Genomic DNA, 71,820 nt, shown 5'->3' with positions numbered 1-71,820 from the left:
CCCATGCCTGGGCGCTGCCATTAAGCTCAGGTGAAGCCTTCTGGATGTCCCAGACTCCACTGGACGTGGCCTTGGCCGGAATGACCCGGCCTCCCTGGGGAGTCCGGCTTCTCCCTAAGCCACCTGTTTGCTAACCTTACCAGTGCCTCTTTTGCTCCTGTGAGTGACAAGTTCTCTTGACTCCAAGACCTTGGTCTCAGCCAGTTCTCCGACTAGAGGAAAGAATATCCCTCCAGCATGGGTCAGAATGTGATCGTGGCTCTGCTTCCCTTGGAGCCATGTGGGGACTCTACACGGCCACACTGACAGAAGCTGCAGGGCCCTGGGGTTATGGGGGGCCCTTCACCTCTACATGTCCTCTCCTGAGGGAAGCAGGTTAAGGGAAACTCCTCAGCGATAGGGCAAGTATCACTGTCAAGTACATAGTAGGTGCTTAATAAATGTTGATTTTTTTTGATTGACTCAATGCAACTATTTGCATTTTTCCTTAAATATTTCCTCACTCATTCTTGCCCTCTGCCATATGGATCTGCCAGTAACAAAACTCTGGTCAGACTTTAGCATCTCTGCCAGCCACAAACTTTGCTAGTAAAAAGACACTTGCTCTAGGGTTAGGGATTTTAGAGGCATCTAGTCCAACCCTAGGAGTTCAGAGAGCTCAGGGCCACTGAGGCAGGAGACATCAAAGGGGAGACTTGAACCCGGGTCTTCTGACTCTAAAGGCTCTTCTCTTTCCCGGGTCCCCTAATCATCCTTCCTAGAATGGCTGCAAGGGGGAATCATGGTGATGTCCCACCAGGTACAAATCCCCCAGAGCTTTTCTCGCCCCCTCTGTCCCCACTTGTTGCCCCCTCCCGCAGGGACCAGTTTGTTCTGTTAATAAGAGGATGGAGAAGGGCCCAGCTCTCCACCCAGGGCAGGAGGGATCTGAGGACAGTTTAGGAAGCTGTTGAGGAGCTGAGCTGGGTTCAGCAGACAGCCCGATTCAATGGGAGCACAGACGTTGCAGCTTCCTTACGCTCTCGGTGGCTGAGACTAAACAGACTGTGTCACATCGGTGCCATCCAGACAGCATCCCGGGGCAAAATGGCAGAACATCCAAAAGAGGGAAATCAATCAAAGGGAGGAAACTGATTACAACTGTTAAAACCCAGATCTCTGGTTGCCATAATTAATAATAAATAAATAAGTATTATTTTTAGGCAAAACAGACCAACAACACCATCATACCAAACCCCTGGAGGAATCACTAGGGTAATGCTGTGGGAGCAGTCACAGTAATCATTAATAACAATAAGTGGCATTTAAAAGCTCTTTAAAGTTTGCAAAATACTTTCTAAGTGTTATCTTGTTTGAGTCTCAGGACAGCCCTGGGAAGAGAGATGGAAACTGAGAGAGAGATAAGTAACTGGATCCATCCCAGAATGTCTGAAAGTGGATTTGAACTCAGGTCCTCCTGATACAGCTCGTCCCCCTATCTACTATTAAATGGAGGACTTTCCTCTCTAGATCTATGATAATCTTCTGACTTGGACCTAGGAGGAACCTTGGGGATCCTAGTCCAACCTCCTTCTTTTTACATGGGAGAGAACTGAGCCCCAAGCAGGGGAACCCCAACCACGTGCTGGAGGCAGCTTGAATTGAGTCATGAGAACCAATTGTTAAAGATTCAGTTTGAGCCCCTAATAATTAAGAAAGCGAATGCTACTTCTGGGGCTTGGAATGTGGTTTTGCTTACTGTCTAGACGATCATTTTTTTTCTCACGACCCTTTTTTGCCAGAGAAATTTTTGTGACCCTGCGTATATAGAAAAGGTAAACAAATCAAACATTTACCAATAATAAATCATAATATCGTGATTCCCACATTCAGTTATGTGACCCCCCCTGTGAGGTCACAATCCACAGTCTAAGAAGCTTTGGTTTAGACTTAAGACTGAAAAATATTTATCCCTGTGATTTTCCAATTAGGATATAGTCTGGCACATTTTAGAGAAACGGGAAGTTGAGGTGGGAGACCAAGTTCTGCTTCTTTCTATAATTTTAAATTCTTGATTCTGCCTCCAGATCTTTGTGTCATGGACCCCGCTGGCAGTCTGGGGAAGCTCCTTCAACCCAGGGTGATATTTTTATTTTCATTTATTTATTTTATCTATCTATTTATTTATTTTAATTTATTTATTATAGTAGCTTTCTATTATTTAAAATTATTATATTATAATATTATCATTATATTAAAATTATTTAAAATATGCAAAATACATGCAAAGATAGTTTTCAACATTCACCCTTGAAAAACCTTGTGTTCCAATTTTTCCTTTTTGTTCTGATTCTTCTTTCACAACATGATTAATGTGGAAATGTCTTTATTATGGTGTATATGTATAATCTCTGTTGGACTGATTACCATCTTAGAAAGGGGTAAGATGAAGGAGGAAAAAAATGGAAATCAAAACCTTATAAAAGTAAATATCAAAAACTAATAAATAAATTTAATTAAAAATATATTACATATATTTATTGAAATTATTATATATTGTAATTATAAAAATAACATGAAATATAACAATAAAGTTATAATATAGAATATAATTATAAAATATTATAATATAGAATATGATTATAAAATATATTATCATATATAATTATAAAAAGTATAATGTAATATAAGTATAAAATTATATGTATAAATAATTGCATAAAATTATAATATATAAGTAATTATATAAGATTATAATTTTAAAAAATTAAAAATAAGAGTCCAGTTGAGTATGGGAATGTTCTTAGTGGACAAGCTTGTGACTGGAAGATAAGTTATCCTTTCTCACCTTGGCCAGGGATTTCTGAGTCAGCTGAGGAGAAAGTGTTAATACATTGTGTTTACTGCCCAAAGGCTGGCCCAGGACTCCTGGAGTTTGGACTGAGATGACTTGAGCTCTGGTCCCTGAATGTTATCTCGGCATATTTGTAATGTGACCCGCTCCTGAGCTGTCCAGGGAACAAAGCCAGGGAGAACTGGTGTGATGATTTGGAGCGGTCAAAGCCGGGCCTTCAGCAGTGACGTACCTGCCACATTCCACCGGCCGGTCTCCTCCCTCCATGGGACCATTGGGGCCAGAACTTGTCCCGGTCACTCATGTATCCCTCTGCACGGTCACGAAGCTGAGAAAGCCATCCCAGGCCAAGGGAGGAAACCCAAACTGCCGCTCCGAGGGTTACATCACCATCACCTGTGGCCTGGAATATTGAGTTTCTGGTGGCCTGAATCCTAATTCAGAGGCTGTCCCGTGTCCGGGCCCGGTCAGGTGGCTGGTTCTGGGGAAATCAGTGGAGCAGGGCCTGGATTTGGCCTTCTGAGAGAGAAAGGAAAAACAGGGTAAGAGGAAGGGCCGAACGTGGGCTGTGGGAGCTCCCATGGGGGCCCACGATGGTGGGTCAGACCACCAGGGCTTTATAAAAAGAACGATTAAAACCGCCGCTCAGTGTGTCAGGAAGATCAGCCAGACCAGAGCCTCTGGGAGGCTAAGCTAACCTTTGCTTTCCTCCAGTCCCAACACAAGCCTCTGCACATTTGAACCATTTGATTTTTTAAAAATTCAATTACATTTGACAGTCATAGAATTAGAGTTATAAGAAATTTCAGAAGTCATCTAATGCAATCCTCTCATTTTTATATGGAAGGGAACTGAGGTCTGCATCTGCCCTGTCTCTGCCCAGAGGTAGAGCTAGTTGGTATAGAGCACCAGCCGTGAAGTCAGGAGGACCTGAGTTCAAATTTGGCCTGACACTTAACACATCCTAGCTGTGTGACTCTGGGCAAGTCACTTAACCCCCCCCCCCAAAAAAAAAAAATCATCATGATAAAAAATAAATAAATAAACAAACGAAAATAAATGAATGAATAAATAGACAAACAAACAAATAAATAGAAGGAACCTAAGGTCAAGAGAAGGTAAACAACAATCCCAAAGTTAATCAGTTGGCAAGGGGCAGGGTGAGGATTTGAATCCAAGTTCTCAGACATCACGTCCAGCCCATTTTCCATAATTCAACAAACAAATTTTGTTTTCTTTAAAAACAATTTAAATAATAATTTAATTTATGGATATATAATTTATTTATTATATATAATTACATCTAATATAATAAATAAAAATATATTAGTAATAAATAATAAATTTAATAACTTTTATTATTAATAACAATTTATTATTATTTTATTTTTATTAATTAATGTTTTATAATATATAATATATATATATATAATTTTATTATATTACTTTTATTATTAATAATAACAGTACAGGAACGGGGGAGACAGATACAAGACATTATGGAGTAGAATCACTCCAACTTGGCCATTATTGGATGGGGAAAGAGACAAAAGAGGGAGAAGAAATAAACATTTGTTTTATAGAATTTTTGTCGAATTTGATCCCGGCCTATTCTATTACTGTTTTGTTCAGTTGTGAACGACTGTTTGTGACCCCATTTGGGGTTTTTGGGCAGAAATAGTATTGCCATTTCCTTTTCCAGCTCATTTGACAGATGACTGAGGCAAACAGGGTTAAATGACTTGCCCAGGGTCACACAGCTAGTAAGTACCTGACACTGAATTGGAACTCAGGCCTTCTTGGCTCTAGGTTACATACTCTATCCACTGGGCCATCCGGCTGTCTAATTATATTATTACAGCCTCCTAACTGGAGGTTTAGTGTCCAGCCTCTTCCCTCTCCTGTCCATTCTCCTACACCTGTTAAATAATCCTCCTAATGCACCAGGAGGTAAAACAGGGCATCTTGGAAGGAGGAGGTGAGCTAGCCGATACCCAAAGAGTGATTGTAGATTTTACTTGGTAAGGTGAAGAAAACTTCACGGCTTATCTGGAGATGGGAGGCAGAGAGAAGAAGGAAAGGGTCAGGTCCATCTAAGAGCCCTCACACCGGGACCAGAACTGAGGCTACAGAGCAGGATTGGGAAGGATTTGTAATTCTAGCAATTAGGATTCTAGGACCAGAGATTTAGAGCTATAAAGGGCCTCGAAGGCCATTTAACTCAACTCCTTTATTCCCCAGATAAATCAGTGACAGAATTCGAATTCAGTTCATTTGATCCCAGAGTTGAGGTTTCTCTGAGCAGGGGAATTACCAGGGGGACCTAAAGTATTATGGTCTTCAGGGAAAAGGAAGTCCAAGGTGATTTGAAGACCCAAAGCAGAATGAGGAGAGTCCTGAGTTCAAATCTGATCTCAGATACTTAATTGAGATGTACAGCTGTACACATGGCAATTTTTTTCCCTTTTCCTATTTTCTATTTAAGTTTTAAATATATAAACAACTTTTAAATATCTTGCTCTCTTTTCTCAGGATTATACACAGTGATCATACTTTTCTAAACCCAAAGGCAGGATACATGGCTTGATAAAGATATTCCTTTGGCAAGCTCCATTTAAAGTCCTCCCTCCCACCCCCTGAAATTGCAATGTTCAGAGGGAGAATTAGACCCAGCTCCTATTATTCTGGATCAGGTTCCTTGTGTTATGGGCCCAGGGAAGTCTAAGGAAGTCTATGGACTCTTTCTTAGAAGAATGTTTATTTAATAAACATTTAATAATTCATTTTATATAAATACATTGTATTTATTATTAAATTTATTATAAATCCACATTTATATTATATATACAATATGTAAGTAAATATACATAAATGCATTTAATAATGCATAAAATACATTATACAGGATTATAAAGAACTCTACTGAAATAGAGTTATCAAGATACTTTAAAAGTCCAATTTGGTGACCTAATCCCCAGGCTTCCTGAAATCTCTCCACAGATGCCTTCAGGTGGTTATGGTACCCAGGTTCAAACCCTGACTATAGAGGTATTCTTTTTCTATTGTGTCACCCTGATAATCAAGACTAATTCTCTAATCTTTCAACTCAAAATTAGCATCCTGAAGTAGTGGTTACGCAAGAGTCTCATTGCCTTTGCCCTCTTTTTAAAAAGATTGCTGTGGTGGTCCGCCCCTGCCATCCCTGCTTCTTGGAAGGCAGAGGCCAGAGCACCTGAGCTCAGGAGATCTGAGCAAGCTGTGGGGCTAAAGGTTTTGCACAATAAGTTTGCCTCAATACAGTGAGCCCCCAGGAGGGGGAGGCAGTAGACTGCTTAAGGAAGGAGGGGTGAATCTGCTCACATGGGGGAAATTGCAGGTCAAAGCTTTCAAGCTGATAAGATCAGTTTGTGAGTAGTCACTGAATTCCAGGCGGGGTTAGAAAGGGAGACTCAGCCTTAACAAGGAAGAAAGAAGGAAAGAAAGAAATGAAGGAAGGAAGAAAGAAGAGAGAAACAACAAAAGGAAAGAAGGGAAAGAAGAATGAAAGGAGGAAAGAAAGAAGGAAAGGAATGAAGGAAGAAAGGGAAAAAGGAGAAAAGGAAAGAAAGAAGAAAATGAAGAAGAGAGGAAAGAAAAAAGAAAGGAAGAAAGAAAGAAGGAAAGGAAGAAGGAAAGAAAGGAAAGATGGAAAGGAAGAGAGAAAGAAGGAAAGGAAGAAAGACAGATGGAAAAAAGGAAAGAAGGAGAGGAAGAAAGAAGGAAAGAAGGAAAGGAAAAAAGAAAGAAATGAAGAACAGAAAAAGAAAAAAGAAAAGGAAGAAAAAAGGAAAGAAAGAAAGGAAAGTTGGAAAGGAAGAGAGAAAAAAGAAGGAAAAGAGGGAAAGAAGGAAGAAAGAAGGAAAAAAGGAAAGGAGAGGAAGAAAGAAGGAAAGGAAGAAAGAAAGAAGGAAGGAAGAAAAGAAAGGAAAAGAGGAAAGAAGGAGTGGAAGAAGGAAAGGAAGAAGGAAAGAAGAAAGGACGAAAGAAAGGAGGAAAGAAAGAAATGAAGAAGAGAAGAAAGAAAAAGGAAAGGAAGAAAAAAGGAAAGAAAGAAAAGAAAGAAAGAAAGAAAGAACAAAAGAAGGAAGGAAAAAAGGAAAGAAGGAAAGGAAGGAAGATAGAAGGAAAAGAAAAAAGAAAGAAGCGAGGACAGAAGGAAAGGAAGTAGGAAAGAAGAAATCAGTAGACAATAAGGGATAGATTTACTGGCCAAGTTGTTCTAAGTGTTTTCTTTGTTCCAAGTGAGAGAAGTAGAAAGAAGAGGATTCTGGGCTCGCAGATCGGTTTTAATTTTGGATTCGGACCCACTTTTGCTACTCCAGACTCGATGCTCTTCCTGCTTCCCTAGGTTGGGAGCAGGACTCTCCCTCAGTTTCCTCATTTGGAGAATTGAGCGTTGGACGAGTCGGCCTCTGGGATCCGTCCTTGCCATGGCCCTACAAGCCTGTGAGTTCTGGATTCAGAGCCAGAGGCTGCTGGTGTGAACCCGGACTCTGCTTCCTGCCTTCCTCGGTAACCAGTCTGCATCAGTAACGATGGGGACTGGAGTAGATGCCTCTAATTGTGTGACTCTGTGAACAGGGAGCTCCGGGGACCGAGGAGGGTCCCTCCCATGTGCTGTCACATGAGGGCCTTGGGCTGGTGACTTGGGAGGCCCCTTTTAACCTTGCATTCTAACAGGGAAGGGGAAGCACCCCCCATTACTTCTCTTGTCTGACCCTGGAAGGCTCAGGGAGCTCCTGCCTGTGTATAGGGTTTCTGTCGGTTGGGGTAGAAATGCAGACTTCACTAGAGGGGCTCCAAGCCCCTGGTGTCTGTGGGCAGAGCATCAGACTTTGTTGGTGTGACCCTTTGGTCAGAGGGGCGTCTCCCTCCAGAAAATGAGATCTCTGGAAGAAAATAAAACGTAGTCCCTGAGAAAAGCGGATCCTTTAGTGGATCTTATCTTTTCCTTGTGTCTCTCCCCCCTTTTCTTCTCCATTCCTAAGGGAATCCCCTTTGTTCAAGTTCCCTTCTCTCCCCTCACCTAGAAATCTACCAGCCGTGGACCCCTCTCCCCACTCTCTTTTCTGTTCCAGGACATCAAAGTGGACTGAGTCTTCTCTCCTGCTACAAAGAACATGAGCCAGGGGACCATGTGGCCCCTTGGGGAGAGGGGGACATGACCCAGCTTCTGACTTTGGGGTGCTCTAGGGAAAGGAGACAGAACCGACTGACTTGCTTGAAAGAAGGATCTCAAGGGCCGCTGGTAGTCAGGGGCTCTGCTGCAGTGCAGAGACAAGCCGCCTAAAAAAACTTTGTTGATATAAATGAAAGATTAAAAAAAACCCCTGGATGCTGGGTAATTATAATGCCCAAGCCTGGCCCTGAAGAAGAGATGAGAAAATGCACTTTCTCTGAAGAGGAGAGGGGCAGAGAGTGAGAAGGGCTACATACACTGTCACCCTAGGCTGATGGGCTGGTTAGTTTTGTGCAGTTTGTTTATTCTTTTGTTAGTTCTTTGTTATAATGAATGTTAATAGGTGGGGAAGGGGGAAAGATCCATTTGGAAATGAAGGTCATCAATAAAAAGTAAGCATCTAAAAGTGCAGTTGATTGCTTATACTTAGAGGACTAGGTTCAAATCTCAGCGAGCCACTTGCTGACCTTAGGAAGATCATTTCATCAATCTGAGCCTGAGTTTTGTTCTCTGTGAAGTGAGAAATTTTGAATACATGCCCTCTAAAGTCTCCTATGAATCTAAATCTGGGATTTGGAGAAGGAAGTAAAGATGGAAAGAAGAAAGGAAGGAAGAATAGAAGAAAGGAAGAAAAGCAAAAAAAAAATACAAGGAAGGAAGGAAAGGAAGGAAGGCAAGAAGAAAAAAATCAGTAGGGAAGGAAGGAAAGAAGGAAAAAACCAGGAAGGAAGGAAAGAAAGAAGGGAGGAAAGTAAGAAGAAAAAGAAGGAAAGAAGGGAAAGAATGTTTCTTATATGACATGGACTGAAAGCCCTTCTCAATCCTGATAGACATTGTCTAACTGGTCAATATGCTTCCTGAATGTGGAACCTAGAACCATACTCTAGGAGTGATCTGATCATGGCAGAGAATAGGTTATCTTTCACCTCTGTAGGCTTAAACACTCTTAACACTCAAAGGCATTGGTAATCTCATTGATTCGGGAATTCCCTTCTATATTGCAGATATTGATCCATTCATATCTACTTATCCTGTATGGCTTTTGCCCATAAACTGTAAAGAATTCACCATAGGTGGTTACCCCAAAGATTAGAAAATCTCATTTTCTCCTAAGATTATGAGGGTCTCAATCATTTAACTTCTTTCTGCCTCAGTTTCCTCAATTGTAAAATGAGGATACCATATGCAGAGTGTTTTGCAGATCATTAAGCACCAAATAAGTGTTAACTATTATTTATTATCTCTTGCTTTTGCTGTATGATCCACCTCGCTTCTTTTTCTATCACACAATTCATTAATGACATCTTATATTCCTGTTCAGGTTTCCTCATTGATCATATATTGGCATTGGCTCAACCCCACCATGTGCCTTTCTATCATTATCCTTCTCTGGGAGGAAGAGCTTTAGGTCAGAGGCAGTGATATTTCAAAAGACGCTGCCAAACAGCAACATCAGTCAAATAGTTGCATTGAAAAGCTATATATTTGCTATTGTGGGAAGCTTGGGGGCCATGATCAATAGAAGTACTTTCTTTTTCTTTTCAATGTTTCCTATCTTTTACATCATGTTCCTTTGTCTTATATTTCTTCCTTCTCTCCAACCCAGTGAATCTTTCTTTGTAACAAAGATAAAAAATGTTCAGCCAAATTAACCAATTCACCAATCATGATGAACCCCCATCCAAAATCTCCCCTTTTGAAATGAAGGAAGGAGGAAAATTTTCTCAATTATTTTCTGGGTTCAGTCTTGGTTATTATCATGACATGATGTGTAGGGCTTTTTTTTATCCTGTTTACAATGTTGCAGTCATTGAGAGTATTGTTTTTTATTTTTACTTACTTCATGGTATCAATTTATATATGTTTCTTTGAATTCTTCATATTCATCATTTCTTATGATATAGTGATATTCCATTATATTTATGTACCACAATTACTTTAGTCATTCCTTAACTTATTTCTAGGTCTTTGCTCCCATAAAAAGTACTGCTGTAAATATTCTGGAATAAGTGAGATTTTGCTCACATTGGTTGGTTTCCCTGCTGAGTCTCTGAGTCCCATAGACATTTTACTCACTTTACAAAAGCATAATTCCAAATTGCTTTGCAGAAGAGTTAGAATGATTCAAAGCTTTATTATCTGGTAAGGTGGAGCTTCTTAAACTTCTTCCACTTGTGAACCTTTTTTATCCAAGAAATTTTTACATGACCCTGGGTATATGGATATATAAAATAGGTATACAAAACAGACATTTACTGATAATAAATCATAATTTCACGACCTCTACATTTAGTTACATGATCCCATGGGAATCACAACCTGTGGTTTAAGAAGCTTTGATCTAGCATATTGCTGCTGAGCACGATGGCATAATACCTGTGATTGGGAAAGATGAGTTTTAAGCTGCAGTGGACCAAGTTAATAAGGTAAATGCTAATTTTGTCACCAGCATGGTGAGCCCCGGGGAGCAGGGAGCCATTGGGATGCTCACAGAAGGGCAAAAATGGCCTAGGTTAGAAATAGAGCAGGTCAAAGTTCCTGTATCAAACAGTAGTAGGATTAGGCCCACAAATAGCTGATATACTTCCAGCCTCAGTGAGATAAAGAGATTTTTTATAAAACAAACAAGCAGCAGAAATAATCACTTCAGGGTCTTATACTTGTCTTCCCATAATACTCCCAACATTGACTATTTCCACATTGCCTGTTTAATATGGCCGTAATGGGGGAGTATCCAGAGATGGAGATAATCCTGTGAGCTTTGGAAGAGTCATTAGGGTCTCTACTAGCCAGAAATGGCTGACTATTCCAATGGCCAATGGCGGAGGAATTGTTTGTAGACAGATAGGGAATGGCAGTCACTTGAGAATGGTGGAGGCTTTAAGTATTCTTGACTTGTGGTGACAGAGAAACTGGTGGTGGACTCTAGAAAGGCAATCTTGGAAATCCAGTAGAGAAATTATATTTTAGGAAGATTTCATGGAGAGAAAAAGAAGTCCCTAGCAGGAATTTTGAGGTACTTCTCTATCCCCCCGTTCACATGTATCTCATTCCATTTGTGCTTTAAGCCGATGCTCATTCTTCTCCCTTTACTCTCCAACTCTCTCTTTATTGGTGGGATAATGTGCCTGGTTTTGGAAAAAATATTCTGTAACCATTGTTCACACTATGCCATTCCGATCAACACCTTTGATGAAGAATTGGGGCTACTCACTGATGGTCAAGGGGGCCTGTATTATAAGGATCGTCTTCCACAGGGTTACCCTTAGACCCCCTGAAAATAATTGCAGCTGCTCCTCTGGGGACTCAACCTGCTGGTGTCAGTCTGCGATCAGAGGGTGAGCCTGGAAGGCTCATCATATTAATTTTCTTGGTTCCCCCATCACACTGCTTATGATGCACTTTGGTCCATTAAAATGCCCTATTTTTCAGGTAAATTTCTGCCAACAGTGCAACCTCTAGCTTGTATTATGGATGTTAATTTTTAGAATCCAAGTGTAAAGGAGGTTTAGCGACCAGTCTGGTATCATATCAGAGTTAGAATTCAGACTAGGTCTTCTGACTCAAAATTCAGCCCTGTCTTTCATCTGAGTGCTATCAACTCATACCCAGAACCTTAATTACTCCTCTGCTGCTTTCTGAGATTCATTAATAGACTGATTTCCTTACTTATTCTGTTCTATCCGGAACTTTTCCCATCTTTTCCAGGTGTAACCATTTCCTTCTTTTTTGTAACTCCTGAAACAAGCAAATTTAAAACTGAGGTCCTGCACATCACAACTTCCCTTCCCACCCTCCCAACCCTTGCAGTCTTGGCAACGTAAAAGAAACTTGCATTTATAGACCATCAGAGACCGCTTAAGAAAAGCATTCCAAATGTTTTCCATGGCATGGAAACTTTGCATTAAAGAAAAATCCACGGAATGTTGGCCGAGAGGTCAAATTTTATGGTTCTATATGTGAATGGCTGTATACATATGTGAGCTATATACATACGCAGACATGCATTGCTTGTTAATAAAGCAGATTGTAGAGGAGTTTGTAGCCAAGAGCCGTGTTAATAAAATCATGAAATAATAAATACAACTTAAGGTAATAATAAAACAAAATAAAATAAAAAAATAAAAATAAATAAAACTAAGGTAATGATGTTAGGGATGGAAGTTGGCAGGGAGAGGTTGTAATAAAAATTCCCTCCTTCACTTTTATGTTTCCCCTTCTCCAGTTATATTAAAAAATGGAATATATTTTGATGAGGAATGGGAGAACAACTCAGGTTTGGCACTCTTTAGCCAGACAACAGGCTACTTTCCAACCGAAGTTCCCACTACCAAAACACAGCTGAAATCAAGGTTGAGTCTGGGGTGAGGGATGCTAATTACTGCTGGCTTAACTCAAATTTATGTGATTGTATGGTGGATTTATGGGAAGGAGTGGATAAGAGTTGAGGAATTTGTTTGGATGAGGTTGCAGGTTCATGGGTGTCGAGCTGCAAGAGACCTTAGAGGTTTTCTAAGATAATGAGGGGACTGAGATCCAGGCAGGTGAAGTAGGGACTGAGGTAGTGTCCAACACACCTTGAAGCCGGGTCCTTGGCGTAAGAGTCTCTTTCTCCAGCATCAGAGCGGGGAGACCATAGTCAGGAACAGTTGGCTCCCTCTCCCCATAAGGTTACCTCTAGAATTCTGAGAGGTCAAGTGCTCCATCTCGGGGTGTTTGGCGTGCCAAAGTGGGTGCAGGTGGGATTAAGGAACCAGGCCCCAATTAGCTGCGCTGGGTTTTCCCCAAACTTAAGCCCCACCCCAGTTCTGTAGAGGACGCAACTCTGGAGCCTTCATTGACTATTTACTGTCCCTTGTAGGGGATGGCTTGTTCAAAGACACAGCAAAAGAACCTGGAATTTCACATACAGAGACGCAAGTGGGATCATTTGACAGAAATGTGGATTGTATGAAGGGAAGAAACGTACAATAAACCCAGAAAGATCAGTTAGAATCAAAGATAAAAAGCAAAAGGACTGGAATTTCCCACACAGAGACACAAATAGGACAGCTTGACAGAAATGTGGATTGTATGAAGGGGAGAACCATACAATAAACCCAGAAAGATCAGTAGAGTCAAAGACAAAAAACAAAAAATCCTTGTCCTCAAGGAGCTTATTATCTTCAATTGGGGGAAATGGTGCACACAGAGAGAAGTGAATACTAGATATATTGAGATGGGGAGAGCACCAAGATCTGGAAAATAAGGAAAGACATCATCGAGCTTTAGGGGAATCTTGAGAAAAAACAGGGATGGTGAGAGGCAAAAGTGTGAGGGAATCCATGCAAGCACGAGGAGAATGGAGATGAAACAGAATTTACAGAGAGCAGAAAATAGGTTGGGCTGGCTGGAGCATGTGGAGTAGAGGAATGTTGAAGAAGGCTGGAAAAATCAGAAGGTTCCAGTGTTGTGAAAGAAATGTTATTGTATAGTTATTTTTCAGTCATATCTTCGTTGGAGTTTTCTTGGCTGGAGTGGTTTACCATTTTGTTCTCTCATTTTTATGGATGAGTAAACTGAGGCAAACAGGGTTAAAGGAGTTATCTGAGATCACAAAGTTAAACCTGAACTCAAGAATTCATGACTCCAGGCTGGGCACTCTATACTCTGTGCTATCTGGCTGCCCTGCAAAAGAGATAGGAGTTATAAATGCCTAATGAGGGGCTTTGTTTTTGGTCAGAAAAGTAGCAGGGAGTCATTGAAGCTTCTCAGGCAGGGAAGCAGCTTGGTTAGAACTGCACTTTTGGGAATTCCCTGAGTATAGGAGGTGATTGAAGGAAGGGAGACCAGCTGAGATGAGATAAGAACTGAGATAGTGGCTGTGTGAATGGCGAGGAGGCAACTTCCACAAGGGCTGTTGTGGAGCTAGAAATGACAAGAGTTAGCAAATACTTGTTTAATATGGGTGGAATGAGGATGAAGAACCGGCCATGAGATTGAGGTTCTGAATCTGGGAGACTTGGAGAAAGGTAGAACCACCTTAACAATAATAAGAAAGTTTGGAAGAGGGATGTATTTTGGGAGAAGAGAAAATGAGCTTTTTTTGTTCACATTATATTTGAGATGCTTATGGGACATCCCATTCCAGGTGTCCAAGAGATAGTCAGAAATATGAGATGAAATATAAAGATCTAGACACCATCAGCCTAGAGCTTCTGGAACCTGATAAGCTTAGAAGGGAAGAATATGGGGAGAAAAGAGAGAAGAGGACCCAAGACAGAGCCTTGTGAGGTGGGTCTGATGAGTCCATAAAGGAAATTAGAATGATGCAATCAGGCAGAACTGGACAGAGCAATGTCATGAAAACCCAGACAGGAGATAGGATACAGGAGAAAATGGTGGCCAGCAGCGGTAGATGCTACACAAAGCTCAAGAAGGCTGAGGGCTGATAGGAGCCTGTTAGATCCAGCAATGAAAAGATCATGGGTAACTTTGGAAAGACTGATTTTTTTAATCTTTCATTTTCCTGTTTTTATTTGAACCATCAGAAGAAAAACTAGAATATTTGGTCATTTCAACTTCATTTGCTTGGGAAGATACTGTCTGCTAGAAAGTAGTTTGCAAGGTTTTGCCTGTTTCGATTTCACTTTTTTTTTTGGAGAGGCAATTGGGGTTAATAGTTTCTCACAGTCTGACATGAAGTGGGTGCAGATGAGTCGAATGAGCCAGCCCCAAATGGTAATAATTTTACAAATATGACCTCATTTGATCTTCACAACAACTCTGCTGGGTGGGTGCTGTTTTATTCCCATTTAACAATTAAAGATACTGAGGCAAACTGACTAAGTGACCTGTCCAGGGTCGTACAGCTAGTATGTGCCTGAGGTTGTATTTGACCTTAGTTTTCCTGATTCTAGGCCCAGAATTTTGTGCACTTTTATAATGAGGAAAGAAAAGAAGATTTTGAACAGCTATGGAGAGGAATGAGATAGAGAACTAATGGCAAGTGAGGGCTCTGTTGAAATAAGATCACATTAACAGAGGATTTGGTCACTATGATTTTGTGATTTTTTTCCTCCTCTTTTTGAATAGTGAGTGAGTAGCAGAGGTGGTGGAAGATGGACAAGGAATTGATGAGCAGAAGGAAGCACTGAATGTAAATGACTCACTAAGGGGTCCAGACTAAGGAGAAAAGTGTAGTCAGAACAGAGGCCTTATGAGAGTTGGAGGGATTAATTGCTGCTGGAAGGGAGAATTAGTAAGGGGGAATCAGCCCAAGTTCTTGATTGTGGAAATATGGCAGGATCCAGGGTGCTGATGTATCATCCCTATGTGGCTTTATATGCAGAATTAGGAAGTTTTATCCGGTGATCTGTAGGAACCCTCCTAAACCTAAAGAGTCTAAAAATGTCTTCCTATAAATAGAAATATCTTCATCAAAGTCTCTAAAATCTAGTTTTATTTGGGGAGTACCTAGGAAGTCTAGGAACTCTCCAGAGAAAGTAAGAAAATTCCTGTTCTGAAGAGGATTTCATAACAGCCTACATTGACAGATTTTCTGCTTCTTCCTTCCTCCCTCCCTTCCTCCTCCCTTCCTTCCTTCCTTCCTCCCTCCCTTCCTCCTTCCTCCCTTCCTTCCTCCCTCCCTCCTTCCTTCCTTCCTCCCTCCCTCCTTCCTTCCTTCTTTCTTCCTTCCCTCTCTCCTTTCCTTCCCTCCCTCCCTCCTTCCTTCCTTTCTTCCTTCCTCCCTCCCTTCCTTCCCTCCCTCCCTCCCTCCCTCCCTTCTTTCTTTCCTTCCTTCCTTCCTTCCTTCCTTCCTTCCTTCCTTCCTTCCCTCCGTTCCTTCCTTCCTTCCTTCCTTCCTTCCTTCCTTCCTTCCCTCCGTTCCTTCCTTCCTTTTCGGTTACTCCGATAAACTATAAACTTCTCAAGGGCAGGCTTTATTTTAATTTGGATCTAGCTTTGGAGACCAGCACAACGACTCTCACACAGTAGACTTAACAGTAAACAATAAATGCCTCTTGACCGAGGAATCTGTGACTCCCTTGGCGATGAACAACCCTTTAGGTACAGGGTACCAAGGAACGGCTGAGACCCCTGGGGGTCCGTCCCCTGGTGGCTCACTCTCTCGTGAGCTCCAGCTTAGCTGGATTGGCCCTCAGAGGTCAGACCCCCCCTTTCTGTTGCTTTCCTCGGGGCTTGTGACTGCTGCCGGAGCATCCCTCAGCGGGGACGGAAGTAGTCAAAGCTAAGAGAAGGCGATGTAGACTGATGGGGAAAAGTACAGGCTTGAGGGTCACTCTGGCTTGTCTCTTTAAACGATCCCTAAGGATCTTTTCCCAACTAGAACCCCTGGAGTCCGCTTTGGCTTCAGCAAAGCCGCTGCGGCTAGAAGGAAATCTGGGCAGTCCCAGCGTGAGGAGCCAAGCTGGGCGCGGAGCAGGCCGAGGTGAAGGGCTTGGGAGTCCATCCCATTAACAAACTGCCCGCTCTAAACGCAAGGGGGCGCGCTCCAGCGCGGAGTGCTGATTTACGCAGGGCCCCCAGCGAGCATCCATCAGTCGGGATCTGAGGGCTGGCGGCGTCAAGCGTCTCTCAGATTGCCGGACAAGGACACAAAGGGCGGCAGCACGTGCACAAGCCCCTTCCCCGGGTGTGAGTCACGGGCGCTCTCGAGCCTCAGTTGCCTCAGGTGCAGAAACCAGGGACCCAGAACGTCTTGTCCTATTTTCTCTCTGCGGGTCCTATTTTCTCTCTGCGGGTCCTGACCTCGGAGAGCGGGTGGGCGACGCTCCCGGCGCACTGCGTCTGCAGCGAGATTCTGCGCGGGCTCCCGGGAGCGCTCCCTGATGTTACAGGATGTCCCTTCCGAACCCTGGCTCTGTGGCTGGGGCCTCCTTGCGGATCTGGCTGTTAAATGGCCGCCGCGTCCTGCCCCTCCTGGCCCCTGTCTGCGGTTCTGCTGGCAGAACGCGGGGCGATTCGCCATTTCTTTCTCCCGCTGATGCCACATAGGAACAACTGAGACAAACAGACGGGGCTGAGGGACTCGCCCACGTTCACCCAGGCTGCCCGTGCCTGAGACGAACTTCGAACCCAGGAAGAGGGACTTTGCCCCCGCGAATCGGCCTTTATTTTCTCACCTCCCCCACCCCACCCTTTCGGGGTGCGTCCCGTGCCTCGGTGTTTAATTACGTAATTCTCCCGTTAAAGAAAAAAGAGGCCGAGAAAGTTCCTGCTTGTCCGTGTCTCTGGGGAAGGATCGCCGCTCGCACGTGACGGGTCCCACGCCCCAGCGGGAGCCCCGCGAGCGGGGGATGCGCGCAGGCGGCGGGGTCTGGGCCGCCCGGCGCGCCTTTGGCTCGCAAGTTTCTAAGAGACGGGACGCTGCCGGATCGACGGCTCTTTTTCCTACGTTCCGTTGTGACGGGGTGGGATTCAGAGAGAGGCGCACTTGGGGGCGGGGGCGGGGAGGAGTCCGAAAGGGAGGCTCGGCACCGATGGAGGAGGGCCCCCAAACGGCTGGGCGGGCGGGGGAGGGGAGGAAGTTTGGGGGAAAGGGCCTCACGCGGCCAATCGCCGGAGTTTGACTTTGTACCTCCATCCAGAGGCTGCAGTCGGAATTACAAAAAAAGAGAGGGAGCGAGGGAGCGAGGCGGCCGGCGGGCAGCGAGCCGGGAGGAGGCGGCCGGCGGGCAGCGAGCCGGGAGGAGGCGGCCGCCGCTGCTGCGCCCCGGGCTGCTGCGCCCCTCTCCTCCGCGCCATGGCGGGCTGGGCGCCCCTGCGCGGCTCCGCCGCCCCGCCCGCAGCGGCTCCGGCCCGGGGGGAGGACGAGGACGGGGACTGATTGCCCGCAGCGCCCGCCGCAGCCCCCCCCCCCCCGCCCCCGCCAGTGCCGCTACCTGGGCGCCGTGGGGACGCGCGGCTCCCGGGAGCCCGGCCCGCGCCCCGGCCCGCCCGCGGCCGCGGCGCCGCTATGGGCGGGATGAGCCCCTGGAACTTGGTCCTGCAGACTTTCTTCCTCCTGCCGGCGGCCGGAGCCCAGCGCGGGGGCCCCGCTCCCGGAGACTACGCGCGGGCGGCCCCCGCTCCGGCCCCGGCGGCGGGAGCCTGCAAGCCCGGGAGGGCGGGGGAGAGCATGGGAGCGGAGAAAAAGAAGAGACCGGTGAAGGGAGGGAGGAGGGAAGGGAAAGTTGGGGAGGAGGGAAGGGAGAGGAGGACGGGAGGGGAGGAGGGAAGAGGGGTGAGAGAAGGGGGAAGGGGGTGAGAACAGAGAGGGAAAGTGAGGGGGAAGGGGAGGGCAGGGACAGGGAGAGGGGAAGGGGAGCGGGGAAGCACGCCGGACCTGGGGCGCGCCGGGCGGGGCTCCCTGGCGGCCCGGAGCCGCGGGGCTCGCTGCGATCATTGTGGGGCCAGTTTCTCCGGGTCCCGCGGGCCCTCCTCCCCCTCCCCGCCCCGCGGGGCCCCTGCCCCTTTCCCCACCCTCGCCGCGGGCCCCAGAGCCGTGGCCCTCCATCTGCAGCCCCCTGCTGTGGGGGTTTCCCGGCCGGGCCAGGTCCCGCCTCCCCGGCTCCCTCCCCGCCCCGGGCCGGGCGCGCTCCGAGCCGTGACTTCCCCGGGGCGATGCGCGCCTTTGATCTCGGCTGCCTGCCGAGCCCCCTTTTCAGCCGAGGGGGAGGGGCCGGAGAGCCGCAGGAAGGGCTGGGCGGTGCCGGGGGCGGGGGTGCGCGGGGAGGGCGAAGAGGGGCTCGCCTCTGCCCCCCGCCCCGCCCCTTCTTTTCTCTCTCCGGCCGCTTCCCTCTCCGGCCATTCATTTTGGAGACAGTCCTCTCCCCGCGACGGATCCGACTTCTCCCAGTCCCTAAAAATCCCCGCCGGTGCAGCTTCCCTCCTGCTCGGGTTCCTCCAGCGGGAAAAGGGCCTTAGGAATCCTGGGTCCCAGGTCCCCCCCACTTCGCCCCAGAGGCTGTGAGGGGCCCCAGAGGGCATATGGTCCAGCCTCTCTTCCCCAAGTGAGAACTGAGTTCTGGAGAGGAGGCACACAAATACTGGGTCTGGGGTCTTCGCAGGCAGCCAGCGGGCGGGGGCAAACTCGGGGTCCCCAGCTCCGGACGCAGACTCACCCGGCCTCCCGGAGACCCCAGGGCTGGGGAGCCAGCGAGTGGCCGGGTTTTAGAAGAAGCCCAAAGGTAGCCGGGACCAAGAACATAGAAAACCACAGAGAAACCCTCTAGTTCAAGTCTTATTTTGGGAGTGGGTTAGTTGACTCCCCCAGAGTCACACAGCTACTAAGTGTTTGACTCAAGTCCTCCTGACTCAGGGCTGGTGCCCCGTCCACCTCACTGATGGTCCACTTCACCATCAGTGCCCCGTCCACCTCTCCGTCAGTGCCCCCATCCACCTTGCCGTCAGTGCCCCGTCCACCTTGCCATCAGTGCCCCGACCACCTCTCCATCAGTGCCCCGTCCACCTCTCCATCAGTGCCCCGCCCACCTCTCCGTCAGTGCCCCGTCCACCTCTCCATCAGTGCCCCGCCCACCTCTCCGTCAGTGCCCCGTCCACCTCGCCATCAGTGCCCCGTCCACCTCGCCGTCAGTGCCCCGTCCACCTCTCCGTCAGTGCCCCGTCCACCTCTCCGTCAGTGCCCCGTCCACCTCTCCGTCAGTGCCCCGTCCACCTCGCCATCAGTGCCCCGACCACCTCTCCATCAGTGCCCCGTCCACCTCTCCATCAGTGCCCCGTCCACCTCTCCGTCAGTGCCCCATCCACCTCTCCATCAGTGCCCTGACCACTTCACCACCGATCTACCTCCGATTCTATCATTAAGAAACCGAGTTGTCAGAAGATCAGCCATTTGCTCAGGAGATTGCAAGCCTCCCCTGATGGGTTTGAGCCCCCAACCCCCCCAACTCCTGAGACACTGCTCTTTTCCCAGGACCGATTGTCTTTTTTTGGGGGGGTTACTTTTAATTTTTTTACTTTTTATTTTTTTGATCCGACTGTATTTTAAGAGTCTTTGGACTGATGAGTGGGAAGGATGTCCAGAATCAGAGGCCACATGACCTTGGGCTCCAGTCACGTAACTCCCCTGGGTTTGAAATTTCTCATCCATGAAAGGGGGGGGGGGCATCCAGAAGAACTCTGACGCTCCTTCTAGTCCCAAATTCCTTGACTTTTGTCATTTACCTCCAGTCCCCTTGGACAACGGGCTATTTTATTGGGGTCCCACCTTCTGCCGAGACAGATATTTCCTCTTGTTTCAAATCACTGCCACCAACACCCCCTTTCCTTTAGTCCCTCAACACACTAGGGATCTGCCGGGATGTGTTTGGGCCCGCTAGCCCCACACCAGGATGGAGGCAGAGAGCTTCAGCCCCAGATTTAAGCAATGACCCTGAGGAGTTATTTGAGGAAGGGGCTGGACAGCAGGCCTGGGTGGGCAGGGTAATGGTTAGCCTGCCCTTCAGGTGACCTCTGCCTCTTGCAACAGCCTGTTGACCAGATCCCAGCTTGGAACCCCCTTTGCTGACACTTTCCTCCGTTCTGTCTGGCAGGCTTCCATATTCAGCCTCGCTCTTAATTTTATTCACAAGTTTTATTAGTGCAATGGAAAACAGAGGGAGGGGACTGGGTTTTTCCTGCACTTCTGGGGATTGGAAAGGAGAGGCCCCAGCGGAAATATTGGTCCATTTTGTGGCCAAGCAAAATTCTTATTTTTTTTTGCTCTGGGAGGAAAGGGGAGGGGGGGAAAGAAGGGGGTGTTTCTGGCTAGGGAAGCCTAGAGAGTGAGATCCTGAGAATGAAGCCAATCTGGGGATAATTGAAACCGTGACTGACTTGGTTCAAAGATGGTGGTGATTTTTCCAGAATGTGCCCAGCCTTACCGATTCCATGTAATTCAGATGAACATGAGAAGCAGCAGAGGAGGCTGGAAAAAGGGATGGCAGCTGGATGGAGTGTGGGGAGAGTGGTGGACTTGTCAGGAAGGTCAGAGTTTGAATCCTGCCCCCCCCAATTAGCCCTTAGTAGTTACCTCACTTCTCAGCTTTAGGTTGCCCATTTGCAAAATGGGAAAATAACACTACCCCCTGAATATAGTTATGACCAAAAGTTCATGAATGTAATGTGCTTTGCAATCCTTGAAGAGTTCTGGAAATGGGAGCTACTGTTATGATTATCTTTTTTGGTAAGAATCAGTTAAAAAGAGTCCTGAGATGTCCTAAACTTCCTTTCCATTGAGTGTTCTACAGATTGATGCACAGGGTAAAATATGGATTTTTTTTGGTACTTGAATAAAGGTATTAGGATGCCAAGTTATTTTGTGTAAGCTCCTAAAATGTTCTATAGATTAATGCACATAGGGTTAAAATAATTAATTTTTTATTAGGATGTCAAATTATTCTGTGTAAGCTCCTAAAGTGTTCTATAGATTGATGCACATGGGATTAAAATAATTGACCTTTTTGTAGTTGAGTTAACACATTAGGATGTCAAATTATTCTCTGTAGGCTCTAAAATAATCTATAGATTGATGCACACAGGGTTAAAATAACTTTTCTTATTAGAACGTCAGGTTATTCTGGGTAAGTTCCTAAAACGTTCTATAGATTTCACATAGAATTAAAATAACCAGGGTTTTTTGGAGTTGAATAAAGGCATTAGGATGTCAAGTTATTCTCTGTAGGCTCTTAAAATGTTCTATAGATTGATGCACACAGGATTAAAATAACTGGTTTCTTTTGATTGGGATGTCAGGTTATTCTCTGCAAGCTCCTAAAATATTCTATAGCTCGATGCATACAGGGTTAAAATAACTGTTTTTAAGTGTTCTGTAAATTGATGCACACAGGGTTAAAATAACTTTTTTTAGTAGTTGAATAAAGGCATTAGGATGTGGCATGTTAGTTTCTGTAAGCTCCTAAAATGTTCTACAAATTGATGATTAAAATAACTGGGTTTTTAAAATTAAGATGTCAGGTTATTCTCTATAAACTCCTAGAAACCATTCTTGGGATGATAATAAAAAGAACAGCAACAATAATAATAATAATATCTAGCATTCATATATCTCCAGATACTGCACTAAATGTTCCCCAAATGTCTCATTTGATTCTCACAACAACCCTGGAAGATAGGTGCTGTTATTATGCCCATTTTATCTCACAGCCAGTGAGTGTGTGAATCCAGATTTGGGGTTTTTTCCTCCTTGCCATCCTTATTATTGCTAAGAAAATCATTCAGGCTCACATGTAGGGTATCAGCCGTGGCTTCCCCTTTCTCATCCAATCTGTTAACATGTCCTGTCCATCCCACCTTCCTAATATTTCTTGTACACTTCTATCCCATTTCTCCTCAAATTGCAGGCTATCCTCGCCTCTGGCCTGACCATTGCAATGGCCTTCTGGTTTTTCTCTCTCGATTATTTACGCCCTCCTGTCCATCCCCTATTCATCTGTCTACATCCCCTTCCAAAAGCAAAGTCACACATCTCTTAAATAAATCCCAAACATAAAATCCTCTGGCTTTTAAAGCTCTTCATCTCTCTCCAGACCTCTTCATCCTTCTTATACCATATTGACCTCCACTTATTCAGCAATACTGGCCCACTTGCCATTTCTTGTACAAGACCCTCCATCTCCGACTCTGTGAATTTTTGTCATCTTTTCCCCATGTCTAGAATTCCCTCCTTATCTTTGGTTTTCCTGATTTCCTTCAATTCCTAGAGAAAATTCTGCTTTCTGCAATAATCCTCTCTTGGTTCTCATTCCCTCTGTCCATCATCTCTGAATTACCTTGACTGTATACAGCTACCTACATCTTGTCTCTTTTGTTTAGCCTGTGAATGCCTTTGGAGTGGGGGCTTTTTTTTACTTTTCTATATTATTTCTGAAGCTTAATACAATGCCAGCCATGTACTAGTCACCTAGTGTTGCTTTTGATTATTGACTCGATGTGAATCTCATTCTTTGATCTTCTCAGCCAGTTTTCTATGCTTGGAAAGCTCCTTGTAGCATGTGGCTGGGAGATGTTGACATTTTTATTAAAAAAAGGTATTCCTAAGTTTCTCTGTATCAATGTTATGTCCAAATAATTCTAGAAAATATTAGATCTGTGGTAATAGCCTGTTTTTAGTACAGTTTGTTGTAATTGCCCAAGGTATTTTGAAAATGTACTTTAAATATAGGAATTTGTCAGGCTATGAAAGATGGAGATGTTTCTAGCTTTCAGATTATATCTTGAAAGGTATTCAGTAGGTGCTAAATTCTTATACTTGCAACAATGTATTATTCTGCTTTGTAGAGAAAGTTACATTTTGTGTTTTCCTAATTGGAGGTGGAAAAATGCAAGATTCATTTTTTGTCTGGATTTCTTTAGAATGACCTGATGGCAATAACCTGCTCCTAGATGACAGTCATTAAATCCCTCTGGTTTTGGAACTTACCCCAGCAAGGTCTCTATTTGTAGTTAGGGGCAGGGGAAGAAAAACAAGCTGTTATTGCCCACCAGGACAGGTGCAGGAGGCTTGGTTGTGGTGAACAGGACATGGTTAACCACACACGCAGGTGCAAGGAGCCTGGTTCTAGCACACAGGATGCCAGGAAGCCTGGGTCCTATTTTTTTTAAAATTTGGTCAGTGGCTAAGAAATAAACATCTAGAGGCTCTAGCTAATGAGCAAAGAGTAAATCTCTTCCCCCCCAGTCCCTATAAAATACCCATCCTGGAGTACCCCCTTAGACCAGTTAATCTCGTGATGCAGTTTGATCCTATCCTGCTTTATACAATAATAAAACCTTTATATTTTTAGAGAAATCAGTTCAGTGTTCAGGCAATTCTTACCTATCGATCCTGCTCTCCCTCTGCAATTCCACAGACAAATCAACATTTTTCAGCCATTTCTTTGTTAACATATTGTTGGCTGAGTCCATGATGATGTTGCCCATGAAGGGCCTTTTGATTCCACTCTTGGATCATAATTCTTTCATAGAATATATCTGAAGGTAAACTACTTTGATCCAATGGCACGTCCTTGTTATCTGCTTTTATTGTTATCTGCTTTTTGTGTTTTGTGTTCTTTTTTTACCTGTTTGTCATGTACTCTAAGAATGTTTCTCAATCATCTTTCTTTTATGATTTGGGTGAATCAATCTTTTTGTAGCTGTCATAAAGTGATGGGCCCTATGTTTTGCTGATATTGTAATGGCTTTTACTTGGTACTCTTTGAATCTGTTATGATGCATTTTGCTGTCTCTCAAGTGTACAGTAAGATTGATATTGCATAGTTGTTGATTACTTGAAATGAGTTCTTCCCTAGAAAATTTGGAAAAAAGTTTATATCCAGCGTTACTGATAAAATACATAGAGAATTAATTCAAATGTATAATAATACACGCTATTCTTCAATTGGTAAATGGTCAAAGGATATGAACAATCTTCAGACAAAAAAACTAAAATCATTTCTAGTCATATAAAAAACTCTAAATCACTATTAGAGAAATCCAAATTTAGACAACTCTTATTATTGGTACCCTTTCACATCTCTTGGATCAGCTAAGATGACAGAAAAAGTATTGGAGGGAATGTGGGAAGACTGGGATACTAATACATTGTTGGTGTTGTGAAGTGATTCAGCCATTCTAGAGAACAGTTTGGAACTATACCTAAAGAGCTATCCAACTGTGCATAGCCTTTGATCCAGCAGTGCTTTTACTGGGTCTGTATCCCAAAGAGATAATAAAAAACAGAAAATGACCCACATGTGCAAAAATGTTTGTCATGGCAAGAAACTGGAAACCGAGCGGATGCCCATCAGTTAGAGAATGATTGAACAAGTTATGGTGCATGAATTGTTCTATAAAAAATGATCAGCAGGATGATTTCAGAGAGACTTGGAGGACTTCCAGGAATCAATGCTGAATGAAATGAGCAGAACCAGGAGATCATTGTACACCACAATAAGATTATGTGATGATCAACTCTGATGGACGTGGCTCTTCAACAAGGAAGTGATTCAAAGCAATTCCAATAGACTTATGATGGAGAGAGCCATCTGCATCCAGAGAGAGGGCTATGGGAACTGAAACTGGATCACAACATAATATTTTCATCTTTTGTTATTGTTGTTGTTGGCTTGTTTTTTTCTCTTTCATGTTTTTTTTTCTCTTTTGATCTGATTTTTCTTGCACAGCATGACGAATATGGAAATATATTTAGAAGAATTGCACATGTTTAACCTATGTTGGATTACTTGCTGTTTAGGGGAGGGAGGGAGAAAAATGTGGAACACAAGATTTTGCACAGTTGAATGTTGAAAACTATCTTTGCATGTTTTTGGAAAAATAAAAAAAGCTATTAATTTTTAGAAAAACATGTTCTTCCCACTTAGCTTTAATTTTAGAATACCAGCAAGTCTCTTAATGTGTTCAATTACAACCTTTTTCTTAACATCTTTATATTATATGTACCTGGCCTGGAGGAGATGAAGATTTTGTAGTTATTACCCTCATGCATTGGAACAGAATCGGGAAGATTCAAGTTAAAATCTAGTCTTAGACACTTACTAGCAGTGTGACAGTGGGAGGGTTAGTTAATCTCCATTTGCTGCAATTTCCTCATCTGGAAAATGGGGGTAATGATAGCACTTCCCTCCTAGAATTTCTCTCAGGATCAAATGAGATAATAATTGTAAAGTACATGGTACACAGCAGGCACTATATAAATGTTAACTATCATTACTATTCATTGCTTCAATATGATTTCCAAATTCAAGCTCAAAACTTTGAGTCACTACCTTTCTTTGGAGTATGTTAAGAATTTTATTGAACACAAAATTCTTGAATCCAATGACTATTTTATGTCTTTGGGAAAAGATCCCACGGGATGAAGGTTCTGTTTAATTTGCTTTTTGGTGGAAAATGATTGTCATCAAGTTGTTAATGTTTTGGTCTGGTTCCTTTAATTTGAAAGCCATATTTGGTTCTATTTAAGAGAGAAAAAATGTTTTTGAGTCTGGTCAGAGTTATAATGGGATTAAATGGTTTTTCTGAAAGATGTCATGTTTTATAGAAGCTGGCAGAGAATGTCGATGTTATTATTAGTCTGGGTCTATTTTCTATCTTTATACATGAATGAGCCATGAGTGCAGAGTTTTGGATTACTCAAAGGCAATAGATAATTTATTATACTTTCAGACAACTTGTTTAATGAGTTTTAATCACCAATAAGTTGTTTATACTGTGAGACTTTTTTGACGCACATTTTTTGCTCTTCAGCCAATTGATTGTTTTCTTGCAAGTACTTATATGTATGTGTATATGGGTGAATGCTTTGCATATATTAGGGGGATTTGCTACTATTTTCATTCTTGATTAATAGATGTTATTCTTTTGGGGAAGGAAGATGGTGTCAGGTTTGTGTTTGAGAGGAAGTTATTCAAGTGTCTTATTAGTAGTTTAGGTAGCTCAGCATGTGAACTACTAAGTGTGGACAAGAAGAATTGAAACTGACCCTTTTGCCATCTTTTTCTTCCCACTGCCACCTCTGTGGCCCTGAAGAATTCTGAAATGCTCTTGGAACATAGTAGGCAACACACGTTGATTGGTTAATAAAATGGCAAAAACTCCAATATCTTTGCCCCCTGGTTAATAAAATGGCAAAAAAACTCTAGTATTTTTGCCCCCTGGTTAATAAAATGGCAAAAACTCTAGTATCTTTGCCCCCTGGTTAATAAAATGGCAAAAACTCCAGTATCTTTGCCCCCTGGTTAATAAAATGGCAAAAACTCCAGTATCTTTGCCCCCCAAATGGGGTCACAAGGAATCAGAGATAATTGAAATGACTGAACACTTAATTTTCTCTCAGTTTGCTCATCAGGAAAGTGGGGACCATAAGAGCCCTTTCTTCCTGGGCTGTTGGATTGATGAGAGAAAACAGGTATGATTATCATACCCATCACAGTAGTTTCCGCTTCCCCTCCCTCAGTTATTTTTGTTTAAATGCACTTTTCTTTGAAGGGTTCTCTCTGCCCATCCGTGGCCCTCCACATTGACTTTGCTGTTCCCTTGCCTTTTAGCAGAGTGAGTTGAACTCTTTCTTATGGACTATCAAGAGAGACCCGCCCTCGTACTTCTTTGGGACGATCCACGTGCCCTACACGCGGGTCTGGGACTACATTCCCGAGAACTCCAAGGCGGCCTTCCAGCAGAGCAGCATCGTGTACTTTGAGCTGGACCTCACGGACCCTTACACCATCTCGGCCCTCACCAGCTGCCAGATGCTGCCTCAGGGCGAGAACCTCCAGGATGTGCTGCCCCAGGACATCTACTGCCGGCTCAAGCGCCACCTGGACTATGTGAAGCTGATGATGCCCTCGTGGATGACCCCGGATCAGCGTGGGAAGGGCCTCTACGCCGACTACCTGTTCAACGCCATCGCGGGGAACTGGGAGAGGAAGAGACCTGTGTGGGTGATGCTGATGGTGAATTCCCTGACCGAGGTGGACATTAAATCCCGGGGGGTGCCGGTGCTGGATCTCTACCTTGCCCAGGAGGCCGAGCGCCTCAGGAAACGGACCGGGGCGGTCGAGAAAGTCGAGGAGCAGTGTCATCCTCTGAATGGGCTGAACTTTTCTCAGGTAAGAGTTATGTCACTGTGAAATAGTGATTGGCGCTGATTCCGAGTTCAAATACAGCCAGGTCCAAATGAGGGCAAATGATGAACCTCTGAATATTTTAATTCTTAGGATTTGTCTGAATTTTTCTCAGGTAAGAATTATTTTGGTGTGAAGTAATAACTGTCATGGATTCCAAGATTTAAGATTGAGTTCAGATACGGCCAGGTCCAAATGATGAATCTCTGAAGTGGTCATGTGTATTTTAGTTTTCTTGATTTGCGGATAGAATTATGTGAAATGAGGGAATCCGTTCCAGGCCAACATACAGTGCTGTATAATGATGAGTGTATGTGTTACATAATATAGTATGCATGGATGTATATATGTACATGGGACAGATTTGGGGCCTACGCTTTCACTGGTAGAGAACAAATATTAAATATATATAATATTTGTATATGTTATATACATATATGTTATATATAATGTGTATATGTGTATATATATGTAATGTGCATTTGTATATATATACGTATATATATAGCTTAATAGATTTTATATATCTGTGTGTGTATGCACACACACACACACACACACACACACACACACACACACAGTGTTTAATGGATAAAAAAAAAAATCCAGTCCAAATCATCCTTCCCGAATGGCATAGTTCAGGATACTTCAAACTAAATTAACATATCTGATTTATCTAGAGCTCTCGCTAGTATGGGATTAACATGGCTCTGCCCCAGGTTAGAGACATTGTTGGGGACATGACTCCTTCCTACAGCAACGAATTTCTCCTTATTTCCTGGGTGTCTGCCCCATGGATCCCCTGTGTTGGGCTGCCTTCTATCCAAACCACTGTTAGGTTAGAATTCTCTGGTGATGGGCTGTCCCTTGCCATGACTGTACCCATGGTGGGTACTGATTTCTGGACTTTCCTTACCCTACCTTTCTATTTTCCCTTCCCATCTCTTTTCCCAATAGCACCATATTTTGCATTCTGTTGGAGTCCCTGCATCCTTCACCTGAATTTGCCCAAGGTACAGTAGATCTGGTTATGGCTCTGGGTTTATTATGCTCTGCCCCCTAAAATATAATGACATTACTTCTGCAGTGTAATAATACATAGATTTCCTTTTTTTTTTTTTTTGACATGCCCAAAGTATAGTTAGGGTTTTCAGCCAATAGGAATTGGATACTGTGATTTCATTGGTATAAAGATACTCCCTCCATTATTGCAGACAGATACCTTATGAGAAGTGGTACTTTCCCAGCATCCCCCAATCAGTGGAGGTCAGTGACAGTGCTTGAATCCAGGTCTTCCTGACTTCAAGACTCACTCTTTATCCACTATAGGAATTTTTTTTTGAGTCAGTCAGGGTTGACTGATTTGTCTAGGATCACACAGCTGTATAGTGTCTGCGGTTATATTTGAACTTTGGCCCCCCTGACTCCAATCCCTTCTTTTTTAAAAATTTGAATTAAGTACCAATCAAAACTGGGAAATAATTTTATAAATGTCTTCCTCTTTTGACAATTACATACCAAGAAAAGATTGTTTCCTTCCAGTGCTGCTATCTTTCTTTTTAATGCTTCTAAGGACCTGCTTTGGGAAGAGATGGAGGAAGTTTGGAGTAAGGAAGTGCTGGTTGATGTGAATTGTGGCTGGGATGAAATAACCATTATCTTATCTTGGGGGTTTTACTTTTGTTTTAGCTTTTTAAGAAAAAAATTCTGATCATTTTGAGAATGGTCCCTTCTGCCCCAGGCATTTCTCCAGATCAATCAAGTCAGTTATGTCAGGCCCATGATTGACTGCTTCCTTAGTCTCATTTGACCACGAAGCCCTTGGGGGCTTGAATTTTATCCACAGATGCCCTATACTGGTTGGAGTGTAGCTGGGATCATGGAGCATCATTGAGGAGACCCTCCTCCTTCACCTGTCTGCTTTTGGTTCTCAGGACATTCATTTCTCTGGTTTCCTTACTCTACCAATCTGGGCTCTCCTTCTCAACTTTCTCTGATGGCTCTTCCCATCACACGCACCGAGTGAGTGCATTCTATACAGGGTCCCCTTCTCCTTTTCCTCTTTACTGGCTTGTTTGGTGATGTCATCAGTTCTCAGAAATCACAAGTTCCATTCTTCTCTCTAGAAAGATCATTGTTAGTTTACCTCTTTAGCCCTAGTCTTCATCAGCTCCAATTTTGCATTATCAATTGCTTTTGGAATCCCTTGAATTGGATAGCAATAATTTATATATTTTATAATAACTTACTATTATAGCATTTATAGAGCACATGGAAAGTACTGTGCATGTGTGATCTTATTTGCTCCTCACAGCAACCCTGAGAGATAGATGCTATTATTATCCTCACTGTACAGATGGGGAAACTGAGGCAAAATCCCACAGCTAGGAAGGATTTGAATTCAGCCTCAGCGTCTCTGTAGTCACCTTGCAGCCATTTGCTCCTCCGGCCCCAGACCTATGGGCTTCCATTCTCCCAACTCCAATAAGATCATTAAATCAAAACAAACTAATGCTTGTTCTGTGACTCTAATCTCCATTCTCTCTAATTTTCTCCTCTAATTCTTTCCTCCCTGTGTATTGTCTTATCTTTTCATTATATTCCCTTATTATCCCCTTACTTTCTAATAAGTGGGGGCTGTCTTGCTGGACTGTATTTGTATCCCCAGTGTTTGGTCCAGTGCTCAGCTAAGTGCTTAATAAATGTACATTCATTCAGGCATTCATGCAACTCCAGTTTGCTCAGGGCACTTCCTAATCAGGCCAATGCCATCCTATTTTTGTTCCTTTTTGGGGGGAGGTGCGTGTTTCCAATATACAAAGTGCCACTGTAAATATTTTCTGCTGTTTCCCTTTTTGGGAAGTGTATTGTGCTCAGGAGTGAATTGAAAATTGCCTCTTGCATCTTGAATTAAAAGTTTCCAGTATTTCAGAATTGGCTGCCCGTGAGAGAGGGTGAGAAAAAACAAGGTTCTTTACTTGGGGGGCACATGGGGTTCCCAGATGACTTCTAGACATGGACAGAGGATTCACTGCTTTATCTTATATTTGTACTTATACTGAACTCTTCCCTCAATCCCAGGGTTTACTTTTGCCCTCCTGAATAAAAATAATAATAGCAATGATAATAATTATAGCTAGCATAGATATGCTTTGATGTTTTCAAAGCACTTTTTTAGATATGATCTGAGTAATTATGTGGCCTGGAATGGACCTGGGAAGGGGGATTAGGTCGCTATTGCCCATCTCTTTGAAGGGCGCCGATTCCAACCTTGACCTTGATCGATGGATTGGACATTAATGAACCAGCCGTTTTTATATGCCATCCTAAAGACCAGTTGAAATGTGAGATTGCAGATTTCCCCCTATCTCACTGCTGTGAGACCTGACCTGGAGTGGCTTGGAAACTCCTTACTGGCCAGGTCCCAACCCCTAGTTCCCCAGGAGCCAGAGATGCCTACAGGTCAGCAGGCTTAGGAGAGTGCTGTAACCATGGCGACCAGTGTGGCTGTAACCATGGCAACCAGGTTGGGGACCATTCTGTGATGTATGCTCTTGTCTTTTTGGAGATGGTCTCTTACTCTTGGGTGTTAGGGAAGCCATCATCCTCCAGGTTGGAGTCCTAGGACCCAAGTTTCTACTGCTAGAGCAGACCAGGGCTAGGGATCCAGGCCCAGAGCAACCTTCCCGTCCCTTTGGCCAGACAGTTGGGATTAATTTGTTATGGATTATTCTTGCCAATAGATGGCGCTAAGATTTTAGAGCTTTCCCCCAGGTAGGTAGCTAGTGATGGCTTCTAGATTTTTAATCTTGGATGTATCATGGAGCCCATTGACATCCTGCTGGAATTTCGGGACCCCTTCTCGGAACAATGTTCAGTGCAAAAATGCAGTGCAAAGAATGACAAGGAAATACATTCATCAGAATGTATGTTGTTAAAGTTCATGGGCCCCAAGTCAAATGCCCTATTCAGAAGGATGGTGCAAGATGTCATACTGGGTATCCCCAGTCTCCACTCCCTGCCCCTTTTTCTGACACATACATCCAGAGTTTTGAAAAAAAGTTTAACTTTCCCAGCTACCCTGATAGTACTGGAACCTAGAATAGTCCTTGAAACTAGAAAAATGGAAAGACATGATTTGAAAAGACGGAACCTTTGAAAATTTGATTCAAATTTGAATTTTTGAAAATTAGAAATTTGAAGTCTTTGATAAAAAGTTTCAAATGGAAAGGGGCTGCCAAGGTGGAATTTGGACCATTGGACACTAGAGAAAAAGAGGGCATTTCTCAAGCCCCTATTTTGTTAAATATTGCTTAATTGTTTGGCTTTGGGACAGGAGCTTAGGATGATAGATTTAGATTGGGAAGGGACATCTTTCCCAACCTTGTCCTCCTACCCATTTTAGAGATGAAGAAATCAAGATTCATAGGGAACCTACTTTGCCCAAGATCACTCAGATACTAATTGGTAAAGTCTAGATTTGCACCCAGGTGTGATCCTAAAGAGATAATTGTCTTTCTTTCATGATTAAAGACTGAGCAGAGTTTGTGAGACCAATTTTGCTTTTTGCCTTGTGGGATCCTTAGGAGCTGGACCTTTTATAAAAGTCAAGCTTTAGAGGGTCTTCAAGAGAGGGGCAGCATGGCAGAGCATGGAGTCAGTCCCACTTCTTTCGTAGTCAAGGGGGAATTTACTTAATTATCCATTGCTTCGGGTAACTTATACAGCAAACAAAATGGTAGGGGGATTTCCTCTAGCAGTGAAATCATAGGTCCCATTAAAAATGCTTTATGTACATGATATAACCTGAGCTTCCTGTAACTTTTTTTCTAGATAGGTATTATACTCAGGTTGTGGGCCAGGTATATTTTCCTTAGATCTTTTCTTCCTCCAACCTCTCAAAATTTTTCTTCAATATGTGTTCTAAGCATGTTTATGGTAGGTATTATTTCCATTTTACAATAGAGAATTTACATGATTTTTAGCAGCCACCTAACTGGTGTCAGAGCTGGGATAACAATCCCCGTTTCCCCCAGTCTGTTCCATAAGAGAATTTCTCTCTACACGGAGCTCTGGTGCTCTCGGTGAATAACTCTCATTATATCTGGGTACAGGGAGTGCATGAATGGTCACAAGTATTTCCAAGTCCCTTCTTCCTAGCCCGAGTGCCTCACAGGGTGGCCATTCCCACACAGGCCTCCAGTGGGTGCTTAAATGCTTGCTGACTGAAGCAGTCATATTGTCAAATTGTTGATTTGTTTTAAGATGGGGTCTTAGGAATTATATCCAACAAAGATTGGGCTATTATGAATGGTTCCGATGGAAAGAAATAATCAGGAAGGGCAAGAAGGCAAGTAGACGGGATTGATCCTGATTTATTACAGGATTCATGACAGCTGTCCTGTCACCCAGCCAAGATTTCCCAATCTCCTTAAGGTCATGTTAGGTGCGGTAGAACAGATGTCAGCGTCTCTATTTTTATAGCACTTCTTGCCCCTCTGTGGATTTCCCAGCCCACTGGTTATGCTGTGCTTTGGGGTGCTGGGTGTAAATGGAATAAAACCTCCTAAGTGGGTAGCATTGGTATTTTCAATCGGGGGAAAAGAACTGCTCCTAAAGGGTCCCAGGAAGCACGTTTGATGTTTCTGGCTGTGATCTCTGGCTTTCTGGGCTAGTTACAGCAAATCTGTGCAATGATTTGAGTATCCTGTAGTGGAAAAGATGCTGGGCTGCTTCTTCTTTTTCTTACCCCCCCATAGTATTTTTTTAAATTACATGTAAAGCCCCCCCATAGTATTTTTTAAAATTACATGTAAAGATATCTTTCAACAATTATTTTTGATAAGATTTTGAATTTCAAATTTTCTTTTCTCTCTCTCCCTTCTTCCCAAGACAGCAAGCAATCTGATTAGAGTTATCCATGTACAGTCATTTTAAACATATTTCCATATTAGTCATTTTGTGAAAGAAAAATCAGGACAAAAGAGAAAAATCATAAAGACAAAGCCAAAAAATAAAAAATAGGTGAAAATACTTTGCTTCAGTCTATATTGTCTCTATAATATTCTGTTTGGATGAAGATGGCATTTTCTATCCCAAGTATATTGGAATTGTCTGGGATCAATGTATTGCTGAGAAGAGTTAAGTCCATCATAGTTGATCATCACATAATCTTTTTATTGCGTACAATGTTCTCCTGGTTCTGCTCATTTCACTCAGCATCAGTTCATGTAATTCTTTCCAGACCTTTCTAAAATCAGCTTGTTCATCATTTTTTATAGAACAATAGTATTCCATTACATGCAGATGCCACAATTTTTACAACCATTTCCCAGTGATACAGCCCTATTTTTCTACTGATTTGCCATCTGGCAACTGGAAAATTCTTTGATTTTTTTTTTGTCATAACACAGCAGAAATTAACTTTTTTGTGTGTCCTGGGCCCTTTTGAGTTTGGGAAAGCCTATGGACTTGGTTTTATTAAACATACTTACAAGACTTTTTTTTTTTTTGCAAAGCAATTGAGGTTACTTGACTTGCTAAAGGTGCTAAATATTTGAGGTGATTTGAACTCAGGTTCTTCTTTCTTCAGAGCTGGTGATCTTTCCCCTGTGCCAGGTAGCTGCCCTATTTACAAGACACTTGCTTTATAACAACTCATCTCTGTGAATGACGCTTCTCAGTAAAATCTAAAGTAAGAAAAAAACGAGGTTGAGAATGATATTTGGTTACTTTAAAAAAAAAAACATTCTGAGAATAAGATTATTGGCTGACCAAAAAAACCCCTGAATCTAAGTTTGCAAGAGTTTTTTTCCAATTAAAATAACTTTTTTCTTCCCCCATGGAGCAGAGGAGAAAGTCAAAACCCTTGTAACAAATATGTATAGTCAAGAGACTTTTTCTTGGATTTCCAAACATTTCCCATCCCCTTTGAAGATGTCCTTGGCTTCCTAGACTGGAAGCTTCTTTATCAGTCACCCCAAAAGGCCTTTTCTCATTCCACCTGACTTTGGTGGCTGGGTCCATGAAGGAGGCTGAGAAATAAGAATGGAGACTTTGTGGACCATGGTCCTAGTGCCCTGGGGGAAGGGTAGGGCTTGGTCCGGCCATCCCAGGCGCTAGGGGGGCCTTTGTCTTGGACTGGCCCTAGATTAGTGGGATTGATGGAGCTTTCTCAAGCTGCTCTCCCAGAGAACTTGGACCACGTTGTATACTTTGCCCCCAAAGTATTTTTGATAAGGTGACTGAAATCTTAGGAATCAGAGAAAACTCACATGTTGATGTAATTTTCTAATACTCCCAAGGCTGGTTCAACATGCCCGGCTGGAGACTGCTGCTCACTCTCCTAGGCTGACCAATATGAGCTGCAAGAACTCTGTGTGAACAGAATCGCAATGGATTGAGTCAGAACCAGCACTCATTGCCGAAACACTCAAAATCGCACCAGTTGAACCCAACAAAAGTTCATCGCCTTTGCTCCAATGGTGGAAGACCCTTTTCTTAGGGTGGGCTGTTGCACTTTTGGTTAACTTTTATAACTGGGAAATTTTTCATAATGTTGTACTAAACTGTCGCTTTTTAATTTCTATCTCACTTTTTTAAAGTTCCAACTAAAATTCTACCTTTTACATGAAACCTTCCCCAACATCTCTTAGTTCTGGTACTTTCCTTCTCTTAATTATCCGCTTTATCCCATATACAGCTTGTTTGTTCATATTTGCTTACTTGTCACCCCCATTAGATTGTGAGCCCCTTGAGAAAAAGTAGCCGCAATCCCTCTTAATTCTAGTGCCTTCCCTGAAATTCAATTATTTCCGCTTTATGTGGGACACAGATTATATATATATATATATATATATATGTTTGTTTGTTGTTGCCCCAATTAGATTGTGAGCCCCTTGAAAACAGACATCCCCACTCCCTTATAATGCTAGTGCCTTTCCTCTCTTAATTATTTCTGCTTTATCCTGAACACAGCTTTTTTTGTATGCATTTGTTTGCTTGTTGAACCCCCAATTAGATTGTGAGCGAGGTAGATCCCATGGATTAATGTTCTGCTGGCGAAGTTACCCCAAAAGGTGAAAAAAACTCTAGAATGAAATTCTGAAGACACAAAGGGATATAATTCCAGTGAGAAGAAAAAAAGGGAGTTGTTTAAAACAGGCATGTATTGAGGGAATACTAATCACCTTTGATTACATTATATATATACACACACACACAGAGATGATGACTACAGAGAGGCAGGAAAATTCTACATAAATTATTGTAGGATGAAGTAAGTAGAGCCAATAAAATAATATGCACAATGACTTCAATAATATAAATGAAAAGAACAATCATGAAAAAGACCCTTTAAATCAACATCAAGTAATATTGAAGTAAAAATACAAATATTAATAAAAGAACAATCATGAAAAAATAAAAAATGTAATAAAGGCATATTAAAAATGCTTAATATCAATGTGTAAATTGTTGTAAAGAACAAGCATGGCTTGAAGAAAGAGCCCCTGTCCAGTTCTTTGGCAGAATTGAGAGGCTCCCTAAGGATCATGTCTTGCATTTTTTTTATATATTTCTCGGTTATTCTTTAAGATATTTTTAGTCTTTAAAAATACTTTCTATTTTATGGAATAGCTCTCTGGGAAGTTGCTTACTTAATAGTTTAGTTGGTAGATTGTCCAAATCTTATTTCATTTCTGTTTTCTTTGCCAAGGGGAATAATGTTTGGCTTGATCTGAACAAAACAAAGATGGTGGCTAAAATATGGATTAGGAGTTAGATTAGGAGATGGTAACAGAGCACCTAATTGCCTTTGTTGAATTCTGTATCACTTGGCTCAGATGAATTGCACTTTTGGATATTGAAAAAACTGGCAGATGTGATTGCTGTCAGCAATATCTGAAAGATTATGGGGATTGGGAGAGATGCCATAGAATTGGAAAAAGGCAAATATTGTCCTGATTAAAAAAACAAACAAAACAAAAACAGACGAAACTAGAGTCCTCACATCAAGACGTGCAAAAAACCTTTACAGATATATTATTTGGTCCTCATAATTTCCTCTGGGAAGTACGTGTTATCATTCTGACAAATGAAGAAATCAGGGATGAGAGGATTGAATGAGTTACCTGGGGTCTTGCTAAGTCCAAGACCAGCACCGTGGAAGAGAAAAAAAGGAGAACTGTACCAGGAGACCCCAGGAAGAGGAGAGAGACTGAAATACCCACATAGGACCCTCTATAACTAACATTTTCCCTTAGAAATTATTGAGTTCCCATGGAACCCAGTCCTTACGCCAGGACCTCTTGGGCCATAATTTGTAACCTGTTGTCAAGGTATTAAGTGATGGCCTAGCAAGTTTGGGAAATGAGGCCTTAATGGGCTCCCAGATTGTCCCCTTTTGACCATTTTAGAGACAAGCAAAAAAATAATGTGATTAACATGAGGCCCAACCTGCATTAAAACTATGATTTCCTGGATTCTTGGATCCAAGAATAGAAAATAATTTTGTCTTTTTTGAGAAGAAGAATAAAAGGATAATATGAGAGAACTGGGCTGTAGGAGTATTTAGATATTTCAGAAAATTGGGCTGTATTGTATAAGTGTGTACACATACACAATACATACATACACATACTTACATAAGGTTATGTATATATACCACCTAAGTATCCTCACACGCACACATATGTGTTATATATACATATACATATATGTACACATATATAAAATTAAAACTTCCAGGGCTTTGTCAGTATAAAAATCTCAGTATCGGTGGTAGGACTGGTTTAGAGTTTGGCTTGGACCTTCTCCAGCTATGACCCCTCCCTCCCATGTCTTCTTCCAGTGGAAGCTTAGGCCAATTATTTTCTGGTTCTCATGGGTGGGTTCATAGTTCAAAGGACAGAGTGCTGGCTTCGAATTCGGCCGGCCACTTACTACTAGCTCACTAGCTGTGTGTTTCTTCTTGATCTTTACCTCCCTTATTTGTACAGTGAAGGGGTTAGAGGCAGGTGGGTCACCGGACTCCAGACTTGGAGCTGAAAGGGACCCTGGAGCTCATTTAGTCCAAATACCCACTCCCCTTGTCTATCTGAAAAATGTATTCATTTTATTTATTCGTTCATTCGCTCTTTTATTTACTTATCTGCCCGAGGGCCAGCTCTAGGGCAAAGATGGCTGAGGCCAGCTGGGCCAAGTAACCTCCCTTGGCCCAGCCTCAGTTTCCCCAGCTGCCAAACGTGGGGAGTGAGACCCAAGCCTGGGATTCTCCCAAGCGCTTTCCGCGGTTTTAGGGGCCTGTGCTCCCTACTGTCAGGGGTCCCTGCTGGCTCTCCCTGACCTCGGGCCCGGGGGCTGCAGCCCTGTGGCCCCTCCCGCCCTCCTTCACCAGTTTCTCGGGGTGGAGCAGGTGGGGGCCGTGGCTGGGAGAGGAGCCCCTCTGGGGAAGGGGGGGCAGCTTCCAAGGCTGGAGGGCTCCCGGCCTGCGCCTGAGAACGCCTCGGGGCCATTACCATGACAAAAAGGGGACCGCTGACCTCGGCTCTCGGGTGGCTGGGGGGGGCGGGGTCTTCTCCGGGGTTAAGGGGAGGGGTCCCGGAGACTCGGCCCGGAAGAGGGAGCCCCCGGGCTCCAGGTGTTTTAAAAGCCGGCGCCTCGGCTCCAGAGGGGCCTTTGAGGCCCGCGAGGAGTTTCTTCGCCGGCTCCCACACGGTCCTTCTGGGGGCCTGAATGGGGGGCTCCGCGGGGAGCCGGGGGGAGAGAAAGGGGGAAAAGCCCCCCGCGCGCAGCCCCGCGGCCCCGAGGCCGCCGCCCCCCCCCCCCCCCCCCCCCCCCCCCCCCCCCCCCCCGGGGGCGGGAACAGATGTGAGCCCTTTGTGGGGTGGCCGGGGCTCCCGCCCCTTTCATATGCAGAGCAGCCCTTTGATGTGAGGGGGATGAAAGCTGCGCGGGGGAGGCCCCGCGGGGGGGCTTTGTCCGGGACAAAAGCGGCCTCTGCCCAGAGGCCGCCGCCCCCCGCCCGCGGCGCCCGGGCCCCTGTGGCCCCGGCCCTGGCGCTTAATCGATTTTTTCCAGGGCACAAAGGGAGAGGGGCTGGGAGCGGGGAGAGGGGCGTGAGGGGGGCGGAGGGAGGGGAAGGGGGAGCCGGAGGCGCCCGCCTGGCTTGGCGCCGGTCCCCGGTTTGGGGGCCCCGGCCCCGCGGAAACCGTGGCTCCCCCCCGCGCCGGCCGCGGCCTGAGCCCTTCCCCCGCCCGGCCTCAGTCTCTCCGTCTGTAAAATGGGGCTGATCCCGGCGCCTCCGTGCGGCGTCCGGGGGGAAGGGGCACGGCCTCCTCCCGGAATGGTGGGGGTGGGGCCCAGAAGGCCTCGCAGGGCCCTTTCCTGTCAGTCCCGACCGGTCTCCCCCCGGGTAAAGAAGGGGGCTGGGCCGGCTGCGGGGCCCACTGCGGAAGGGCCAGAGCCGCCCCGGGGCCCGAGATCATTCTGCGCCCGGCCTGGCAGGCCTTGGGCTCGGAGCTGGGAGGGGCCTCGGGGGTCCCGAGGGGAAGGCAGACGGATTCCGGAGAGGCGGCGGGGAAGTGAGGGGGAGGGGAATAAGCACGTATATGGCGCCTGCTGTGTGCTCGGCTCCCCGCTCTGTGCTGCTTGCAAAGTTATCTCCGTTGATCCTCACAACTGCCCTGGGAAGTTAGGTGCCATTATTATCATCCCCATTTTACATTTGAGGAAACTGAGGCGGATCGACCAGGGTCATGCAGCCAGTCAATATCGAGGCTGGGTTTGAACCCGCCTTCCTGACTCCACACCCGCTGCACCACCGGCCGCCGGGTAAAACCCCCAGAGCTGGGGGGGGAGGGGATGTGTTTGAAAACAGTGGTTCGAAACAAAAAGCATCAAAAACTTTTGAAGAGAAAGTGGACTGAGTGTTCCAGTCTTTCGGTTCTCGTTTCTTATTAATTCCTATTTTACCGTTCTTTGCTATGAGCTTATGCAGTAAAAGCTCTGGGCTGATCGGGCTGAAGGGAAAACTCCCTGCCGACCCACCCACCCATCGTTAGCGAGCTCACAGTGTGCTCCTCCTCCGGGGACCGCGCCCCAACCGGCCAAGCGGAGCCTCCCACTGGCCCTGGCCTGGAGGCTCAGGGGCCCTGTCACTGGGCGTGCGCTCTGAAGTCCCGGACTCGGAGCCCCGCCGGCCAGCGCTGGCCCTGGAGCCCCGGAGACGGTCCAGTTGCGCTCCATCCACTCCCGTCAGTGCAAAACGGAAGCGTTTCCCGGGCATCCAGCCGGGGAATGTGTGTCAGCACCGCAGACCGGGGTCGTGTGCCAAGTGGCCGCTGAGTGCCGGGCACCGGGGCGGCACCCGGAGTCCCGGCACAATGCGGCCGCGCCCCTGCCCAAGGAGATGCCGGTCGGGCCAGAGAGCCGACCTTGACAGTGTCGGCCGGCCGGCGATAGGAGGTGTGGCGGTGGAAGATTGCCTTGTTCCGCCGCTGGACAGATGGAGAAATGGAGCCACTGGAAGAGGGGTTGTGCTGCCCGCAGTGTGTTGTGGGGGGACTTGGATCTCTGCTCTTCTGGGAAGCGGGAGGCGGCGCCGAGACCCTGCCCTTCCTAGATACTTGACCCGTTGGATTTCCTGGGACTCTGGTGGGGGAGGTGCTTCCCAGGGGTCCGGCCTGCTTCCAGGGGTGATGGTTCCGTATTATTGGAGCCGTACACATTTGTACGCCTTATTTGTGCCTCACATGGATGGGGGAAGGGGAGGGGAGAGAATGGCCCAGGGCTTTGGGACTTTCTGGAAATAGCAGCTAATATTTATGTGGTGGATATTCCGTGGCAAACCACTTACAGATATTATCTCATGTGGTCCTTGCAGTATCCCCATTTTACTGCTGAGGAAACTGAGGCAGACAGAAGTGAAGTACTTTTCCCGGACCACACAGCTAGTAGTGTCTAAGGCCGGGTTTGAACTCGTGTTTCTTGACTCCACTTCCCAGTGCTTCAGGCCCGCCATCCACCCACCTGCTTCTGCATCCACAGATTGCCATTGGCTTTTTTTTGGACTGAACCTAGGATTTCATAGGTCCAGGGAATTCCCAGTGAGGAAGCTCACTTGTGTGTAGTTTGGCAGTGGAGTTCCAGGTATGAACCAGTGACATTTCTTATGAATTCGCCAGTTTTTGGTGAGAAAATTTCACTTTCCACGTAAGTAGGAGAAGCAGGGCCTTCCTTACCTGGGGACAGGTTAGGGGGATTCTGACCTTGCAGGCAGGCAGGGTCACACCTTTGAGGATTCACATTGGAAGGAAGCAGGCTAGAGCAGGAATTCTGCTCTTGTACGGGCCCCTCCCTTCCATCTCTTTAAAACAACTTAAATACTCCCTCAGGAGATCCTTCTCCTGTGACCATGGCAACCAGGTTGGGGACCATTCTGGGATGTGTGCTCTTGTCCCCCTCCTCCATCATCTCCCCAGTTGTTGCCCTTTCTGATTACCTGGCCACACCTGTGTAGGGATCTGGTGGTCTCTCCCATTAGTTATTGTAAAAGACCCCGATGTTGGGAAACATTGGAAGCATGAAGGAAAAGGGGCAAGGTGGGTCTATGCACCCTACCCACCATACCGTCTATGGTAACATGGAAGCAATGACTGTGACCTTGGACAGACCTTGGGGGAGAGTGGAGGAGAGAAGGCTCCGTGGGGTCAGGAAGAGTTGGACAAGAGTTGGAGCAACCCTCACAACTGTTAGAAATATGGCCTCCTGGAGGCTGCCTTCTGCCTCTCTTTGCATCCCCAGCACTTAGCATAGTGCCGGGCTCAGAGTACAGGCTGGGCGGTTGGAGAGTTAGTTTTTGTACTGCTGTGTTTGTATATGGAGAAAACATCCCATAGTGTGGGGAGTCTGGGGTCCCCCAGGCCTGGAGTCGAAAGGGAACATGCTTACTATTGTCAAGTCTGGAAAGATGGAGGGGCAGGTTCTGTGATATTAGAATGAAAGGGGAAAGAAGACTAGAAAGATGGAGAAGCAGGTTCTGTGATGTTGGGAAGGAAGGGAAAAGAACTATGGGGACTGACTATGGATCATAAGGTTGTATTTTATCTTTTTTTTTTTTGTTATTTTTTCACCTTTTGATCTGATTTTTGTCGTGCCATATTATAAATGTGGAAATATGTTTAGAAGAATTGCACATGTTTTACCCATATTGGATTACTTGTTGTCTTGGGGAAGGGGAAGGTAAGGGAGAGAGGGAGAAAAAATTTGGAACACTAGGCTTTGCAAGGAAGAATGTTGAAAACTATCTATGCATTGGAAAAATAAAATATTGTAATAATTATATTATTAGTAATAATAATGATAAAGATTCAAATCATGTCTCTCCTTCTCCTGGGCGGGGATCTATTGATACGTGGATCTGATTCCTTTGCACTTTGCCTGCTGTTTTCAGGTGATCTTTGCCTTGAATCAAACCCTCCTGCAGCAAGAGAGTCTGCGAGCTGGAAGCCTGCAGACCCCCTACACTACAGAGGACCTGATCAAGCATTATAACTGTGGCGACCTCAACTCCATCATTTTTAGCCATGATAATTCACAGGTGGGTCTGCACCCCAAGCCTTCCCTGCATGCTGCACTAATGCTCCCTTTTCCAATGGACACCCAGCTGTGACTCTGAGATTGCTCTTTTGAATGAAGATTAGAATCCCCAAATTCATAATCCACTCACTTCCCCTCCATCCACCTCAGCTTCACTTTGCAAAAGGAAAAAGTCTTTATCTGGTCTCTCTTAAATTTAAGTATTTTTTTATTATTTAATCTTTTTTATGATTAGATTATATAATCGTTTTTTATAATCACCCAATGGTGATTTTATTAGTAAAGATACTTTGCAAATGAAGAAACTTGATCTTCTGATCCAAGTCAGCATCTTATTATTGCTTAGCAATAAGAGGAAATCGAAGGTTAAATAATTTGTCAAAGACCAGCTACTCTGGATTTGAACTCAGGTCCTCCTTACTCTGAACCTGTCACTCTGTCCACTGTGTTACTGAGCTGTTACTTGTAGTGTTAGAAAATTGCCTCAGTCATTGAGATGTTAAGTGACTTGTCCAGGGTTGTGCAATTAGTAAGTCTGAAGCAGGATTTGAACTCAGCCCTTCCTGACTCCAGGGTCAGCTGGAGGCTCCAAGGCAACTTCAGTGCCGTGACTGACCAATCATAAATTAATGGGATGATAGGATGAGAGACAAAGGGAGTCTCTTGCTCATCATGTCAGTCCATCCAATCCCCTCATTTCTCAGGCTTTTTTTCAAAGGTACAAAGATAGAGAGCGAGCTGTAGTTTGGTCTGGGATTTCTCCCATTTCTAGAATCCTTTTTAATTAAGGTTGGTTGAGGAAATGCACTTGAAAACCTTCAGTGATTAAATAGACATGTCATGTAACTGAGGTTGATGGCTCCAAATTCCCTCACGGGAGGGGGCGGGGCAGGCTGGATATTACCCATTATAGACCCTTGATGGTCCACACTTCCTCCAGAAGCTCTCTTCCTAGGCGAGTTTGGCCAGAGCTAAAGCCAGCTCAACAGACACCTTCCTATCTGGACTCCAGATACTTCTGGAGTATCTGGTGGCTTTGTGGTTTTCCCTGGGTCTCCTTGGGGACTTAGCTTGGGATCTTTCCATCTCTTACTTCAGGCTGGCCCTGAAGCATTAGTCAGAAGTCTCTCTCAGGAGTTAATATGAAATTCATGGCAAAAGGCCTGGCTCTTGCCACCTTCTCCTGCTGTTAATTTTTGATTTGCAAGGTTGTGTGGTGTAGTGGTTAGAGTGTTGAGCTCAGAAATCACCCTGCCTTGGACCCTTCTCTGGCTGTCTGATCCTGGGAAAATCACTTAATTCCATTGTGACTCCATTGACTTGTCAAATGAAGAAGTCGGATTTTCTGTTCTTTATGGTCCCTTGTAATTCACTTTGCTTCTATGTTCTATCACTAGCAGCTGAGAGTCCCTTTGAGGGATGTAACCTTGGAAAAATAGTTCTATACTAAAAAAATAATTATATATATATGTATGTATATATAATACAAATATTTATTTACTATATTCTCCTTTCTTACTGTATCCTTCTCTGCTCCCTCTCCTAGAGAGCCATCCCTTATGATAAAGAATAAAAAAAGAAGAAACAAAAGAAAGTTCTATAAAACTAACCATATCTAAAAAGCCTGATTTTACATGTATCGTTCCACACTTGTAGTCCCCCCTCTCTTTAAAACAATGAACAGAGTCTCCTTTCTCTTTGTTAGGGTCAAGTAGGAGCCATTAAGTTTTAATTGTTTTATAGTTGTTCTTTCCACTTATCCATTGTTAAATCATGGCATATATTGTTCTTCTGGCCCTGCTCGCTTCATTTTGCATTGTTTTAATTGTTTCATAGTTGTTCTTTCCATTTATCCATTGTTAATCGTGGTGTATGTTGTTCTTCTGGCCTGCTTGCTTCATTTTGCATTGTTTTAATTGTTTTATAGCTTTTTTTCCATTTATCTTGTTGTTAATCTTGGCATATATTGTTCTTCTGGCCCTGCTCGCTTCATTTTGCATTGTTTTAATTGTTTTATAGTTGTTCTTTCCATTTATCCATTGTTAATCATGGTGTGTATTGTTCTTCTGGCTCTGCTTGCTTCATTTTGCATCAGTTCCTACAAATCTTCCCATGCTTTGAATTCCTTGAATTTGACCTTTCTTAGAGTACAGTAATATTGCATTACACTCTTAGGATTTGATTCTGTGATCCCCCCAGTGGTGACTATTGCTCTTTACGGAGCCATGCTAACAATCACATATTTCTTAAGAATTTTTTTTTACACACAGGTTCCCAATTTCATTAATGCTACCTTGCCGCCTCAGGAGCGGATCACTGCTCAGGAGATTGACAGCTATTTCCGCCAGGAGCTCATCTACAAAAGAAATGAGCGAATGGGGAAGCGAGTAAAGGCCCTCTTGGAGGAGTACCCTGATAAAGGCTTTTTCTTTGCCTTTGGTGCTGGTGAGTTTCAGACCTTCATGTGTGCTGAGAGATTCTACCTCTGACTTTCATTGGGGATTAGCCATTCATTCTCTTATATTTGCTGCTTTAGTCAGGAGCTCAGTTAAATTGACAGCTGATAGCCTCTCGCTGATTTGAAAAACATATTTTTGGTGGAGGTAGCTTACTTTCATTCATTGGATGACAGCCCCTTGTTGTTCTGATGTCTCTAAACAAATTAACAAAGTTTTGGCCAAATATTATCAACTAACGGTCTTTACCAGTTCCCGGTCATTTTGGGAAATATCTTTGGCAGCTCTGAGTCTCCTTCCTGCCCCTTCTTCCGCCCAGAACCTGGACAGTTGGGGTACAGGATCCCAAAAGTCAACAATCTTGGGAGAAACCAGATAGTGGTGCCAGAGAATGTTTTGGGTCATTCTTATTCTTTTTCTGAATGTGTATCCCTTACAAAAATTTGGCACAAAATCCAAATCAGAGTGGTTGTTGGAAGACCCTTTTGTGTTTTCCATATTTTTAACTTAATATAATTATTAGTTGATTTAATTTCAGTAAGTTAAATCAGTTAATTCAACAAGCATTTATTAAGCATTCATTATGAAAGAATAAATGTGTGAATGAAAAAAGTGTTTATTAATTGCTTCATACATGGCAAGTCCTTGCATCTCTAAGGTAGGCTTTTTATGGAGGGACAAAGAAAAGGTGAAACAGTCTCTGCCCTCAAGGAGCTTACATTCTGTTGCAGGAAAGTTGAAGGAACAAGCAGATAAATAAATATAAAAAGACACAAAGTAAGTGCAAAGTAATTTCAAGAGTAGGTATGGATGGGGAGGCTTACTACCACTGGCCTCTTTAGCTGGGAATTGACTGTGTAAGTTTTATGATTGCATGCATGGTTCTTAAGTAGACTGTCTACAGAATTAGATATAGCAGGAAGTATTCCTCACCTGTGGCAGCCATGATCTATCCAGGTACCTGGGAACATCCTGAAAACTGAGCTCCATGGATTTTCTCCATCTGGCTTTCTACAATGGATGCGTTTTTGTGGTTGGGAGAGCCTTTTTACATGGAAGCAGTGCCATGGAGGGGTGTGTGAGGAGAAAGAGAAATGAAGGCAACTTGGTCTAGTGGATAGAGAGCTGGCCTTTGAGTCAGGAAGACCTGTATTCAAGTCTTGCCTTTTTCTATGTGATTTGAAACAAGTTATTTAGCTTCTCTGGGATGCAGGCACCAAACTGCCTCAGTTGCAGAGAAAGTGCCAATCTTCAGTGGTGGAGGGGAGTTTCTTATACCGATTAAATCATAGGTCTGGTGTGTGTGTGTGTGTGTGTGTGTGTGTGTGTGAGAGAGAGAGAGAGAGAGAGAGAGAGAGAAAGAGAGAGAATGGCAAGAATGTCAGTTTAAGTTAAGTTTTGGGCCATTAAGCATAATACATGTCTTCCTTCCCCCCCCCCCCCCCGCCCTGTTTTCAGACCTCTTCAGGGACCTTCTCCTAGAAGCCCACTGATCCCCTTCCCTCACTGATCTCTGAGCCGTGGGCTGCTCTGTGAATGTCAGTTTTTACCTTTGCTGATCTCCTCTTGATTACCTTTGTATAATGGAGAACCAGTTTTTGGCAACTTTTCAGATTATTTCTATTACTGTTATTTTTTGCTCCTTAACTGACACTCCCTTCTCCTCCATCCCCTACTATTCCTTTGGGCTTTTATCTAACCATATGTTTTTCTTAAGATCCCATGTTAGGGGTAACATTGGATCACAGGCTCATCTTCTAATCTCCCTAACAGAACCAGGGAATTTTTAGTGATTAGAATGATCTCGAAGTCATTAAACGCCAAGTGTGGTATCCACTATACTACTTAGCTGCTAGAGTAAAAGGACTTGGGTTTGAATCCTCCCTCTTCTACTCCTATTTGTCTTTTCAATCTTTACTTAATTCAATTCAGACTCTCTTTCAGAACTTTTAAAAAGCAGTCCCACAAAATAAGAATTTTATATGATGTAAAATGAATTGATTCCTTATTAGAGAAAGCTAGTTTCAATTTCCTGAGAAGGAGCCATGATCTCTTGCTGGAATACAAAATATGATGAAGATGTGCCTTTAAAGGTATCTAGTGCTCAGCTTGGAAGAGAAGAAAGCTTGATCTCTCCTAGATGAAAATGAAGATGATTTCAGATTTCCCCATCCTTGTACTTTGCACCCTGCTTGTCTTGCTTTGAGTTCCCTAGTTCAAACTCTCCTCTCTTACCCCTTAGACTGCTAACAAGTTCCTATAATGCTTCATTGCCCCCAGTCTCTTCTCTTCTCAATCTGGTCAGATTATTCCTCCTACTGAACATCCTGGATTATAAAAGTCCACTACTCAAAAAGCTACCATGATTTCTGATTGTTTAAAGAATCACATCTCATCTTTTGACTGACCATCCAAACTTTTCACTGTCTGGCTCCATCCGACTTTCTCAGCCTCATCCCAGACTATGCTCCCTCACATTGTCTCTGCCTCAGTCAATCTGAACTTCCATACCTCTCATATGTGTGGAGCCACGAGTTTCTGTGTTCATTGTTGTTGCTGATTGCTGTTATTCCCTGGAATAGAAAACTCTCTTCCATTTCCAAGTTCAAGAAGAGTGCTCTCTTCCATTTCTGAGTTCAAGAAGAGTGCTCTTTTCCATTTCTTAGTTCAAGAAGAGTTCTCTCTTCCATTTCTAAGTTCAAGAACAGTGCTCTCTTCCATTTCTAAGTTCAATTAAGGCTTAGGTCAAATAGTTTTTCTTCCATAAAACATGAGAGAGCACTGTCTCTCAAATTACCCTAGAGATTCAGATGAAATATTTGTAAAGTGCTTAAGATGATGCCTCACACATAGTTGGTGCTTAATAAATGCTCATTTCCTTCCCTTCTTCCCCTGTATTATCATTATTGGTATGTCATGGATGGGGTGCTGGATCTGGAGTCAGTGAGACATGGATTAAAATCTTACCTCTGGTGCTTATTAGTTATGTAATCCTGGAAAAGTAATTTACTCTCTGTTGTTCAGTCTTTCAGTTGTGTCCAACTCTTCATTAGCTTGGGATCATACTATCCATAGGGTTTTCTTGGTAAAGATACTGGAGTGGTCTACTATTTATTTTTTTAGCGGATTAAGGCAAACAGGTTAGGTGAATTGCCCAGGCTCATGCATCTACTGAAGCTGAATTTGAATTTGGGTCTTCCTGTCTCAGGCCCCGAGCTCTGTCTCTTGTCAGTACCTCTGATACAGAGATAACACCAAGCTGCTTAATCTCTATCAGTTCTAATTTCTTTCTGGGGATTAAAATAGCAGATGCCTCACAGGATTGTTAACAAATCATCAAATGAGACAGTATTTGTAAAATGCTTTAAGGAATTTGTTGTTGTTATTAACTTTCAGATAGACAGAGGATTTGACTTCAAATTCCTTCACTTTGGAAGCCAGTTGGCTTCTCTATTACCCAGCCAAATTATTTAATCTTTTGTTTTCCATTTCCTCATCTGTAAAATGAAGGGCTTGACACTAATGATATACAGGATCTTTTCCAGCTCAAAATCTGTAAGCCTAATATTCCATGATCTCTCCTGATGAGAAGACAGATTTTCCAGGAAAGGAATCTCTCCTGTTTTTATATGTCCCATGGTACCTTACAATTAGTGGGTCAATAGTTCATAATTATTATTCCTATTTTATAGTTGAGGAAACTGAGACTGAGAAAGATTGTAACTTTCTGAAAATCACACAGCTAGTAAGTCTCTGAGCATGGATTTGAACTTGAATGTTCCTGACTCCAGATCAGGTACTTTATTCACCAAAGCACCCATATATCCCTTTTAAAGGATGTATACTGAATGATTCCCATCAGGTCTGATTCTGTAGTGAGTTTTGTAGTTCTACGATTTTAAAGAGGGATCCCCCAAACAGCTTAGAGGGCAGTTTTTAGGAGGAATTGTCTGACTATGACACAGAGGTCACCTGGGAATTAGACTTTTTCCAGATACTAAATGGTATTCCAATCCGAGAGCTGGAAAATTGCTGAAAATTTCATAAATGGGAAGACTCTCCTATATGGGAAGTCAGAGAAGCAATGTGACCCAGTAGTTGGATTGCTGCCCACTTGGAGCCAGTAAGACCTACGTTCAAATATAGCCTCAGACACTTATTAGCTATATGATTCTGGGCAAGACATTTAACCCAGTTTGCCTCAGTTTCCTTATCTGGCAAAAATGAGCTGGCAAAATAAATGGCAAACCACTCCATTATCTTTGCCAAGAAAACTGCAGATGAGTCACGAAGAGTTGGACTTGACTGAAAAATGATTAAACAATAATGATTGTGGAATCCTAGAAGATGCTAATCTGCTTTGGTAGAGGGAGTTTCCTCTCTGGAAATGAAATATGGCCAGTATACCGAATATACCAATGAAATCAAGCCTTCCCCACCTTTAAAAAAGGGGGCTGGTATTAAATTCTTTTTAGAGGTATTTCTGTTAACATTGCCTCCACTTTTGAAAAATTTCAGAGCTTCAAGGGACATTGGAAGGCATATAGGCCAATGATCTCTCATTTTATAGTTGAGGAAAATGATGTTTATACAGGGATGGTGACTACCTACCTGGCTTCATAGCTAGGACACGAGGGAACCAACATTTTAACCCAGGTCTCATGACACTTAAGTATGCTATTTTTTTCAGCCATTTTTATTCTTCAGGAACACTATGCTACCTAGGAAAAAGTAGTTTTTTTTAGAAAATTCAACTTTGCTAAGACTTTCCCTACTTTTAGGAAAGACATATTAATTTCTGAAATCCTCCCTTCTGAGGATGGTTGATGTTGGTGCTAAGCATAAACTGTGGCCAGGATAGCTGTTTGTAGTCTTATGAGCTTTATTATTTTAAGCTGGCTAAGAGACACTTCTCTTTGAAAACATTTCCAAATTATTTGGGCCTGAAGATGAAGTTTAACTTGCACAGAATAAGATTATAAACACACATTTTCCTGTTCTTGATTTTAAGTAGTGTATGTGAAACATTGGCTTATGGAAATGTTTGGAAAATTGTACCCTGTGTTGCAGAAGGCGAATATTGGAGATGAATTAGTGGAAGGGATTCTGCATTTCGAAACTGTTTTCATTTGATTTAGAAAGAGACTTGGACTAGAATGAGAATATCTGGGCTCACGTCTAGGGATCTTAATGGCTACAAGCTCCATTTGAGTCTGTGGTGAAAAGGACATCTGAGATATCATTAAGAGAGACATTGCTTTCTTGAATCTATTTAACAGACATTTTTAAAAGTACCTACTACATGGCACAAAGACAAGAAGAAAGCAGTTCTTGCCTGCAAGAAGCTTCTATTCTTCTAATTGAAAGAAGGAGGAGCTAGCACCCCAGAGGAGGGCAAGCAGGACAGTGAAGGGCCCTTGGGTCTATGTCTTTGGGAATCAGTTGAAGTAACTGGAGATATATACGTACACGCACACACACACACACACACACACACAGAGAGAGAGAGAGAGAGAGAGAGAGAGAGAGAGAGAGAGAGAGAGAGAGGGAGAGGAAAAGAGAAGACTTGGGAAGAGCACAATAGCTTACTTTCTTTTTTGTTGTTGAAGCAATTGGGGTTAAGTGACTTGCCCTGGGTCACACAGCTAGGAAGTGTTAAGTATCTGAGACCAAATTTGAACTCAGGCCCTCCTGACTTCAGGGCTGGTGCTGTATTGACTGCACCAATCAGCTGCCTCAGTAGCTAACTTTCTAGGGCTGAAGGGCTTGTCGTTCTGTTTGGCCTCAATGGGCAGAATCAAGAGGAACAACAGGGAGAAGGTGCCTTTCATCTTGAAGCCCCAGGTTTTCTTTGCCATGATACCCTTGTTATCCTGATCCTACCACAGGAGGGAAAGCATGGGCTTTGAAGTTTGGCAGGGAGTGGAGAACCAAAAGTGTTCATCTGAGGAGATGAAGGGCATGTGTAGATCAGCTTAGGCCCACATGGCACATGGGTGAGACCGGGCTTTTAATGTGCCCACAGATGGCCAAGTGCCCTAGCAAGTCACACTGACCAGCCAAGAGAACCATTTGGAAGGTCCGCAGGAGGACAGAGGGATCTGAAAAGGTGTGTTGGAAGAGTCTGATCTCATCATCTTACAGATAGGGAAACTGGGGCCTGAGGGGAGGTAACTTGTTTAAAGTCATAGAGCAGAGAGTTTCAATCTAGGTCTTGTGACTTTACATCCAAGCTCTTTCTACTGCTCTTATGACTTTCCTGTACAACTCAAAAAACTAGAACTTGTGGGAACAAGCAGGACCTATATCCTAGGTCCTACTCATCCTACAAAAGCAGTTCCCAGGGCCGGCAGCTTCATCCAGACTTCCCCTGCCAATGAGGACTGGGATATATATATATATCTATATATCTATATCTATATCTATATCTATATATCTATATCTATATCTATATCTATATATCTATATATATATATATATATTTGGGTGTCATATAACATCTCTCCTAGGAATTGATCATGCTCTACATTGAATAATCTAGCCTTATTCTTCTACCAGATTGTAAGACATATGAGGGCTCATGAGGCTATGGGAAGAAAACTGGATCTAAAGTCAAAAACCCGGAGTTCAAACGCTACCTCTAATATTCCCTTTGTGACCTTGGATAAACCAATCAGTGGGCCTCAGTTTCCTCATCTGTAAAGAGAAATTCCCACAATTTTGTTAAACTTCTCTCTGACTGTTACAGGGCTCTGTATACAGCAGGTCTTTTATAAATGCTGAATGAATGGGAAAGATATTTCTTTTAAAATTTTTTAAAAAATTTATTTTTATTAAAGCTTTTTATTTTCAAAATATATACATGAATAACTTTCAAAATTCACCCCTACAAAATCTTGTGTTCCAAATTTTTCCCTCCTTTCTCTCTTGCTCCAGACAGCAAGTAATCCAATATATGTTATACATATGTAATTGGAAGATATGTCTCAATAATGAGCCCCAGTTAGCAATAAGCACTAATGTGAACAAGTTTCTGTCTCACACATTGACTAGCTAGGTGACACTGGCCAAGTCACTTAATCTCTCTCAGCCTCAGTTTTCTTTATCTGTAAAAATGGAGGGGGATTAGCCTTGATGGTCTTTAAGGGGCTGTGAGTTTTAACTCTATAATCCTATGGCTCGATAGCTTCCAAGGCATCTTCCAACTTTGAGAACATGTAATTCTGTAGCCATGGCTTTAAATAAAGAAATAAGAGTACTTGGCCAGAAATGGAATATACCTAAGGAAGACTGGAACATTACAAAGATAATCAAGTATTTTAAATTTTTAAAAGAGATAGGAGAAGCCTACTTTTGTCTATCTTCCAAGTATCAATGATTCTTCTTCTTTTTTTTTTTTTTCGAATTTATACTTAGTGTGAGTTTCTTTTAAGTTGTGAACCTTGGTTGGCGATAATCCTGCCTCTGGGGAAACTGAGGCTGTTGGTTCTCTTGAGTCTGTGAGTTGCTAGCTGTAGTGGGTTAAGCCAATTTGGTATTCTTACCAAGACCAGCCCCAAAGTGGTGCTGAGGCGGGAATGGGGTGTGTGTGTGTCCAGGTTGCCTAAGAAGGCAATTGATCTAGATTGGAAACAGGGTAGATTAAAGCTCTCATGAGGGAGAGTTAAGGGTTATGAATGGCTTCATAACTTGGAAAAATGAAAAGATCTAGTCTTTAAAAGAAAAAAAGGCATTATTTGTGCTTTTTTAAAACACAAACTTCTGATTTTGGTTAAATAGCTTACCCAATGGGGAAACTTCTGAAATATGAGAGGGAAGTGTTTAAAAATCCAATGGCAACCATGTTCTTGGGAACCTAGTACAATTTCTTGGGCTGAGAACTGGAGTGTAGGTATTATCTGAATGGAAAGGATGACTTAAGGATCCCAGGTGGAATTGTAATTATTTAACATTAAATTCTTAGATGTCTTTTATTGTTCAAGAAATTACAATGGGATTAAGGGTCTATTTTACAGAAGCTGTGTTTCGAGGGAGGGAAGGAAGCTACTTTTCCTAAGTATTTTAAAGCAACTGATTGGGTCTGCAGCATAAAGAGTGGCTCTGGTTTGGGTAACTGTATGATCTGTGTACTGAGGAGGTTTCTGAGGAGGGGTGAGGAAACTACTTTGGTGAGTTTATGAACCTCCCGTTCGCCATTCTGACCCAATTTTTTTTCATGCATTGAGAAGGAGGGATAGATGTAGGATGACAGTTGCCAAGAACCAGGAGAGAAAGACAGGCTACAGAGATACTTTGTGCTTTTGGCCCTTTGCCTCTCAGATTCCATTTTTTTTTATGGCCAGCTCCAGAGAGCCTTCTTATTTATTTTTAAGCTGGAAGTCAATACTTAACATGGCTACTACATAGTATACAGGTAGTGTCTAGTTATGGGTGAATAGGAAAAATAGGCTTTCCCTATTAAGTAAAGAACACTAAAATCTTAGACTTAATCACTTGTCTACAGAAAATGACTAATTATTAAATTAACAATATCTATAGATTCAAGATTTGTTGTTTTAGTCCTTCATTCTTTCTCTTTTAAAAATTTTCAATAGTATTTTATTTTTCCAGTTACATGTAAAGATAATTTTCAACATTCATTTTTGTAAGATTTTGAGTTCCAAATTTTTTTCTCCCTTCCTTCCTTACCCCCTTCCTCTCCAAGATAACAAGCAGTCTGATATAGATAATGCATGAACAATAATCTTCAGTATATCTCCATATTAATTATGTTGTGAAAGAAAAATTAGAGCAAAAGGAGTAAATCATGAGAAAGAAAAAACAAACAAAAAAGGTGAAAATACCATGTTACATGCTTCAGTCTCCATAGTTCTCTTTTTAGATGTAAATGGCAATTTCTATCCCAAGTCTATTGTAATCTTTCATTCTCTCTCCTTTTTAAAATAATATTTTATTTTTCCAAATATATGCAAAGGTAGTTTTTAATATTCACCTCTGCAAAACCTTGTGTTCCAAAATTTTCTCCTTTCCTCCTCCCCTCTCCCTAAGACAGCAAGCAATCTGATATAGGTTAAACATGTGCAATAGTCCTTGAACTCATTCTAGACACTGTTCTTCCCACTGCACTCCCCAAACAACAGCTCCTCCTTTTACATACAGTGTTCTTCCCACTGTGCTCCCCAAATAACAGCTCCTTCTACATACAGCTGTTCTTCCTTCTATGCTCCCCAAACAACAGCTCCTCCTTTCACATACAGTGTTCTTCCCACTGTGCTCCCCAAACAACAGCTCCTTCTACATACAGCTGTTCTTCCCACTGTGCTCCCCAAATAACAGCTCCTCCTTCTACATACAATGTTCTTCCAACTGTGCTCCCCAAACAGCTCCTCCTTCTACATACAGCTGTTCTTCCTATTTTGCTCCCCAAACAACAGCTCCTCCTTTTACATACAGTGTTCTTCCCACTGTGCTCCCCAAACAACAGCTCCTTCTACATACAGCTGTTCTTCCCACTGCACTCCCCAAACAACAGCTCCTCCTTTTACATACAGTGTTCTTCCCACTGTGCTCCCCAAATAACAGCTCCTTCTACATACAGCTGTTCTTCCTTCTATGCTCCCCAAACAACAGCTCCTCCTTTTACAAACAGTGTTCTTCCCACTGTGCTCCCCAAACAACAGCTCCTTCTACATACAGCTGTTCTTCCCACTGTGCTCCCCAAATAACAGCTCCTCCTTCTACATACAGCTGTTTTTCCACTGTGCTCCCCAAACAGCAGCTCCTCCTCCACGGACAGCGTTCTTCCCACCGAGGTCAGTCAGTGAGTGGAGTTTGTTGAGTGCTTGCTGTGCGTCGGGCTGGGCTAAGCCACGCGTTCACAGAGGAAGGCCCGAAGCCCCTGCCGGCTTTCCGAGTCCCAGGGGGGTTCAGGCTGCACCCCGCTCAGTTCGGAGCCGGGATGCTCCGGGACGCTCCGGGACGCGCAGCGGGGGACGCCGCGCTCCCTGCAGCGCTTGGGGCTCCCAGCCCCAGCCGGGACCCCCGGCACCGCTAATCCGGCCGCAGTCCCTGCGCAGTCTCTCCCCGGCAGAGCCCCCTTCCCCACGTGGCTTCTCTCCCCCGCGGCCTCAGGGCGCTCTCTTCCTTAGAAAAGGGACAAAGGAGGTCCTGGGGCCGCCGGTGCTCTCCCAGGCAGGGGTTTCTCTGCGATCCCGTATCACTGACGGCCCCCCTCATCTCCTCCCACACTTGGCGTCCATTTAGTTACTTACAATCACGCGTTTAAACCCGAAGAGCGCGTTATTACGGGTCCCCTAGCCCTGTAACTTGGCTTCTTGCCAGGTACTTCTTCAAGGGGCCAAACTCCCCTTTTTCTCTAAGCGCTTAAAAACTTAATTGAACAACCCAGAGTGGTTTTTAAAGACAGAGCTCTGCAATAGTGTTCCCACAGCCAATCCTTCCAACCCTTTATAAATGTTCCGGTTTTTTAAGTTAAAAATCATTTTATATTAATAATTTTCTATAATAATTAAAATTTATATATGATATTCCAGAATAAAAACTCAGCTTATTGCCAAGTAAACTACTTATGGAAGGAGCCATAGTTTTTTAGTCTCTGTATAAGCCCCTCTTCTGATACCTCATTATGAAGTGACAAGTGACCGCAGGTTCTCAAGGGCACAGATGCTTAGACAATTCCTGCCCGATTTTGAGTGTAGACCCAGAGCAGATCTTGTCTTCCATGTAAGAACTAGCATTGCTGACTCGGGCCAGGTTTATTCAAGGGGTCACTAGTGACTGATTGTTTTTGTAACTCATTAATTGACATCCTTTGGGCTTGAAGAGGATCCAAATGACGTCACTTGGTTGGAGTCTAAGTATCATGTGGCAGGCTGTGTCCCATCAGCGCAGTAGACAGAGGCTCGGAAGATTATCATGGGTCAAACGCAAATAGTCCCTGTGGTAATTTGTGGAGCCCGGATGAAGGGAAAGGCATTCATCAAGTACTTCAGGCAAACTAGGTGACTTGTGTATGAGGCTGGATTTGAACTCTGGTCCTCCTGATTTCAGAGCTGGTACTCTATCCACTGCACAACCTAGTTAGCTTCAACTTATCCACTTATCTTGGCAGTCTCTTTTCCAGGATTGATTGGTAATTAGATCGATCCACATTGATAATGAGGCTGACACTCACATTGCTAGAGTTAGCTCAAGGTTTGGGAGGCTCTGAAGGAACGTGTGTGTGGGGGGAGGGATTCAACTGACCACCAAGCTGAAGGTCTACAGAGCCATTGTGTACACCTGTGAAACCTGCCAGAAAATTGAACTGCTTCCATGTGAATTATCTCAGGGAGATTCTGAAGATCACCTGGTGGGATAATATATTGGATCTGAGATCCTTTCTGGACTAAACTGTCCAGTGTTCCAGCTCTGCTGCAGAGAGCACAACTTGGGCTGGTCACACGATTGCCAAAAAGACTGTTTTGTGAAGAACGCACACAGGGCAAGTGCTTACGTGGTAGTCAGAAAAAGCAATACAGGGATATTCTGAAAGTCTGTTATGTCATTGCCCTTTACAAGAGACAGACATTGGTGTGTGAGGTGATTATTCTCAAAGGAGAAGGCAGAATGTAAGTTACTGGAAGACAGGGATGAGTTTGTCATTCTTTGCATTCTCAAAACCCAGCCTGGCACATAATGGGACCTCAGCAGCCGTCTTGTCCATTTTAAAAATGAGGGAAGTGAAGTGATTGGATTGAAAGCGTCTGAGTGGGAGTTGAACCCATATTCTCTGACCTCCTTTCATTGTGCTATAAAATAAAACCCCTGATGCTTGGTGATGGAAGGAACCAGGGTGTTCAGTGTCTCAAAGAAAGTGGGAGCAGTGGGGATGGTAAAAGTTCTGTTGTGAAATACATTTGTAGATCTAGAGCCATCAAAGATCTGTATACTTCTCAGAAGCTTTTGCATGTATAGAACAAGTATATTCTTCCAGAGAGAATTGGAAAGTGCTGGACATAACGAGTAACCTCCCTCCCAAATGCAATGGAAATGACTGGATGCTCGTGTGTAGGAATCAGCTGTCTTTGTCCAGGCTCACCTTATCTGAGCAAAGGCCAAAATCAGCATCCAATCAGGGGAAAGGATAAAGATGCAAAGATAAAGCATCCAATTATAGCCAGTTCTCCAGGACCACTTTGAATGAGCAGTTTCCAAAAAATGAGAAATAGACATAAATAAAAACCTTGATCCATCTTCAAAAGCCTAAATTAAGTGTTTTTTCTCCATGAAACCTGTTCTAGCCCCTTTGTTCTTCCCCCAGCTCCCCAGAGCACTTTGTTGTATTTAATCACTTATTTGTGACATTATAACAGGGTGATAACATTACAGCCTCCAAACCAGCAAGATCTGAGTCCAAGTTCTACCTCTGACAAATAACCGGCTTTGTGACTTAGATAATCACTTACTTTTCCAGTGCTTTCCCCACCCAACAACTTCCTAAAACTGTAAGTTCTAGAGAAGGTGCCCACTGGTATTGGCGGAGGGAGTTTCTTGAAACACTTGGGTATTCCTTGTGCCAGTGAAATTAAAGGTCCAGTTGCTATCGCCATTTGTATACCTTTTATCCCTGTACTGGATGATAAGCTCCATGAGGTCAGAGACCATGTTTTATCTAAGTTTTATCTTGCCCCCAGTGCCTGCCACACAGTAGGTGATTACTGAACATTTCTTGACATGCTTTGTCTGCTTTCTTGTTTTGAACCTTGTTTTATAAACTTTGGCCCCAAACCCAAGTTTACTTCATGAAAAGAATATAATTGATTTTTTCTTGGATGCTTGAGGATCTTCAAACCTGCCATTCTGAGTCCTCAGCTTGAGCCCTGGGCTGTCTTTTAGAGGAAAAGATAGACGTTGGGTTCCATTGAGGAGCACCCTTGGAAGCGAAGATGATAAAATAAATAAGTTTCTCACACTCAGACACTGGTGATTGCCTGAGCACTCAGTTGATAATTAAAGGTTAGAGGTTTCCTGTTTCGGCCCAATTATTTTCTGCACAGCAAAAGAGGCAGGTAACTATTGGACTTGGTCTGGAATGTTGTCCGGTTCCATACAGTGAGTTTTCAAAGGGACCACGCTCTGTGTGAGCACCTGGTTCTGTGGCTCTCATACAGTATCCTCCAGCCAGAGCTGAGCTCTGAGTGAGTTGAGAGACCACGCTATGGGAACCAGGGGAAAATGAACTCCTTTGTGGTAAAACATCAAAGTTTCTACCACTCCCCAGGCAGCATCTTTCTTGGTCCACTTGGTAAGAGATAAAATGGCAGCAATGATTCTGTGAGCTGTGGTGGCAAGTGTCCTGAATCACGAGCCAGACAACTTGGGTTCAAGGTCTCCCTACCTGAGAAAGTAATTCCATTTCTCTTTGACTCCATTTCTTCATCTGTAAATTGGAAATAATGGCACCTGGCCATTTATATGGCATTTAAAAATTTGCAAAGCTCTTTGCACTTAAAATCTCATTTAATAGGGGCAGCTAAATGGCACAGTGAATAGAGCACCAGCCCTGAAGTCAGGAGGATCTGAGTTCAAATCTGGCTTCAGGCACTTAACACTTCCCAGCTGTGTGACCCTGGGCAAGTCACTTGACCCTAATTGGCTCAGCAAAAAACAAAACAAAATAACTCATTTAATCCTCAGCAGTCCTCCTGTGTAGTAAGTATGGCAGGTGTGGCAATTCCTATGACAGATGGGGAAATTGAGCCTCAGAGGGAGAATTATTTGCTAGTAATAGAATTTCACATTTGGAAGGGACCACCTTGTAATGATCCTTGGAAAATGATTCCCTGCACATCATACAACTTCACCTCGGAGGTCCTCCAGTGAACAGGGTGGGGAGTCTCCTTCCATTTTCAGATAGCTATAATGGTTATAATGGCCCCTCTAGGGCCAAGTGGATCAAGTCCAATAATCCTTCTCTAATAGGAAAACATAGGAGTTTCTTGAAGGGAGCTGTTGTGTTGCCCAGGAGCCTTCTCTTCTCCCAGGCCCATTTTGGCCATACCTATCCTTCCCATAGAGACGCTTGTCCTGTCTCCCTCAAGTGGTGGCTCTTTACAGTGGTAAGGGAGTGGTTCCCCCATGTTCCTTTCTGTGTGTGTGTGTGTGTGTGTGTGTGTGTGTGTGCGCTCTCCAGAGATTCTGATTGTTTTTCTTAACTGCAGGTCATTTCATGGGCAACGACACAGTGCTTGATGTTTTGAGGAGAGAAGGGTATGAGGTAGAACACATCCCTGCCGGACAACCTATCAACAAGTAATCCATCTGCATTCTTTCCCGGGTTGAAGACTAGCTAGATCCACAAGTAGACCTTGATCTTGACCTAGAACCATTGGGCTCCAAAACCACAAGTATTCCCCCACCACAATGCTCTAGGGTCCCTTTGTTCCTGTTAAGCACTTGCTGTGGGCCAAGCTGTGCTCTGGGATGTAGTTGTCCTTGCCTTCAGGGAGCTTATAGTCTACTCCAGTCTTGGGTTTTCCATTTGTTTTTTTCTGAGGCTGCTGGAAGAAGTTATTTTTATTTTATTGAACTGACTTGAGACTAAAGAGTAAAATGACCCAGGAAATGGAAGAATCAGGACTCCAAAGAGTCAGGAGCCCTGACTCTCCCACTTTCTAGGTCATTTTATTGCTGGACTTTGGTTTCCCGATCTGTGAAATGAGAACCATAATACGTGGTCTTTTCACAAGATGGTTCAATTCTGTTCAACAAGCGTTCATGATTAGTGGGCCTCTGGCTCCAAGAAGTGGACGGAACCCTGCCCTCAAGGAGCTTACCTAAGATACACCATATACAAGTATCAGTAAATTAGCATTAGATGCAAAATAACTGGTTATAAGGACCAAGTGACACAGTGAAAACCCTTACACATAATATAAATGTAAATTGAGTCATAAGCATAGTATTTCTATGTTCCAGTCATTGTGCTCAGTGTTGGGAATACAAGGAAAGGTGAAAATGAGGTTCTGGCTATTTATGGAATGTTACTTGTTCATATAATAAAATTGAGAGCTAGAATGGATGGCAAAGGCCCCTCTGCTCCTCAGAAAACGAAAATGAGACCTGCAGAGATTGAGGTTGTTTCCTTATTGTTATTTCCCCAGAGTTCCTTTTAGGCCCTAAGTCTGGCTGTTAATAGGCATTTTTAAGGACTCACTCTGGGGCCGGGTGTGTTTGTATGCTCCTGTCTCTCTGGGAGGCTGAGGCTGGGGGATTGCTTGAGCACAGGAGTTCTGAGCTTAGGAGGGTGAAAAGTGATCTGGTGGCGGCTCTAATCTGACTTCAGGAGAGGAAGAGGGTCACCATGTTTCTCAGAGATGGGGCAGACTGGTCCAGGTGGGAACAGCAGCCAATTAGAGCTTCTATAGCAATCAGTAGTGTGATCATATGTCTGACAAATGTTTAATGACAAATGAGTCGGTCATTAAACTGACTGAATAGTCTATATCTAAACATTGCGTGAATGGTGAAATCAATCCCTGCTCAAGGAGCTTCCATTCTAATGGGGGTGGAGTGAGAAAGAAAGTGGAGAAAAAAGACATACATATATAATTGATATTACATGTATGTACATATATAAATATATACATTTTTATTTATATCTATATAAATATATAGACATGTTTTTATTTATATCTGTATAAATATATATATGGATACATTTTTATTTATATCTCTGTATTTATTTATTTCTGTATCTATATATAGCGAGAGAGTCAGAGAAAGAGACAGACAGACAAACAGAAAGAGGATCGCAGATAACCTTACTGGGATAGATACTGACTGTGGGAGATGGGAAGAAACTTAGGAAACAGTTGACCCTAACCAGATTAAGTGAAAAGAGAATTGTCTAAATCTCTGATTGGTCAGTAAAATCACTTTTCCATTCCCCAAAATAGAAATCTTTTGGCTTTCTTAACTTGACCCGGCTTTCATGGCCCAATTTCCTAGAATTTCCTTACTACTCCAACTACTTTTTCTCTTTTCTGAACTCAGTTATAGGACTTTAAAGTTGGCAGGGCCATAGGGACCTGTGCCCGAAGATCATTTCCCACTACATCTTCCTCATGAAATTGATCATTCAGTATCTCTGAAGATCCCCACTTGTGATTATGATGACGATTACTCTGAAGATTCCCACTTATAGGGAACTCATTACCCCTCACTGCGCTTACAGAAAGCACTAATTATGAGTAAGTTTTTTCTTCTGTCAAGTTTTAAATATCCCTCCTTCCAATTTCTACCCATCGTTCCTTGTTTTCTCCATTGGTATAAAGCAGAAGTACAATACCTCTTCCACGTGACAGGTTTTAACATTTTTGAAGATGGTTTCCCCCTGCCAAGTCTTTTCTTGGACTTCCTAGTAAACATCTCCAGTACATTCAAACAGTCTTTGGGGGTAAGATCTTAAGGCCTTTTACTGTCCCTACGTGCTCTTGCTGTGGGAAGAACATGATGTCTGTGCACTGTTCTCAGGTTACAATTTTTGAGTTTCTAGCAACAGTCCATTCTGAGAATCATAGGTTAGACTCCTTACAGCTTATCAGTATCTTTCTGAAAACTTCCATCCAGAGTCAAACAGGATTCTGCTGGTATGGGCTGACAGCGGCAGGGTACCTTGAGACCATCTCTTCCCTAGGACAGTGACTCACCACTTCTCCAAAGCAAGAAAAGTTTGAATCCCCCTTCTAAGGACATACTTATTCCATTATGAACTCACATTGAGCCTATGGTCCACTGCGACCCCCAGATGTTCTCCAAAGGAGCTAGTGTCTTTCCATACCCTCCCTCTCTTATCTGAATTTTTAACTCTCTTGTTGTATGAGATCAGTGCCATGTAATTTCTCATTTCCTGGTTCTTTGATGATTTCCCATGTGTGAACTTTGCCTTCACAGCTAGATTGTAAGCTCCTGTAGGTATATGCCCTTGCCCAGCTTGGGCTCCTGTGATGGAGATGCTGGCTCCCACACTTCCTAAAGCTGTCCCACCATGCCTGAAGGCCCTTGTTCTGGCCTTAGTTCCAGGTACACGGCTTTCAGTTCCAAATGCCTTTTTATTCAGTTCCTAGGTCTGAGGCCTTCTCCTCCACCTTGTCTCTCCTGGACCTCCCTGTGGCCTTAGGCACTCAGCAGTAGGTAGGTGTTGCCCCATTTCCTTGATTGTTAAATTCTGAAGCATTGTGGACCCGACTTTAGTGTCCCGCCTTCCTTAGGGTTGGCCAGTTGTCAAACCCCAGATTTATTAGAGAAGTAAACAACCTTAAAGGGCCTCAGGTCTGGTTCGGGGTCTGTGGAGATTGGCTGCTACCCCCTTCTTTTTTAAAAAAAAATTGAAATTTATTTGCAATACGATATAATATGTAATATAATACTATAAAATTATAAAAATTATTTTTAAAAAATTTAAAAATATTTTATTATTTTTCTCACATGGAAAGACATTTTTTAACTTTCACTTTAAAAGATGTTTGAGTTCCAAATTTTCTGTCTCCTTCCTCCACTTCCCCTTTCCCGAGACAGTAAGCAATCTATGGATAATCCATAGGCTGGCTCCTTCCTGACCTTTTAAGGTAGGTTGCCTGCCTCCTAAGTTATACTGAGTCCCAGCAGGTGGGGGCTGCCTTGGCCAGCCTGTATTCTTAAGGGCCTGGAAAGGCAAGGAGACAGTCTTCCATCCCCGTTCTGGAGCTGCAGGTGACTACCCCTTTTTCCATCCTCAGAATAGTTAAAGATGGCGGTCCTTGGGCATGAATTTTCTGGGTGGTCCTGGTATCTCTCAGGCATCAAAAGAATGGCTGGTCTCTGACCTCCAAAATGCAGGGATTCTTAACTTTTTTGTGACCTCTAGCTCTTTGGCAAAGCTTCTAGACCCTTTCTCAGAATATAGTTTTTAAATGCATAAAATAAAATACATAGGATTACAAAGGAAACTAATATCTTGAAATAGTTTCAAAAATATAAATGTAATATGTCTGTGTATATAGACATATACATAAATACACATAGATACATGTGTGTATATATACATGTGTATGTTTAAAGTTCACAGATGTCAGGGAACAACCCCATGCTCCTAATTCTAAATCTAGCTCCCTATGATCCCATTTAAACTCTTTTAGCCTCAGTTTCCCAATCTGTCAAATGAAGGAACTGTTCTTGACAATCTTTAGTCTTTTTTTTAACTCTAAATCTATGATCCCATTATGCTGTGAAGTTCTTTAACTTCCCTGGGTCTCAGTATCCTAATTTGTATAATGAAGAAATTAATCTTAATAATTGCTAAAATCTTTTCTAGCTCTGAATATATGATCCTGTGAGGTCATTTAATCTCTTGTCGGTTTCAGTTTCCTTATCTGAAATGGGGATAATAATAGCCCCCCCAAGGCTTTTACAAGGATAAAGCATGATCTAAATGTTGGCTGTTGCTATTATTATATTTAGTTGGGCAAAACTGGCTTTTTAAGTAGTGAGGTTTTTAAACTTTTGAGCTATGGATTTTTGTTTTGAGAAGGAAAATTGAGATCCCTGAGCTCACTTTTTAAAAACAAACCTCTCTGGACTCTTAATTAGGAAATCTAGAGCCCCTCCCTCAGGGATGCTGCAAGGATAAAGCACGATCTAAATGTTGGCCGCTACTATTATTATATTTAATTAGACAAAACTGGCTTTTTGAGTAGTAAAGTTTTTAACCCTTTGAGCTATGGATTTTTGTATTGAGAAGGAAAATTGAGATCCCTGAGCTCACTTTTTAAAAACAAACTGCTCTGGATTCTTAATTAAGGAAACTAAAGCTTGTTGGGCATTCATGGTGGACCTTCCCATGTCTTTCTGGTTGTGTCATTGGACCAGCCTCTCTTGGGGGGCCAGAACTCAGTACAACCCATCGGCATTTAGGAATTGTGGAATTCTACAACTAGAGGGGATGTCAGGGATGGAAGGTGGAAATGGGGATTGAGAAGTTAAATGACTTTCCAAGAATTTGAACTCATGTCTTCCTGACTGTAAGTCAAGCTCCATCCACCGAGTCACACGATCTGGTAAAAAAATATCTATATCCTACTGGATGGACCAGAGCCTCCCTACACAATGGCAAGGTGGATTGGCGTCGAGAATAGAGTTTCCAATCCCACTGCTTCCACTACAAGTGTGATCTCATTGGAGTCAACTTTGTTGTCTCAGGCACAGTGGGAGAGTGCCAGTCCTGGAGTTGGGATCTGAGTTCAAGTTCTACCTTAGGCACTGGACATTTACTGTGTGATCCTGGGCAAATCACTTAACCTGATTGCCTTGCCAAAAAATAAAATAAAATGAGTCATTTGCGAGTCCCTTCCAACTTCTGTGATGATCACAAGAACTTAGTGGAAGGATAATTTTTACCATGTGGGAGATGAGAAAACTGAGATTTCTTGATGGTCACAAAGGAGAAAAAAAGAAAGCAGAATGGAGCCTGGAGATCTTAGATTCATAGATTTAGAGCAGGCAGGGGCCTTGGGGACCATCATTATATAGGTCTACATATATATATAATATATTATGAATACAATGAATAATATAACATTATTACATATTACATATAAATGATATAATTAACTACAATGTTATAATGATATATTGTGTCATATAATATGTGATATATAATAAAACAATATAACATTATAATAAAATAATAGTAATTATAATAGTGAAGCAGCAAGATGGTGCAATGAATAGAGGGCTGGGTCTGAAGTCAAAGGACTCCTCTTCCTAAATTTAAATGTGGTTTCAGACACCTAATAGCTGTATGACCATAGGCAAGTAACTTGACTCTGTTTGCCTCAGTTTCCTCATCTGTAAAAATGAGCCAGAGAAGGAAGCCCTGGAGAAGCTTTGAGAAGGAGCTCGAATGGCAAGCATTCGAGTATCTTTGCCAAGAAAACCCAAATGGGATCCTAAGAACTGGACATGACTGAAAAATGACTGAACAACAACATGATTATAATATTAATTACATTTTACATAATTATAAAATGTGGATTATATGTCTGAGGACCAGGACCTTCTCTTTTTTAAAGGGCTTTTGTGAATTCCTCTTGGAAATCCATCTCTAGAGAGAAGAGGAGGAGAGGGCAAGGTTACCTGGGTTATGTCAGGATTGTAAGGGAAGGGCTTAGAGCACTTTGCTCTAAGTGCGAGTGATGCCATCTCAGAGAAGTATCCACAGCTTTCTAAGATCACAATTTAAGAATTTGAATGGACGTCAGAAACTATCTGTTTGAAACCTCCTCATAATTACAAAGTAAGATATTGAAGTAAATGAATATTTTAAAAATTGTTTTTATGTGTGATTGGAAAATAAATTTTCCATTATGAGGTTATGAGGTTAATGACTTATGAGGTTAAATGACTTGCTTGAGGTCGTAAGTATCTGAGGCAGGATAAGAACCCAGGACTTCTGATTAAAGGGACCATTCCTGGCCCAGAAATAACCATCCCATCTCATGGCTGTCACCAGTAAGAGAGGTTTTCTTTTCCTACTTGGCTAATTGTTGAAACAGCAGACTGTCTGCATGATCACATGATGATGAGTAGCTTAATATTTAGAAATATCAGGATAATTGGAACTGCCCCACTGTGTGAACCCCACGGAGTTTGGTGCCTCTTCCCAGAGCCTTTGATCTGGGGCTTTCTCCTCCTAGAGTTCTGGGACTGTAAAGGAAATTTTTTTTTCCAATTGGGAAGATCCTGGGAATAATGATGGGCATAAGGATGTGTGTTAGCCCAGTGAAGTCAAACTAAAGTAGAAACAGGATCCCTCCAGGCTTCAGAGTAACAATTTAAAATGTAATCTTATTTGTGTTTTATTGTACTTTTATTTATTTTGTGAAATATTTCCCAATAATATTATAATCCGAAGTCAGGAAGATCAAATTTGTATTAATTGTGTGAGTCATTGACTGTGTATCTATGAGGGTGATGATAATTGAAACTTATATATAGCCCTTTGAGTTTTGCCCTCTCCATTATGTATAGTTTCCCCAAAACTTCAAAGAAGCCTTGGGGGGCTAGATACTATAGATTATCACTGCTGTTTTACAGAATGGGAAACTGAGGCCCAGAGGGGCCCATGCCTTGTCCATGGTCATATAGCTAATAAGTCTCAGGTGGGACTTGAACCCATCTTGGATCTAGGGTTTATGGCACCCGAGTATATTGACTCTTGATTGCTGGGATGAATGTGATCCGAGAGATCTTTTGATCTCTCATTTGGAGCATCTTCTAGATTTGAGAAGGCCAAATTTCAAAGAATTCAGAGAAAGAACGATAGAAACGACATTTATTTTGAAAATTATTTTTTCCAGCTGTGAAGTATTTAGATTTTGATCCTCCTACTTTCTCTCTTCTATTCAAAAAAAGAAGAAAACCAAAAGCTTTGTAAAAAATCAGCATAGTTTAGCAAAAGCAAATTCCCACATTTGCCATGGAGCCTGGCACTGGTTTGGAGGCTGGATGGAAGGAGAGGAGTTGGTTTTGGACATGCAAACTTTGAGGTTGTGGAGAAATGGCCAGCCAAATGGGCAGCTAACCTCGGTGAGGGGGGGGGAACTTTGGGGAACATGATCTCAGAGGCCACCTAGTCTAACCTTCTCCTTTTTAAATGAGGAAATCAGTGACTAAATAATTGCTCCAAGGTCACGTAGGTGTTTAACACCTTAAGTGGGATTTGAGTTTGGTTCCGAGGTGCCTGGGGCTCTTTCCACTGGCCTGGACTCCTCTGGATGATGTCCAAGCAGAGGGGAGTCTGAAGGAGGGTGAGTAGAGGGGGAAAGGCCAGAGGAACGAGGCCGGTGGTAGAACCAGGTAAATGCCTGCAGTCAGAGAGCAGGAGGACTGAGGCTTGGCCAGCAAAAGGAACTACGAGGGTGGGTGTAGAGAAAGGGCGCATAAAATCCAAGGGAGAAATGGCTTCTAAACATGTGGGTGGTGGTTTAGGGGGGCCTGAGGGTGGGACCTCAGCAAAGTCTGGCTGGATCCTTTAGATTCCCAGCATAGAAGGATCCTCTTACTGTAGATCCTTTCAGTAACAGGATATTTGCAGCAACGTGGAGCTGGAAGGGGCCTTCTGGTCTACCCTCCCGATTGGCTCCTGTAGATTCCTACAGGATACGCTTAACAACAGGGAGGTGGAAGGGGCCTTCTGGTCTACCCTCCCGACTGGCTCCTGTAGATTCCTACAGGATACGCTTAGCAACAGGGAGGTGGAAGGGGCCGTCCCGACTGGCTCCTGTAGATTCCCATAATATCAGGATACTCTCAGCAACGTGGAGCTGGAGGGGAACATCCTGACCGACTCCTGTAAATTCCTACAATAACAGGATGCCCTTGGAAGTGTGGAGCTGGAGGGGCCATCTGGTCTACCTCACCTATTTCACAAATGGAGAAAACGAGGCCCGGAGGCTGGGTGGCTTTGGGTCACAGAGTAGGGCGGTCTGGTGCAAGTCGCCCATTTTATGGATGAGGAAGTGGAGGCCCGGGAGGAGGGAGGGGGTTGGTTTCTAGACTTTGCTTCCTCAGGGCTTTTGGGGATCCCGGCATTGGTGACTATCCGGGAGCTGGTCTCCGTCAGTCTCCACGGCCTGAGTTAGGTCAGGGGAAACCTCCGAGGTTCTCCGTGACAGCCGAGGAGCTGAGGCACAGGTGAAGCGGCCTGCCTGGGGCCGCGAGCTGGGCTTGGGGGATTTATCTGGTTAGGTTTCGGGGCCTATAAGGGGCCGCGCTGCCTCCATCAGGTGGGGGGGGTTAGAAAGTTCCAGAATGCTCCATTTGTAACCGTCCCCTATCCGGTAGCAGGACTGGGAGTGTCTGTGGCGCCGGCCTCGCGGGGAGGGAGGCACAGGGTCCATGCTGCCGCTGAGGGCCCCTCCCGGCGCCCCTGGTGCCCCCTCTCAAGTCCCTCCCGCGGCCCGGCCCCACCTGACATTTTGGGGAACATTCAGGCCCATTGGTGGGTGGGGGGAGGGGAAGGCAGACATTTTCCTCCCGGGCGGGGGGCTGGCTGTGCATCCCGGACAGCCGCAAGGTGGCGCTGCGCCCCCCCCCCCCAGTAGCGTGTAAGCTCCTTGAAGGCAGGGAGGGCTCGCTTTTCCTTGTCCCAGCTCTTGGCGCAGTTGTGGCCCCGGGGCCTTTCTGATGCTCAGCCGGCCTGGCTCCATTCCCGGAAACAGGAAGAGCCCCCCCCCCCCCATCTCCCTTCCCCGAGGGTGGTTGGGGGGAGGGGCTGTCCTGAAGCTGAAGTGAGGCAATCTTTCCTCATTGGATGGGGGCGGGCGTAAGGGGCGGGACATGGAAAAGGCGGGAGCGGCGGCTGGTGTGGGGGATGGGGAGCCGGCGCCCAGCCGCCAAGGTCCCAGGCGCTGCCCCGTCACACCCTGAGCAAGCCGAGCAGCCCCTTCCCGTGTCTGCCCAGACAGAATGTCCTGTCCCCAAAACCAAGGTCTGGTCCCCGCCCCAAAAGTGCAGTTTTAAAGCGCAGTCCCGTCGGGCCCTGGGGCCCCTCAGACCACCCCCCATTTCACAGGCGAGGGAGGCCGGGCTGGGCTTCGGGTCTGGGCTTTGCTGGGAGCCCCTGACACGGCCTCTCCGACGCTCTGTTTGCCAGCGAGAAGCCCCGGAGAGCCCCTTGCACTCTGTCCCCGCCTCCCCCTGCCCGCGCGCCCCACGGGGCGGCCAAGGCGCCCCGCCCCCTCGGGCGGCCCGGGGAGGAGGAGGAGGAGGACGGGGAGGAGGAGGAGGAGGAGGAAGAGCTGCTGCCCCACCTGCTCCTGCCCGGGAATGCCGACCTGCTGGAGAAGATGGACAGGAAGTACAGGAGAAAAAGGAAGAAGCAGCTGAAGAAGCAGCGGCTGCGGCAGTTCAGTGACCTGTGGGTGCGCCTGGAGGAGGGGTCAGTGTCCCGGGGCTGCTCTCGTCTGGGGGCGTCACCGACCCTCCTCTCTGGGGGAGGGGGGGTCAAAGACCGACGTGAGAAGGGGAGGGGGAGGGGGGAAGGAGGATGGAGAGGGGGAGGGGGGAAGGAGGACGGGGAGGGGGAGGGGGGAAGGAGGACGGGGAGAGAGGAAGAGTAGAGGAGGGAGGATAAGCACTAGCTAGGGACAGCAAGCTGACCATATGAGAAAGGCTTTTCCACTTCTCCTGGATCAGGGTAACCTGAACATGTATTTAGGGATAATTACTCTTATCATTTGTTTTCCTTCTACCTGCAAATGTTATAGGAACACAGGTTTAGAATTGAAAATTATCCAAGGGATCGAGTCTAACTTTACATGTAAATAAACTGAAGTCCACAGGTGTTAAACTGAGGTTGGTCAGTTCAACAACCATTAATCAAGTGCTTAGTATGCGCCAGGCACTTAAAAGAGGTCAGGTGATTTTCTCAGGTCACACAGCTAGTAAATGTCTGAGGCTGGATTTGAACTCGGGTCTTTCCCTACACAGTGGGGATTGTGAGAAGGATAGTGCAGCTCTCTTGAAGTTTGTGAGGGGCTGCTGTGTAGCTGAGGTTTGGGCTTGTTCTTCTTAGTCTCAAGGGACAGAACTGTTTACCAGGGATGGAAGCAGCAGACAGGCAGATTTCAAGTCGATAGAGTGAAAACTTCCCAACAATGAGAATTGATGCAAGTTCCCCTTCACAAGGTATCTCAAAGGTTGGCTTCAACCATCATATCGGATGTTATATAATGCTTTCTTTGAGAAGGCTAGGAGACTTAGTGGCTAGGAAGATATACTCAGAACTCAGGAAGACCTAAATTAAAATCTAGTGTCAGACATGTCCTAAATGTATGATCCTGAAGAAGTCACTTAACTTCTGTCAGCTTCAGTTTCTTTGTTTCTCAGTAATATCAGTATAATAATACTACTTTCCTCAGGTTGTTGTGTGAATAAAATGAGATAATATTGATAAAGTGCTCCATAAATAATAGTTATTATTTATCTTATTTAAAACAATATACATAAAGGGTACACTATTGTACCTGATTCATACTAGGCACATAAATGCTTGACTGATTGATTGTGTTGTATTTCATTATTCAAGGACCGAATAGTTTCATTTTCAGTGTCATCCCTGCCTGGTTTGGAGGTGGTAAGTCTCATCATTCTTTCCTCCTTTTTCTCCTAGTGCCCCAGCTCCGCTTCCTCGGATTCGAATTGTCAATGGGTACATCACGGTGGAGCCCCTGCTGCCGGGCCACAGGAGATCGCTCCATACCCAGACGGTGTCGAACAGCGCCTGCCTGTCCCTCTGGACGCTTCTGTTTTGGTTGTTGACTCTGGCGCTTCAAACAGAGATCACACTTTTCTGAGACGAAACCCCAGGGGTGCGTCATTATATAAGGGCCTGAAAAGCAGAAGGCCTTTACACCTGTTACTTGAAAGGACCCGACCCTTCCGGCCAGGGCCGTCTCACCTGTGTGACAGCCCTGTGGGGAGGACGCTTTGAGTGAAAGCCATTTAGTTTAATTCTTCTCTTCTGAAGAATGACATCCATGTTATCCCAGAATGCTTTGGGGAGATGTATCATGTTGTAAGATAGCTGTAATTTAGTTCTGTGGAAATCATTAAATACGTTTTGTCTGGACTTTTACTTTTTCTGCTCCTGTGCTGCTGCAGGAATATACTATGCAAATAGGGTTCGAGTTCCACCTGGGACACTTTGTGGCTGTATGACCCTGGTCATTTTCTTGGGAAATCTCTGAGACTGTATGTGGCCAAGTGGAGGCTAATGTGTGTTGTTAGAGGAAGTTAGTCTGGGGAGTATCCTGCCTGCAGAGTCAGTAAGCATTTATTAGGCACCTGCTGTGTACCAGGCTCTGTGCTAATTACTGAGGATACAAAGGACAAAAGTAGACTCAGTCCTCCAGGAGCTCACATACTGATGGGGGCAAATAACAGGTATAGAAAAACTCACCATAAGCTTGAACTGTGCTCATTCTGAATTTACAGATAAAGAAACTGAGGCACACAGAGAAGGGCAGGGACATGTTCAGATTCATGGTCCTGGGTCTCCTATCCAAGGCTCTCTCCACTCTACCCCATTGCTTTATATAGCCAAGCAAGTGCAGTTGCTAGTATGATGCTTTTGATATTTGGGAAATTTTTACAATATTTAAAAAAGATAATAAAGCCCTATTCTCTCACCTTTCTCATTCTCAGCTGTCAAAAGGGGGTCTTAGAAGAGTTCTAGCTGTAAACCACCCCGCAGCCACAAAATGAGGTTAGGTCTCTCAGAGCCAGGGAGAAATCCTTCCCAGACTCAGTTTCCCCAGCTGAAAAGTAAGGGGAGATGGTGTTAGAAGAGTTCTGAGGATCCATGGGGAGACCTCACTTCCTGGTTTTCCTGTTCTGTAGAAGGAAAACGACAGCCTTGGAGGGGGATTCCACGTTCCCCCTTCCTCATGACATCAGTCATGTTTTAGCTGAAACTCTTCCCCCATTCCTTCTAAGACTATGACTTCATTGCAGTGGATGTTACCCACCCCCATCCAGGTCTCCTTGAATCTTAGTGAACAGCCTCCCATAGTCTGTGGGGCTGAAGCGTTTATCACCCCAAGGCCAGCTGCAGTGGCAGCCCACTGAATTTTGCTGAGGTCGTCATCATCTGTCCCTGGGCCTGCCAGGGTTTGCTGGCATAGCCTCCAAGAACCCAAGGTCATCTCTAAACCAGGATGAGATGTCAGAAATTGCTAAAAATAATAGGACCCTTTCAGAACTCAATTCCCACCTCCCACCACTCCCCTCTCCCTATAGCCACTACTACCTCTATTTTAATTTAATTTTATTGATATTGGTATTTGATTTATATAAATATTGATATTGATAATAAAATATTGATAGTTCATTGATATTGATATTTTCCCAGTTACATTTAAAACAATTTTTTTCTTTACATTTCTTTTTTTAAACTTTGAGTTCCAAATTCTCTACTTTCCTCCCTACCCCTAACTCCCATTAAGATGTGAAATTATACAAAACATTTTCATGTCATGTTGTGAC

At 43.9% G+C, this 71,820-nt stretch overlaps 1 protein-coding gene across 1 annotated transcript; it reads left to right on the top strand.

The window, feature by feature from the left end:
* The first annotated feature begins 17,614 nt into the window (after positions 1 to 17,614).
* On the top strand, positions 17,615 to 71,611 carry TRABD2A (TraB domain containing 2A). Its single transcript, XM_031949761.1, has 7 exons — positions 17,615 to 18,159; positions 27,104 to 27,664; positions 42,132 to 42,278; positions 44,548 to 44,722; positions 58,956 to 59,046; positions 68,429 to 68,713; positions 69,947 to 71,611. The coding sequence occupies exons 1-7, from the start codon at positions 18,010 to 18,012 to the stop codon at positions 70,128 to 70,130; spliced, it is 1,593 nt and encodes a 530-aa protein (XP_031805621.1). The 5' UTR covers positions 17,615 to 18,009; the 3' UTR covers positions 70,131 to 71,611.
* The last annotated feature ends 209 nt before the right edge of the window (positions 71,612 to 71,820 follow it).

This window comes from Sarcophilus harrisii, chromosome 2, assembly GCF_902635505.1.
Source record: "Sarcophilus harrisii chromosome 2, mSarHar1.11, whole genome shotgun sequence".
NCBI classification, from domain to species: Eukaryota; Metazoa; Chordata; class Mammalia; order Dasyuromorphia; family Dasyuridae; genus Sarcophilus; species Sarcophilus harrisii.
Note: the sequence above shows the minus strand (reverse complement) of the source record. Positions and strands in the feature narration are given on the sequence as shown.

Excerpts from the sequence above, each read along its gene's own strand:
- TRABD2A (XM_031949761.1), top strand. The coding sequence starts at position 18,010 with ATGGGCGGGATGAGCCCCTGGAACTTGGTCCTGCAGACTTTCTTCCTC. Across the intron at positions 18,160-27,103 it reads GAGCCTGCAAGCCCGGGAGG|CAGAGTGAGTTGAACTCTTT; the intron begins GCGGGGGAGAGC and ends CTTGCCTTTTAG. Across the intron at positions 27,665-42,131 it reads ATGGGCTGAACTTTTCTCAG|GTGATCTTTGCCTTGAATCA; the intron begins GTAAGAGTTATG and ends TGCTGTTTTCAG.